The sequence below is a fragment of the Ochotona curzoniae genome, unplaced genomic scaffold (genome assembly GCF_017591425.1).
Source record: "Ochotona curzoniae isolate NIBS_2020 unplaced genomic scaffold, NIBS_Ocur_1.0 scaffold_2587, whole genome shotgun sequence".
NCBI lineage: Eukaryota > Metazoa > Chordata > Mammalia > Lagomorpha > Ochotonidae > Ochotona > Ochotona curzoniae.
Genome location: NW_024467096.1, coordinates 2085963 through 2148481, shown reverse-complemented (window position 1 = coordinate 2148481; position 62519 = coordinate 2085963). Strand labels below are relative to the sequence as shown.

Sequence of the window (62519 nt, the reverse complement as noted above, 5' to 3'; positions counted from 1 at the left end):
TATATGGCCATGAATTCGAATCCTCACTGCAGTATACTTCTCTACTGTTGTCCTTGTATCCTGGCACCTTCAATGCAACACCTTGGCTGGCATTCTCCCTCATGAAAGAAGCATGTTACTTATTGTCTCAGATGGTACTGATATGACACTGAACCTAAACCCCTAGGCCTGGTGAAGTTGAGCACAGATATTCAAGTAAAGGCTAGTACAATATTTATTGCTTGCTAAGCTCTGCACCTGGGATATTCCAAACTGCTAAGACTTCACCAAAGATCCTTTCTACACCTTTCCCAGCCACCCTGTCAGGGCCCATGCGGACTCTGCACATCCCCCAGTAAGCAGCTCAAGAAGGAATTCTGCCTGCTGCTCAAACAGAATGAAACTTAGTTTCAAACCCCCTGCCGTCTATGCTATCTGTCTGAGAAGGCTCAACTCCCACTCTCTCTTTACTCCTCTGTTCTGTTCCTCCTAAAGCTGTCTTCTCTGCTCCTGCCTTCTCTCCCTCTTTGACCCCCACACTCCTAAAACCTAACAGCACTCCACTTGAATCCTGAACAGGAGGGGCTCTCCTTGGGACCCCTGTGTTGTGAGTTCCCTTTCCATGGGCCTCTCCCTTGAGATGCTCCGGGCTGACCCTCCTCTGGCTGTGTCTATCACCACAAGATGGGGAATCCCACAGCCCAGGACATGGCCCATAGGATCTGTGCTCCTCACTCCCAAGCCACCCTCCAGGTACCAGAAACCCCCAAATGTCTGCTTCAACACTTCTGAATCTACTTCCAGGGCCTGCTTCGATCTCTTTCTTGTGTCTCTTGTGTTGTGAGTATGCCACCATCTGCAGTGCTGGCCAAGGAAGGAGTGCTTATAGGGATGACATTTGGTCATGTGGACTGGGGTGGCCACGTAAAATGTGCACAAGACCAGTGGTGCAGAGCTGAGGGTGAAAGGACAGATGTGAGAGGTCTGGCATTTGTGCCAAGACACTAGAGATGATAAACTGATCACAAGGATAAAAAGAAATCCAGAGAGGCGGATGTTTGGTCTAGCAGCTAAGATGCTGCTTGGAGGGGCCAGATGGTGCCATAGTAAGTCAACCCTCCACCTGTGGTGCCAACATCCCATATAGGTGTCGATTTGAGTCCTAGCCACTCCACTTCCGATACAGCTCCCTGCTTATAGCCTGGGAAAGCAGTGAAACCCTTGGGCCCCTGCATCAATGTGGGAAACTCAGAAGAAATTCCTGGCTCCTGGTTTTACATCGGCTTATCTCTGACTGTTGCAGTCATTTGGGCAGTGAACCAATGGGTGGAAAACCTCTTTCTGTGTCTCTCCTTCTCTCTCTCGCTAAAAAACAATCTGCCTTTCAAGTAAAAATAAATCATTTTTTTATAGGGGACCGATCTGATCACTGTAACCTTTTTTAGAAAGATTTTATCTATGTTGTTGGAAAGTCAGAGTTACCAAGAAGGAAAGACAGAGAGGAAGATTTTCTGTCGTCTGTTTTGGAAGTGGAGCAGCTGGGACACAAACCAGCACCCATATAGGATCCCAGCACATACAAGGCGAGGCAACACCAGCATGACCCAGACACACCATCAAAGAAAGCTAAACTGGATAATTTTAATGACAGATGGAAAAACAATATAACCGAATTTGGAAAATACATAACCGAACAGAATGCACTGCACCATATGCAGGAAGAATTGGGATTCTGAGGAAGAAGAGGGAGTGTGGAAGCACGCATCGAGACAGGATCCTACAAGTCTGGGATGAAACAAAGACTTCCAGATCAAACTTTTTCTAAAGATTTATTTTATTTTTATTAGAAAGGCAGATATACAGAGAGAAGGAGAAACAGAGAGGAAGATCTTCTGTCCAGTGTGATTCATTCCCCAAGCAGCCACAAAGGCCTGAGCTGTGCTGATCCGAAGCCAAGAGCCCAGAGCCACTTCCAGGTCTCCCACACGGGTGCAGGGTCCCAAGGCTTTGGGCCATCCTTGACTGCTCTCCCAGGCCACAAGCAGGGAGCTGGATGGGAAGCAGGGCTGTCGGGATTAGGACCTGCACCCATATGGGATCCCAGCACTCGAAAAGCAGGGACTTTAGCCTCTAGGCTACCACACTGGACCCCAAACTTATTATTATTATTATTATTATTATTATTATTTTTAGTTTCCTCAAAAGAGTACTGAATAGTTTGGAGCTGTCACATGAACTGCACTGCTATGAAACTGACTATGGCTCTATATCCTGATTCAAACAAATTGAATTATCAGCTAATTTGAATTGAAAAATGACTTTCCGAATTGCCACTTTGATGTCTGTTAAAATATTGATGTTGCAAAAACGTATACAAAGGGCATTATAGCCTATCTAAACACAAACTTGACTTAGCTTACTTACCTGCTTTTCATGAACACGCTACCTTGGCAGATTCTATTGTCTCTAAACTTTCTTCTGAAATCACGTCTACTAGACAATTCATACATTAGCCTGCTAAAAAAGGGCTATGATTTGTTTCCTGGTGCTAGGGCATCTTTCATGATGAAGTGTTCAGTCATTCCATTTTCTGCAAAGAGTGCAGCACTTAGTGAAAATTTTGGCTTTATAGGAATGGCAAGGGATAGCCTTTCAAATGTGAGCTACAGACATGAGGGCTGCCATCACTGCTTGCCTTGAAAAAGATGGCATAGGGCCTGGCACGATAACGTAGCGGTTAAGGTCCTTGCGTTGAACGTGTCAGGATCCCGTATGGATGCCGGTTCTAATCCTGGCAGCTCCACTTCCCATCCAGCTCCCTGCTTGTGGCCTGGGAAAGCAGTTGAGGACGGCCCAAGGCATTGGGATCCTACACCTACGTGGGAGACCCGGAAAGAAGTTCCTGGCTTCTGGTTTTAGATCAGCACAGCACCGGCCATTGCAGTCACTTGGGGAGTGAATCATCAGACAGAAGATCTTCCTCTCTGTCTCTCCCCTTCTCTGTACATCTGCCTTTCCAATAAAATTAATCTTAAAAAAAAAAAGATGGCACAGAATCCTATTTTCAAGTGTGGGGACAAGCAGAATGCCACTTCCACTCCAATATGGAAATGCATCAAGGGTGAGAATGGATTACTACCAAGCAAATTCACCTGCCGATTCTTCCGCAGCTGTCTGATGATTCTCCATGAGGATGAAAGGGAACTGGAAAAGTTACACATGGGATGCAATGAAAATTCCAGATGACATTTAGGGCAATAAGGCTGTTTTGGAGCTTGTCCCAAGGAACATGGAACCAAAGTAAACAGAATTTTCTGGATGTTTTTAGCCAAACCATCAACTTGCTTGAAATCTAACTTTAGTTCCATGAATTCAAACCACATCTGTGCTTAACCACCCTTGTGCCTGGGGAGGAGATGTTTAATTGCTTGATGTCCAACTGACTTCAGAATGTTCTAAAATTGATGGACATTGCAGATGCACGGAGCCCTCACTTAATTTATAGACTGACTGTAAAGTGGACGGACCTATTGCATATCTAAAACAAATTTCTACCAGTTTAAAAGCCTACTGTGATAGCAAATAAAATCTCGAGATTTTTATGCTCAAACACTTTTGTTGAGTGAATTTTTTAGCTTGACATAGTTACTTTGCACAACAGACATCTGTGAAATGTAGCAGAAGGGCTGAACTGCATGTCAAAATTCATTTTACTTTTGATTGTACTCAATGTTGCCAGGACAGAAAAGAAAGATGTTCTAAAGACACCAGACAGTTCAAAGATGCAGAAAGGAAATGAAGGATACAGATGGAAAAGGAAGCAGAAAGAACAAAAATATCCCACCATCACACGGTACAGAAAGAAATGTCATTAAATAGCCATTTAATCAGTTCTAATATATGTAATACTCTTCTATAAAAAGGTACTTATTTTACATATCTTATGAAAATACAACCTGCAAAATTTGGATATACAATAAATAATTAGAATAAAGTTGCTGGGCTCGCCACGATAGTGTAGCGGCTAAAGTCCTCACCTTGAACACACCAGGATCCCATAAGGGCGCGGGTTTTAATCCTGGCAGCCCTGCTTCCCATCCAGCTCCCTGCCTGTGGCCTGGGAGAGCAGTCAAGTACGGCCCAAAGCCTTGGGATCCTGTACCCGTGTGGGAGACCCGGAGGAAGCTCCCGGCTCCTGGCTTCAGATTGGCTCAGCTCCAGCTGTTGTGGCTGCTTTGGGAGTGAACCATTGGATGGAAGATCTTCCTCTCTGTCCAATAAAAATAAATAAATCATAAAAAAAGAGGGCCTGGCGACATGGCCTAGCAGCTAAAGTCCTCGCCTTGAACGCATCAGGATCCCATATGGGCACCGGTTCTAACCCCAGCAGTTCCACTTCCCATCCAGCTCCCTGCTTGTGTCCTGGGAAGGTAGTCAAGGACGGCCCAAAGCTTTGGGACCCTGCACCCGTGTGGGAAACCCGGAAGAAGTTCCTGGATCTTGGCTTTGGATCGGCATAGCATCAACCGTTGTGCTCACTTGGGGAGTGAATCATCAGATGGAAGATCTTCCTATCTGTCTCTCCTCCTCTCTGTACATCTGACTTTGTAATAAAAAATAAATAAATCTTTAAACAACCACAACAACAAAGAAAGTTGCTATGTTTTTCACACATACTTTTTGCCTAATCCGTTCTATTAATTATTGCTAGTTGCCACTTTCAGCTAGTTCTATTGCTATTTTGTTTAACAAACTTTATGATAGGAAAAACAATGAACCATACAGGTAAATTTTTTATTGTGTACTTTACATTTTATTGTGTATAAATTGTAGCTCGGTTTTAACATGAAAGTAACAGACTGCTGAGTTGGTTGAAATGACATTGGAAGGAAGAATGTGAAACATTCATAGGAGTAACAGTGTCCAAACAACACCTTTGTATTCCATAGGATTGAAATGACTGGAGGGGACCTTTTCCCCTTCCTCAGGGAACAGCACCACAGCACCGCTGACAGTGTCTCTTAATGACACTTAGTGTCCACTACTAATTGCAGATGGGCTCTGAGGCCTCAGAGTCTTGTGGGAATGAACCGAACAGTTTCTCTCCTTGGCAGCTAGAGTCCTGGGTGTCCTTCCTGCATCTCTTCCCCACGCCCTCACCAGAAGAGAAGCTAGCTCACTGGACAGAGGGGACAGAGGGAACGGATGCTGCGGACCAAGAGCAGCCTACGTCCTCACACAGAAAAGCAGAGTGATGGTGGTGGCTTATGCTTAGTGCACAGTGCTATGGACAGCCTACCTGCATTCAAGTCTTAGCTCTAGCTGTGTTAACTAAGAAAATCAGTTTTTCAAATTTTATTTTTGATGATGTTCATGCTTGAGAAGGATGCATGCCTGTGTGGAACAACGATTAGGGTGGGAAGGGTCAAAGAATAGGAGAAGACCGTTGTTTCCAGCTTTCTTTTTCTTCTTCCTGTATCGGGAGAAGAGGGGACAGAAAGGGAGAAACCGCATACAGCAGCCTAACTGCCTCTGTATGTGGGATGGAGGATGGCCACCTGATGTCACTCCAGAGTCTCTGATGTGGAATACTGCTCAAGTGTTTTCAATAGTTCTGAAATGCTATCGATTTTGTTGCTCCAAGGATGAAGAAATTCAAGATCTATTGGCTAGCATAGTCTACCTTAAGTGTCTCCATTCGCCCAGAGACTTGCTGTCAAAGCTTGGCTGGGAGAGCTAGCCAGTTTGTTCTCCATGGTACTTGATGTCCTCTGCTGGCCTCAATGAACTGGTGGTCATGTTGCCTATGAGCATCTGGGCATGTTGTCCACCGTACAGCCCTCAGCAACTGAGGATACCCAGTTCTGACACAGGTACTCAACAGTCAGACCACAGGTCCTGTGATTTTCACCATGGTTGGAATTCTGAGTCCAGGGGTCCAGTTGTGGGGGAATCTCGAAATAAACCTCACCAGAGATGACCCCAGCTTAACTCCTGTGTGTGCCAGCCGATGCGGGGTCCAGCTCAATCCATCACCCACATTAGCCTATTCACACACTCTAGCAATTACAGTCACCTGACAGTTCTATCCCCAGTCCCATCTCAGACACAAACCTGCAGTGTGGGTGAGACAATCACCCAGGGCCCCTTCCTGGCTGCCTGGGGGGCTTGGCTTAAGCCTAACCTTCCCCATGGCCTGAGGCACAGCTTTTAGGCCTACATGTGGAGTCTGACCTCCAACATGGCTACCAGGGCAAGGGGAGTACACCTGGAACATGAGCTCTGACATGACCGGAAGATCTAGGGAAATGGATGCATCATACTGCTAATTGCAGTGTCTTTGATGGGCGTGGGGTCTGGCTACCTCATGAACTCCCTTCTCCTTACCCTTTAAAATCTGTAAACTGTGGGCCTGGTGTAGTAGCCTAGCGGCTAAAGTCCTCACCTTGAATGTGGCCAGGATCCCATTGGGCACCAGTTCTAATACCAGCAGCCCCGTTTCCCATCCAGCTCCCTGCCTGTAGCCTGGGAAAGTAGCTGAGGACAGCCCAAAGAGTTGGGATCCTGCACCTGCATGGGAGACCTGGAGGAAGTTCCTGGCTCCTGGCTCCTGGCTTTGGATCGGTTACCAGCTTATCTCCAGTGGTTCTTGCAGCTGAAGGCCACTGTCTGCCTCACTCTTGGTGACCTCGGGGTTTGCTGGCAGGTCTAAACCTTGAAACAGTGATGCTGTGGCCCACTCCAAATCCACCCACTACACACTCAATCCTCATGCACACCAGTGGGAACTGCAGCCTAGTCAGAGCAACTGCAATAACCACCCCCACCAGGCCCACCCCGGTCCTGGTTCCTGCACAGGAGAGTGTATGCAGCAGATTGGTCTGTTCTGTCCTGCATCCCATTCAGCTTCTGTACACAGCAGTGAGTGCTGCAGCCTAACTCAGCCCAACCAACCCTACTATCCAGCTCACACATGCTGTTGGGTGCTACTGTGCTACTACCTCTCAAGCCAGGTACACCTCTAGCTCCGGTTCTCATGCTTACCAGTGGAAGTTGCAGCTCATCAGAGGAGTGCCCACATTTTCCCTTCTAGGCTCAGTCCCAGCCCCAGATGTTATACTTCCCAGGTGGTTCTGCGGTCTAGCTTGACAAGACTTGTCCCCATTCCCAGCACTTACCAGCTGATGCTGTGCTAAAACCCAACCAGCATGCACTTAATCCGACTCATGCATGCCCCAGTGAATATGGCCACTTAGCCAAGCCTGGCTCTTCCCCTAATCCAGCTCACATGCCAGCTAATGAGTGTCACGGACCTACCCAGCCTGGTCTGTTCCTGGTCCCAGTTCTCATGCTCAGCAGTGGGAGCAGTGGCCTAGCAGAGGAGCCCCCTGCAACCTTCCTGCCAGACTCCTACCCCTCCACCCTCCCACCCAGGGTCTTACCTGTGCTGGTAGGTGCTGTGGCACAATCTGGCATGGCCGACCTCATATCAACATTTACCAGTGGGTGCTGAAGCCTGGCTTAATCCAGTTTGCCCCTAGTCCCAGCTCATGCTGCTGGGTGCTATAATCTAGATTGGCCTGGACTGCCCTAGTCCCCGCCCTAATGTGAGCTGCCTGGTGTGTGGCCCAACTGGGCCTGTCTTGCTCCCCATTCTGGTCCTCACATCTGCCAGTGGGTGCTATGAACACCTAGCCTGACTCGCCCGCAGACCTGAGCCATACATACGCTGATAATACCATAACTTGGCCTGCTCTGGGCTGCTCCCAGTCTTGGTTCTGGCAATCACTTGCAGCGACTGCATACTGACAGAAGAGTTCCCCAAGCTTTCTTTCTGACTCTCCTTCTCTCTGTATATCTGCCTTTCCACAGACAGAAAAATTTCTAGAGAAAAAAAAAAACAGATTGATATATTTGAAAGGCAGAGAGAGAGCGAGAGAAAGAGAGAGAGAAATGAAAGGGATCCTCCACTGTTCAATCCCAAAGCTGCCCCAGTGTTGGGGGGCACTGACCATTTCCTGCCCCGTGATTGGCCCTTTGCCCTGATTGGTGTGCCTTGGGTATCTTTAAGCTGATTGGACAGGTTTGACAGTTAAGCGGGGGGGGGGGGGGGGGGGGAGGGGCTGGAGCATAACGGAATTAACGGTCATAACGGACACAACGGAAGATCGGAATAAAGCGCCTTGGAGATTCTCTCAAGTGTCGGGTGATTTCTTCCGCGGGACGGGAGGACCCCCGATACCCCAGACAGGTCTAGACCAGGCCAAAGGCAGGAGCCAGAAGCTTCATTCTAGATGTTTACCTTTTTGGCTGGAGTGTAAGTACTTGGGTCATTTCATGTTGCTTTCTCAGGCTCAAGAACATGAATCAGAAGTGGAGGATTTAGTACCCAAAGCATCAACTGGATACAGAAAGCCTGCATTGCAATTGACCACTTAACCTGGTGCATCACTCACTACATTGGCGCCTACTTTTCATATTTTTATGCTCAAGTAATATTATTTTTATGCTCTATTTATATTATTTCCATTTCACACCTATTATATTGTGACAAGGTTTTTTTTTTTTAAGATTTATTTTACTTTAAAGTCAGAGTTACAGAGACAGACAGACAAATAGAAGGAGATCTTCAATCTGCTGGCTCACTCCTCAAATGTCCACAATGGCCAGAGCTGGGCTGGGCTGGGCTGAAGTCAGGAGCCAGGAGCTTCTTCTAGGTCTCCCACATGGACGTAGGGGGCCAAGGCCTTGAGCTGTCCTCCAGCTGCCTTTCTGGAACATCAGCAAGGAGCAGGATTGAATGTGGAGCACCTGAGACTCAAACTGGCACTCATATTGGATGCCAGGAACACAGGCAGAAGATTAGCCTGATATGCCATGGTGCCTGCCCATAGATTGTCAAAAAGGTAAATGTTAGCAAGAATGTTACAGAAAATTTATACTATACACCTTTTTGTGACTTTTTTGTTCCCACACAGTATCCTGTTTTCAAAGCCCATCATTAGTTGCACGTACCAGTACTTCATCCTTGTTATCACTGGGTAACATGCCTTTGGAGAGTTCGTGCAGTTTATTTCTGTATCTATTCCACGGTTGATAGGCATTTGGATTGCTTTTGTTTTTTTGTCTGTAGTCAATAATGTGGCTATCAACATTCATAACCAAACTTCTGTGTGTGGACATGTTTTCACTTTTTAATGTGTAAGCCTAGCGTGGAAGTGCTAGACCGCATGGTAAATCTATGTTGAACTTTGTTTATTGACACATAATATTCACTCTTGTATGTTGGGGGCACTGACTATTTCCTGCCCTGTGATTGGCCCTTTGCCATGATTGGTGTGCCTTGGTATCTTTAAGCTGATTGGACAAATTTCACAGTTAAGCAGGGGCTTGGCGAAGGAGGGGCTGGAGCATAACGGAATTAACGGTCGTAACAGACACAATGGAAGATCAGAATAAAGCGCCTTGGAGACTCAAGTGTCGGGTGATTTCTTCCGCGGGACGGGAGGACCCCCGATACTTGTACATATTTTAGGGTGCAGTATGCGCACAATGTATTCAGGCTAACAGGCATTTCTGCCTCCTGAAATGTTAATCATTTCTATTTGTTCGGACCCATCAGATTTTTAGTTATTTTTGAATATATCATGGATTGCTATAGGTTGCAGTTACCCTACCTCACTGCAGAACACCAGAACTTAGTCCTGTTGAACTATACTTTGAGATATGTTATCTAACCTCATTTCATTCCCTTCTCTTGCCTTTCCTAGAAAGAAAAATCCCGTATAAACCAGCAATCCACTTTATGAAATAATCCAACAATGTCTAGTATATTCACTATCTATTACTGTGTGAAAAGGAACAACAAACCTAGTAGCTTTGAAGCATGCTGTTCCACAGTTTTGTGAGCCCATGTTTCACACACTGCTGAGCTGGTTTCCGTGCTTGGCATCTAACAAAGCTTGCAATCAAAGTCCAGGTCCGGCTGTCTTCTCGTCTGGAGGCTTGGATTGGGTGGAGTCTGCCTCCATGTTCTCTCTGGTTGTTGGCACATCTTGTGGTTGTGTAACTGGGGGCCCTGGCTTCTTCCTGAGTTGCTTCTGGAGGCACCACTTGGGTTCTAGGGCCCATCTTTGACTCCTAGCCATCCTGCCACGTAGCTCTCATCGTGGGTAGCTCACGACTTCAAGGCCTGCATGAAGGTCTCTAGCTCCAGTCAGCTAAGACACCATCATACATCTTTGCCATGTTCTTTGGCCACAAGCCAGTCAAAGTTCCCAGCCACAACCAAGGGTGGAAATTCTACAGCAGGGGCAGTTTGTAAGGTGGGGGAGGGGAATAGTCATCCTTGAATTCTGCCCACTGCACCTACTAACAAGTGAAGATATAGCATCCTGAGCTGACATTTGCCCTTCCTGTTCCAAACCAGAGTTGATGGCTGATTCTAAAACCACTGGCTGGGGACAGTGATCTACGCTTTTTTTTTTGAGGTTCAAGAGACTCTGCTAAAGAGGGGAAGCCCTGATAAATACCCAAGACGTTGGCCTGGGACTCTCTAGGCCTGTGTCCAATCTGTAAGGAAGGGTGTACTGGAAGGAGCTTTCACAAAGACTGAAGCTCCACTCTCATCAGCTGTGGCTCCTGATGGAGAGCAGGTAATGTGTCCTCTGCCTGGTTGTCACCACACACTTGTCTCTCCATCCACCCGACAGACTACCTTCTCTTCTCCCCAGCCCCCTGGCTCAGACCCAGCTTTGATCCTGGTGAACAAAGCATTAGAGGGGGAATGCTGATGCAGCAGGGAGAGAGAGAGATCCGGGACAAATGAGCATTGCATAACCGAGCGTTCAATTAGTGCCTCTCTCCCAACGCCCTGGGCTGGGATACGTGTTAATCTACCCATCTCTTTCACCTTGCTCCTCAGTGCATTTCCAACTGAATTGGCAAACTAGGACTTAAGTTTTTACATTCTATAACCTCTGCCTGACTGGCTCCAATTTTATTATAAAGATTTATTTATTTTTATTGGAAAGTCAGACATACAGAGAGGAGGAACAGGAAGATTCTCCCACATGGGTGCAGGGTCCCAAGGCTTTGGGCTCATTCCTCGACTGCTTTCTCAGGCCACAAGCAGGGAGTTAGATGGGAATCAGGGCAGCTGGGATTAGAACTGGTGTCCATGTGGAATCCTGGTGCATGTAATGCAAGGATTTAAGCCACTAGGCTACTGCACTAGGCCCTGACTGGCTTCAGTTTTAAACCTACTCCATTTGCTCCCCCCAAGGAAGAACTGCATCAAATTGATCAGTCACAATCACTTGTTCCCAACTTTCCACTTGACGGGTATTTATGGACTAAAACGGGTGTGTGTCTCTTGTTTCTACACCAAATTTGACATGGTGCATATGTTTTCAGGCAAAGGGGACAGGAGAGAATCAAAAAGGGAATACTGTTTGGGGTGTGAGAGAGATCATGCCAAACAAGACCAGAATGTTTTAAGGAGGCTTTTTTGTTTGTTTGTTTTTAACCAATCCTGCTGATAAAAGGGCCCTAGACAGTAACACTAAGTACATGTGGCAATCCAGTCGGAATATAAACCCCGAAAGGAGCAAATGGCCATTACCATGAAGTCTATCCCTTAAACTGAAGGCCTATGTCCCAGCTTCCCCAACAATATAGAGTAAATAACCTGGACACACTTACAAGGCTGCAAACATTCACCTTTTCCTGGCTTCTCTGCCCACATTCCATTACTGCTAGGCCTCACCTCTCCTGGAACTGTTGGAAGTACACAGATTAGAAGTACAAAGCATCTTAGCATTCCCATCTTCACTGATTCACCCAAGCAGTGAACAGAGGGTGAGGAGTACAGACGTACAGGGGCCATGCTCAGGGGCTCCTTGTCTTGGAGTCTGTTCTGTTCGTGGGAAGCCAGAGGAAGCTGGATGGAAAGGGCAAGAGTCAGCGTGCTAGAGCGATTAGAAGTGCGTGTCCAAGGCAGAGGACCCCTCCCTATTACGGGCCTCCGGGGGCTTGTGATGGGAGTGGTTACCCAACAATGTCTTATCACCACCCTCCTCCCAGGCTCCAGGTGATGGCTTAGCATCACAGGTGGGCAGAAAGGATTACGTGGGTGCGGAAGGCATGGATTCCAAGCTGGTGACCTTGAACTAGCTGTCTAAAACAACAATATCTATAGAAGCTTCTTGCCCCTTTAAGCTTCGAGGGGGCCAACAACCCTGTATTCATGTCATCAGTCATTCATCACGTCATCACAAACTGAAACTGCTATCTGCCTAGTAAGAAGGCAGATGGAGAAGAAGATCCTTTCTGGAAGAGAGCAGCAAAGACAGGTTTGCAGACATTCCTTTCTTCAACCTTTGCCAGGTTGCAAACCAGCTCCAAGAAGCCCTTTCTTCATTCCGGATTCCTCACCCATGTGGACGCCTACTTCTAGGGACTGTCCGTGCGCAACCGTTGGGAGACTACAACTCCCGGCGGCCTCTGCGGCGGGCGGTGGGGGGCCCTGCGCAGGCGCGAGGGCCGGCCCCCGCACGCAGGCGCGCTGCGCACGCCGGCTGAGCTGAGGCTCGCTGCTCGGTGCGCGGCGGAGAGCGAGGCCTGGTGAGCAGCGCCGGAGCGCGGGCCGGCTGCTCGGGGTTGTGCGCGCGAGAGGCCCGGCGGGCCGGCGGGCGAGCGAGCGAGCGAGCGCCTCAGCTTCGTGGCGCCGGGGCCGGTTGCCGAGAACCCGGTGAGTGGGGGCCCTGCGGCCGCGGCCCCTCCCCCTCCCGCCGGCGGATCGGGGCTGTGCTCGGCCGGACCCGGGGAGAGGCCGCCGGGAGCGAGGCGCGGGGATCCGGCCCGTGGCTCCGGCCGGGGCGCCTCCGGGGCCGGCCGCTCCGGGCGCGTCCGTGCGTCACGGGCCCGGCCGTTCGTAACGGCCGCGCGGCCGGCGGAGGGCCGAGTGGGGGTGGGGAGCGCGGGTGTGATCGCCGTCAGGAACGCCGGTCGAGGCGGGGCTGGAGGCGGCGGCGCCGGGGACTGCGGGGCGGCGGGGAGGCGAGCGCGCAGGCTGCGACGCCGGCGGGTGCGGGCCGTGACGGGCAGCACGGAGCTGGCGAGATGGGGCCGGAGCCCGGCCGGGCTGCAGTCTCCCCGGGCCGTACGGGGGCCAGCGGGGCAGGGCCGGCGGAACCGGGAGGAGCGGTGATGGTAGGAATGACAGAACTTGGTCTGCGCGGCGGCGCGTGCGGGCCGCTCGCACGTCTCCCTGGGAGCGAGGATGGGAAGGAAGCACGTCCCTGGGTACGAGCATGCTGGACTCGCGTGGAAGCGCTCCGTTTTCCGCTTCCCAAGGAAAAGTTTCAAAATAGTTGTCCTTGATGTGCGAGGGCGGGCGCGGAATGTTTTCCCAAAGCACGCCGCTGTTGGGCTTCAGTTACTTTTCTAATCCATTTTTTCTTCAAGGGCTTCTGCCAAAAAAACTCCACTAGGTGCAGAAGCAAATAGGTGTTTTTTTTTCCTATCTGTTGGCTTCGAGCCTCATTCTGGACGTGTTTTGCTTTTCCCTTAAATTTTTGTGTCTCTGACATTTTGAAAACAATCCGCCCCGTGATTGGCCGACCCCGTTGAAGGTTTTGGAGAGATGCTTGCGAATGGCGCTGTTGGATTTTTACGGGAGTAATTTATTGTTGGTCCTGTTTCTGTGTAGGATTTTAGGATGTAGAGTGCATGAGAGCAAAGCACTTGACGTTTATTGAGCTCCTGTGTGTAATGTGCATATGTTAGCATAATTTTTACATTTTAAAAAAAGTTCATTTGGGGTATTTATTCAAAAGTCAGAATTGCGGAGAGAGGGAAAAACAAAGGTTATCTAGCTTGGTTCATTTCCCAGGATGGCCAGGCCAGGAGCTTCGTCCTGGTCTCTGTGCTCGCTGGGCCCAGGGCCACTGGCAGGGGTTGCACAGGCTGGCTGTGCCATACACACCTGTCCCACCGTAACTTTGGAAGTAGCTGTTAGTTTTCCTGCATTGCACTGGAAAAAGCATTGAAGGTGGTCAGAGAAGTGAAGTAACTTATTTAAGGTCATGCAGCACGTGTTGGGACCCACGTTAGAATCCCAAGTCACGCTGCTATTTTAAGAATTAGCTCTGACCTGTCATACTTGGTTGTGTGTTTTTGGTTTAACGCTTTCATGTGACTGACACCAAAGGTGTCGTCGTGGTCGTGCCACTCTGCCTCCGTCCTCATGAAATGTGTAGAGCAGCGAAGACTGGTGACTAATGCAAGTGTAGCCTGGGAACCTGTTATCAGTCACTCTAATTGGGCAGAAGTGTAAATCGTTTTGCAGAGTAGTAAAGGAAGTTGAAATGGAAGCAAACAAAATAAACCTTGGGAAAAATAAACCTGCAGGAAAACAGAACATATACTACATTTATAGAAACTTAAGAATAAACTAAGTATCAGGAATAAACACACTACCTGGAGTCAGACAGTGTTGTTACTTTCTAAAGTGGTCTTCATGGGTATTTTTCATAGAGCCATGAATTAATATTTTGCATCTTGACCTCATTCAGAAGTAATATGTGAGTGCCTAAGAAGATTTAATAAAAAGTGGAATTAAAGTTTTTTTAAATTATTTATTTAAAAATTTATTTATTTTTATTAGAAAGGCAGATTTACAGAGAGAAGGAGAAACAAATCTTCCATCTGCTGTTTCATTCCCAAGTAGCTGCAGTGGCTGGAGCTGAGCTGATCCAAAGCCAGGAGCCTGGAGCGTCTTCCAGGTCACCCACGCAGGTGCAGGGTACCAAAGCTTTGGGCCCTACTGCTTTCCTAGGCCATATGTAGGGAATTGGATGGAAACTAGAGCCCATATGGGATCCTGGCACTTGAAGGTGGAGGGTTAGCCAATTGAGCCAAGTGCCAGGCTCAAAAGGTTCATTTTGTTGGCAGGATATTTGCTGGGTGGCCATTGTGGCATTTGAGGTTGAGCTGCTGTTTGGAATACCTGCATCCATACTGGAGTCTCAGAGTACTGGCTGCCCTGCTTCCCTTTTCAGCTTGCTGATAATCCATCCTGGGAGCCAGTGAATGATGTGGGAGACCAGGAAGGAGTTCCTGGTTCCTGCCTTCAACCTGGCCCAGTCCTGGCAGTTTGTCAGTATTTGTCCCGGGAACCAGTGTGTGGAAGGTCTCTTTCTCCCTTCCTTTCCCTCTGTTACTGCTTTTCAAGTAAAGGAAAATAAGTAAGTAAATGTTAAAAATTTGCTTTGAGCTTCACACAAAGATTTTTTTTTATAATGTGGGCTTGCCATGGGTGTTTTGAAGACCCCTGCCAAAGGAGACCATGAAGGAAATATTGCTATCCAGGAGACTTTCTAATTTATTGATCTCTGCAAAGCAGATTTAGGGACATTCTATCTATCTATCTATCTATCTATCTATCTATCTATCTATCTATCTATCTATCTAGAGAAGATCTTCCATCCACTGATTTGCTCCCCACATGGGTGCAATGGCTGGAGCTGCGCTGATAACGAAACCAGGAGCTCAGAGCCTCCCCTAGTTCTCCCATGCAGGTGCAGAGTCACAAGTCTTTGGGCCATCCTCAACTGCTTTCACAGTCCACAAGCAGGGAGCTGGATTGGAAGTGGAGCTTCCTGGACTAGAACTGGTGCCACGTGGGATCCCGACAGGTTCAAGGCCAGGACTTTAGCTGCAGGCTACCACGCTGGACCCTTTAGGAATATTCTTAAGACCCAGTGGTAGACATCAGACAAATGACTACCTTTTATTAGTCACTTTTGTTTTGTTAAGCCATCCAGTTTCTCTTTACACCTTGACTATCTGGAGGCTCAAGTTTATTAATTTTCCTTAGTTCGAGCTGTTATGAATTGTTTCATACTAGGTAGTCTGCATTTGTTCTTTCTTGTTTTCTGGGCTAATTTTGTTCCTTTTCCATTGTTCCATATGTTGTTGTTGCTTTTAATTATTTTGTCCTTGTACTTTTCCTTCTAATTTTCAGAATAGAGTTTTCTGTCCTTTTCATCTCCAGTGTTTTAGTAAAACAATGTTGTTTGAATTAGTAATAAAAGGCTTAATGATTTATGATATCTCTGCCTTTTTAAAGAAAAGGTTTTGTTGGTTTAATTGGGAGGTAGATTTTTACATAGAGGAGGAGAGACAAAAAGAAAGATCTTCCTTCATCCGCTGATTCATTCCCCAAATGGCCACTGGCCGGAGTTGGGCTGATCAGAAGCCAGGAGTTGGGAGCTTCTTCCAGGTCTCCTACGTGGGTGCAGGGAACCAAGGCTTTGCGCTGTCCTCACTGCTTTCCCAGGCCACAAGCAGGGAGCTGGTTGGAGAGTGGAGCAGCGTGGACTTGGACTGGTACTCATATGGGATGCTGGTGTTTGTAGGAGGATTTCGGATTGTTATTAGCTGTATGAGTACTGTGTATAAAACCGTTGAAGGCCCTCGATTGACCATGGGAGTGAAGACGAGCAAGCAGTGTTAAGATGATCCCATCCTTCTGCTTGCTGTGTTAGATAGCTATTAAGAATTTAGTCATAATAATAGAAGAAAACATTGCAAATGGTTAACAGTTCAGTGAGCTGACTGGAGCTGATTTCTCTATTCTCTCTGCAGTAAGCAGGAGGAGGAGGCCCCAGGCCAACTCTTGTCATTTAGGTCTTGCATTAGAAGTTCTGAGATTGTGCATTGAATGAGCAAAACAAATTTCTTGTTTTAAACAGATGTCACAAGGAGCAGTCCTACTTAAAAGAAAAATGATTGCTAGTGTGCTAGATTAACTGGAACAGTTCCTGAGAGCAGGCAGTAATCCAGAGTGTGAATAACAGGAATGATCTCCTTCATGTAACAAGAATAATGCAGTCCTTCATATGCAAAGATGAGTCTGCTTACTCATCATGATTGATTCTCAGGCATGAGGAGGGGCATGTGCTGAGTTGTGTGTGAGTTTCTGCTCTGTGGGGTCAGAATGGGGGTTTGTGGCTGGGGAACAAAGACCCACAGGGAAGCTCAAAGAGCTATTGGTGGGTCAAGCTCTGCTTTACCTGTTTTTACTTACATCCTTGCAGGGCCACTTTGAGGAGTGGTTGCACGGTTCAAGATTGGTATGTAACTTGCCCTACTTCCCAGAGTTGCGGGCAGAGCCTGTTTTCTAGTCTAGGGCAGTTTGTGCTGTGATCACATGAATCATTAGAACTTGGCTTTACCAGCAGTACAGTCTGCCTGCCAGAACAGACTAGACATAGTTGGTTGAACATCATTAAATGAAGCTGAAGGTATAAGTCACTGACTCCTGAAAGGTCGATCAAGTTGTTTCCTCAAATAATCTTTGGTGAAAAAAGTCTTTTTCCATCTTCACATCTGATCAGTATTTGGTTGGCTGTAAAATTTTAGGGTGGAAGATCATTTATGCAAAGTTTGAAAGTTATATTTTCTTCATTTGTGTGTAATCTTTTATCTCCCAAACTCTAAAAACTTTTAGGATATTATTTTTATCCTTTGAAATTCCATTATGTTGTGCACAATTGTGTTCACTTAAGAGCATTCCATGAACCCTTAGAAGCTAGGGATAGTTTTGAGGAGTTTTTGTTACTTTGTAAAATTTTAGCTTCTTTGTTTGCTTTTTATTTTGGAAGGCAGACAGAGAAAGAAGTCTTGCTGGTTTGCCTCTCAGATGTCTGGGTCATGCCAAACCCAGGGGCTTGGAACTTGCTCCTAGTCTCTGTGTGAGTGGCAGGGATCCCAGTGTGTGAGCTATCGCTGCTGTCTGTCCCTCATGGTGCGTGTTAATGGGAAGCTTGGATGGAACATGGAGCTGGGACACCAAGACTGGGATAAGGCATTGGGCTGTTGTAAGTGGTATTTTAACTACAGTACCAACTGCCTGCCCCAGTATCATTTTAGGACCCAATAGAAAAAAGGAGTATAAGTTAATTGTGTTTCTTAGTTCTGGATACTCATCCATCAGATCAATAGGTTCCCTTAGACTTTTGTTTTTTGAAGATTTATTTATTTTTCTTGGAAAGGCATATTTACAGAGAGAAGAGAAGACAGAGGAAGATCTTCATCCACTGGTTCACTCCCCAGGTGACACAGTGGCCAGAACTGAGCTGATCGAAAGCCAAGAGTCATGAGCTTCTTCTGAGTCTCCCACGTGGGTGCAGGGCACCAAGTCTTTGGGATGTCCTCTACTGTCATTCCAGGCCACAAGCAGGACGGAAAGTGGAGTAGCTAGGACACAAACTAGCGCCATATAAGATCCTGGTGAATCAAGGTAAAGATTTAGCCACTGAGCCACTGTGCAGGGCCCTAGATTTTTCTTAAATTTGGTCCTGTTTTCTTTACCTCTACTGACAGCATCATAATTGATAGTCTTTGAAGCATAGTTAAATATCTATTGAGGTGTGTGTATCTTTGGTTTGTGCATTGTGTAGTGAACCTTGCTTGCTCGTTTTACTTTTTTTTTTTTCCATTGCTTGGGAACCTTTCTGTTTAAAGTGTATCTGATGTAAAATTGCCTTTTTACCATAATTTACTTGTATGGCCTTAGGGACCTGTGTGGACTGTCTGGGTTGTATACCTAGGAATGTGGCTCCTAAGACATGACATGAGAATTAATATATGTGCCTACTGTCAGGCGCTTTGTTTGCCTCTACTTGGTTTTATTTAACTTTTGTGGGGTTTTTTTTTTGTCAGTCTGATGGGTGTAAACTGCTATCTCATCATGTCTCTTATATCCTCTGTACTAATGAATTAACATCTCTTGAATCTATTAAGAGTTTCCTTTTTGACAGTTGTTTGTTTTGTCTTTGTTTTTTAAGAGTATTTTTATTGGAAAGTCAGGTACACAGAGAGGAGGAGAGACAGAGAGGAAGATCCTCTGTCCACTGTTTCACTCTCCAAGTGACTGCAATGGTTGAAGCTGAGCCAATCCAAAGCTAGGAGCCAGGAATCTCTTCGGGGTTTCCCACGCAGGTGCAGGGACCCAAGGCATTGGGCCGTCCTCAACTGCTTTCCCAGGCCACAAGCAGGGAGCTGGATGGGAAGTGGGGCTGCTGGGATTAAAACTTGTACCCATATGGGATTCTGGTGTATGTAAGGTGAGGACTTCGGCCACTAGGCTACTGTGGCGGGCTGTGTTTGATCTTTCTTTGTGCATTTTTTGGCACAGAATTTTTTGGCCTTCTTAGTTTGTAATTTGTTGTTGGTTCGATTTGAATGTTGTGAAAAGCTTTAGATGAAATCTCTCTTAAGTCTCTTATCTGTATATTGGTTTTGTCCAGAATCCATTCATTGAACATATATTAAATTTAATTGTTTCTTTAATAATATCTTCCTCATCAACCCTTTGTGCTTTCTGGACTTTGTACTCAAATTTTTGGATGTTGGAATTTTAGGTGACTTTAATGTTCATGTCTTTTTACTCCATTTTTCCTGACTCAGTCTGTTTTGTTCCTAAGAGATGTCCTCAGTGTTCTAGTTCTTTTCTTGAATTCTTGATTTCTATTCATATTTCTCTTTCTTTTCTTTTTTTTTAAGCCTTTATTTGAAAGGCTTAGTCTGCTGGTTCACCCCCAAATGACTGTAATGGCCAAGAGGGGGTGCCAGGCAGGAGGCAGGAGCTTCACCCTGCTCTGCCATGCGGGTAGCAGAGGACCAAACACGTGGGCCATCTTCTGGTGCTTTCTCAGGTGATTGGTAGAGAGTTGGAGCAGAAGTGGAGCAGCAGGCGTGAACTAGCACTTGTATGGGATGATCCTCTATGCCACAGTGCTGACATCCTTAATGGAATGCCAGCATTGCAGGCATATTTCATAGATCCCATTTCTAGGTTATGTATGTTTATGTTGCTTCGTTGATGTTATAATCGTTGAGGATGTGTTCCACCCCATTACTCTGTTTCTTTTTCCTTGTTTCCATTGCTGTTTTTTTTGTCTAAAAACTTTCCCTGGATACCTGGTGGTAATCTTATGACAGTTCATTCACATTTCAAGAATGAAGGGATAAAAATTGACTTAGGAACTGCATAGGTGTGACTTCCTGAAGGGTGGACAGGGTAGCTGGCCAGTGGAATACCCCTCCTCCGCCATTGATCCTCTTTCCTGAGGAAGTCTCCAGTCTCTTGCCTAGAGAGTATGACTAGTTGCATTTTAAAAAATTAATTAATTAATTTGGGGTCCGGCGCGGTGGCGCAGTGGTTAAGGTCCTCGCCTTGCACACCCGGGATCCCATATGGGCGCCGGTTCTAATTGCGGCGGCCCCACTTCCCATCCAGCTCCCTGCCTGTGACCCGGGAAAGCAGTCGAGGACGGCCCAAAGCCCGCGTGGGAGACCCAGAAGAGGCTCCTGGCTTCGGATCGGCATAGTATCGGCCGTTGTGCTCACTTGGGGAGTGAATCATCGGTCGGAATATCTTCCTCTCTGTCTCTCCTTTCTGTATATCCGCCTTTCCAATAAAAATAAAATAAATCTTTTTAAAAAATTAATTAATTTGAAAGGCAGAAGAAGAGTTCACGCATGTGACAGAGGGTCGTGGGGAAAAATGGACGACAAGACAAGGCTGGGAGATCTTCATCTGCTGGTTCACTCTCCAAATGGCTACAGTAGTAAGGGCTATGGCAGGCTGAAGCCAGGAGCCTGGAGGTTTTCCTGGTCTTGGAGAGGTACAGGGGCCCAAGCCTGCCATCATCCCCTGCTTTCCCAGGCTCATTATCAGAAACTGGATTGGAAGTGGAGCAACTGGAAATTTTTTTTTTTTTAAAGATTTATTTTTATTATTTTTTCATTGGAAAGGCGGATATACAGAGAGGAGAGACAGAGAGGAAGATCTTCCGTCCGATGATTCACTCCCCAAGTGAGCGCAACGGGCCGATACTATGCCGATCCGAAGCCAGGAGCCTCTTCCGGGTCTCCCACGCGGGTGCAGGGTCCCAAAGCTTTGGGCCGTCCTCGACTGCTTTCCCAGGCCACTGGCAGGGTGCTGGAAGGGAAGCAGGGCTGCCGGGATTAGAACCGGCGCCCATATGGGATCCCGGGCGTGCAAGGCGAGGACCTTTAACCACTTGCGCCACCGCGCCGGGCCCAGCAACTGGAATTTGAACTGGCTCACATGGGAGTGATGCCACTGTAGTGTTGGCTGCAGTTACTGTGTTTGAGGGCTCATTATTTTAGAAATGGAACTAAGGTTTTTCTTTTCTTTCTTTCTTGTTTTTCTTTTCTTTTTTTTTTTTTTTGGAAAGGCATATTTACAGAGAGAAAGATCTTCCATCTACTGGCTCACTCCCCAAGTGGCTGCAATGACCCGAACTGAGCCAATCTGAAGCCAGGAGCTTTTTCCAGGTACCCATGTGGGTGCAGGGTCGCAAGGCTTTGGGCCATCCTCTACTGCTTTCCCATGCCACAGGCAGGAAGCTGGGAGGAAAGTGGAGTAGCTAAGATGTGAAACAGCACACGTGTGGGAACCCTGGGGGAAACAAAGTGATGATTTAGCTACTAGGCTATGGTGCTAGGCCTTCCAGTGAGTTTTGTAACAATGCTTGTCTGAAAGCTTCTGTGAGGGGTGCTTGCTTAGCTGTGAAGAATAGGGAAAGAGATATGGTGTGTGATGGCTGTTTTGGACACTTCAACTAGCAGCTAAAGTCCTCGCCTTGAACGCGCTGGGATCCCATATGGGCGCCGATTCTAATCCCAGCTGCCCTGCTTCCCTTCCAGCTACCTGCTTGTGGCCTGGGAAAGCAGTCTAGGATGTCCCAAAGCTTTGGGACCCTGCACCCGCGTGGGAGACCTGGAAGAGGTTCCTGGTTCCCAGCTTTGGATTGGCACAGTACCGGCCGTTGCACTCACTTGGGGAGTGAATCGTCGGACGGAAGACCTTCCTCTCTATCTGTCCTCTGTATATCTGACTTTGTAATAAAAATAAAAATAAATTAAAAAAAAAACAGATTTGAATTCTGGGCTTCTGCTTCAGTTTGGCCAGTCCAAGCATGTATTGTATTTGTTCTTACATAAACTAATTTTTGTTTATTGTTTATTTACTTAAAGACCAATTCCTTTTATTGGAAAGACAGATATATGGAGAGGAGATAGAGAAAGATCTGTTTGCTGGTTTACTCTCCAAGGCCACAATGGTCAGAGCTGAGCCAGTCTGAAGCCATGAATTTCTTTTGGGTCTCTCACGCAGGTGCAGGCCCAGGGCATTGGGCCGTCCTCTACTGCTTTGCCAGACCATAAGCAGGGAGCTGGATGGGAAGTGGAGCAGATGGTGTGTGAATTGGTGCCCGCATGGTATCTCGGTGTGTGCAAGGTGAGGGTTTACCACTAGGCTATCTTGCCAGCCCAACTGTGCTTTTTGGTTTCTTTTTTTGTTTTCAACAGGCTTTTTTTTTTTTTTTTTTAAAGATTTATTTGTTTCTGGGAAGATTTTAGGCAGATTTTCTAGAGGGAGGAGAAGGAGACAGTGTCTTCCCTGTGCTGATTAACTCCCCAAATGGATGCAGTGAGCTCTGATCCGAAACAAGGAGCTAGGTGCTGGGTCTGGCGCCGTGGCCTAGCAGCTAAACTCCTCGCCTTACATGTGCCGGGATCCCATATGGGCGCCGGTTCTAATCCCAGCAGCTCCACTTCCCATCCAGCTCCCTGCTTGTGGTCTGGGAAAGCAGTTGAGGACGGCCCAATGCCTTGGGATCCTGCACCTGCGTGGGAGACCTGGAGGAAGTTCTTGGTTCCTGGCTTCGGATCAGCAAAGCACCAGCCGTTGCAGTCACTTGCAGAGTGAATCATCGGATGGAAGATCTTCCTATCTCTCCTCCTCTCTGTATATCTGACTTGCAATAAAAATAAATCAATCTTAAAAAGAAAAAAAGAAAATCAGAGCTTAATTTCTCACAGCAATATTAATGTGATTTAGGAGGAAAGCTTCATATATTTTTGTGCTAATTTTTAACTTGAAATTTGTGCATGTAAACATCTAATACGGTGCTTATTAGATTCAGTATACGATGTGGATAATACCAGCTCTTGATCCTGCCTTGTCAAGATTTGGCTTACAAACTGACACAAAGCAAAAACCATCAAACTACTGGATAAGTGATAATTTCTCTCTCCTATGAACTTCAGAACTTCTGCTAAAGTAATAGCATGCTGGGGCAGCATGTCCCTGTATCCAATATTGGAGTGCTGGTTTGGGTCCTGGCTGCTCTGCTTTCAGTTCAGATTCCTGCCAGTATACCTAGGAAGGCAGGAAAAGATGACTCAAGTCCTTGGCCTGTGTCACACAGGTGGGAGGCCAGAAAGGAGTTCGAAGCTTCTGTCTGGTTTTGGCCTGAAGAAAATCTAGTGGGATTGCACTGGTTGAGTGGGAGATCTTTCTTACTCTGTCTCCCTCTCTCCTGTCACTCTCCTTTCAAGCAACTAAGGAAAAATGAAAGAATAGCATGTTGGTGCAGGCATTTAGCACAGCTGTTAAGTTGCCACTTGAGGCACTCACATGCCCTGTCAAGAGTGTTTGATTCGGGTTCCTGTTTGTTCGCTTCCAACCTAGTTTCGTACTGTCACAATATCTGCAGAGCAGCTGGTGGTGGTTCTGGTAGGGGTTAGACCTATAGGATGTGACCAGAGATGAGTACCTGTGTCTGCAGTGTTGACTTTTCAAAAGGATTTTCAGACTGCTCTTGTTAAACACTGATCTGCTATTATTAAGATAAAAGTACTGATTAATTGTTGAACAGGGAAGGAATGGGCAAGTTATCTAAAATTTTGTTCCAAGTATTTGCCTCTATGGGAAAAAAAAATTCAGTTTTTGACGAGGAGATGTGAAGGGTATAGGAGAGCCAGATTTATTGAAGGGAATAGTACACACTCGAATGTAAGCATAGGCAACAGCTCTCCACAGGAAAGATTGCTGTCCGCTCCAAATTTAGGATTCATCCTACTATAGGGTTGGGGGACAGGAGCTAGTTGAATATTCAAAGGAAGGGGGGCTTTAGCAGAAACTTGAGTACCATTCTCTGTGTCCCTTTTTTGGGGAACCTTGGGAGTGTTCTGGCATATCCATGTAGGTTTGGAGCTCACATGTTGTGGTTTCTAGGGAAGTGTCCTGACTTCTAGGGAATTATGCAAGTGAGGCTCAAGTCTGTGAATGGGTGTGCTGAACCTGTAGGCAGCATTGGGTACTTCCAGCCCATGGGCACAGGAGCGGTGGAGCGTTTGTGGTGTGAATGTGTATGTGTGCTGCTGGCAGTCCTCATTCACAAGCCACCTGCCCAACTGTCAGTCCCAAGAAGGAGGTGGGACTTGACCCTAAGCACTCAGATCTAGGATATGGGTATCTCATGCAGTAGGTTAGTGTAATGTGGTCTATTGAAAAACTTATTTTCTAAAAATACACCTGATTTATATCGTGGATTAATTATGGCCTGGCTTATGGTGCATTTAAGTATATTTGGCATTTCATGGTGTTCCAGAAAGAATATTGTGGTTGTTGAATGTATGTTTTAGAATTGACTGACTAGGCTGTCTCAATACAATGTGAATATATGACACCTTAAATATAATAAACATGGAAAGTGTCACTCTATATCCCTTAGATGTAGCTTGCTGGAGAATAGCAAAGGCATTAAATGATTGTTTTGTACTGACAAAATAATCTTGTGGTAAAAAGAAGCTGGAACTTGGTCTAAGAGTAAAGACATTGAAGGTGCTCATACCTCGAAGCAATACAGTGAAAAGCTATTGAGATTGCCCTAGAACAGCCCCAATACTGGCTAGAGGAATCGTTGCACAAGCTTCAAAACTGGCTCCACTCAACCAGAAATGCAGAGGCCAGTTACTGACACTGGGTGATAGGATATGATGTACATTTACTCTAAAGTGTGTAGGACAGGTCAGGCAGCTGCCTCTGTTGGTGAAGTCCTGAGGAAGTGAGAATGGTCTTACAGAACAGTGCTTAATCAAACCTCTCATATGGGTGTCTGGTTGGTCCCAGTGCTTGTGGCCCTTGGTTAACCAATAGTGGTGGGCCAATGTGTTTTTGTAATGGCATGGTGTCCTCCTCTCTGTGGGGTCTAGTTTTAGCTGGCTGTTACTTGAGGGTGGGGTGTGAGTTCTGTGAGGCTCTCAGAATACAGCCTGAAATTGAGATGTTAACCATTTCTGAGCCTTTGTGTTTGGGGTCTTGTGCTGCCACCTTAATTAGTAAATTAATATTTTGTGAGTTGATTTTACCATCATCTAGCATTTATAGGAAAAATTTCATTTCCTTTATTTGCCATCACAACTCTTTTCAGGGCAACTTTAGCCTACATTTTTGGCTATATTTTACATTGTTTTACGATAACGTTTCTGTTCTATAAAGGTTTTCTGTTGCATATAGGAATTCACAGGTTTTTCGTTTTTCCAAATTTATTATTATTTGAAAGGCAGAGACAAAAATTCAAATACAGATCTTCTGTATGCCGATTGACTTCCTGGGTGCCAGATACAATCTGGGACAGGACTAGGCCAAAGCCAGGAGCGCAGAACTCATTCCAGGTCTGTATGCTGGAGGGTGCGAGGGAGATCATACCTGGCAAGTCTAGGGTGTATTAAGGAGTCTTTTTAAACCATGCTTGATAGTATCAGGGCCCACTAGAAATTACCAAATGACAAGTCCACATGGCAAGCCAGTCTGAATCGAAAACCTGAGAGGAAGAAACGGTCATTACCATGGAACTTGTGTAGTAAACTGAAGAGCTGTAAGTTAGCTGAAGAGACATCAACGAACAACCTGGACACACTTACAAGGCTGCAAACATTCACGTTTTCCTGGCTTCTCTGCCTACATTCCATTACTGCTAGGCCTCACCTCTCCTGCAACTGTTGAACGTACACAGATTAGAAGTACAAAGCATCTTAGCATTCCCATCTTCACTGATTCACCCAAGCAGTGAATAGAGGGTGAGGAGTACAGACGTACAGGGGCCATGCTCAGGGGCTCCTTTTCTTGGAGTCTGTTCGTGGAAAGCCAGAGTAAGATGCCCCTGGTTCACTCCCCAAGTGGCCACCACGGCTGGAGCTGAGCCAATCTGCAGCCAGGAGCCAGGAGCTTCTTCTGGGTCTCTCATGTGGTTGCAAGATCCCTAGGCTTTGGGTTGTCCTTTACTGTCCACCCCGGCCACAAGCAGGGAATTGGATGGGAAGTGGAGCAGTCGGAACACAAACTGGCACGCCCATATGGGGTCCTGGCGATGCAAGGCAAGGCTTTAGCCACTAGACCATTGTACCAGGCTGATAATCCTATTCTTTTTTTTTTTTGTTGTTAAGATGATATTTACATAGTTGTTTAGGGAGAAGTGGGTGTGATTAGTGTTTCCAAACTTTCTATTTGCGTTTCTGGGGATAGAGGAGAGGTAAGGGGATAGGCCATACCCAACCTTTCAACCATCTCAGTACCCAAGGATGGGGAAAGGCCACCTGATATCGGCCTTCACAGAGGGTATCTTTTCACTGTGTCTTCACCTAGTAGAACAAAGCAAGTCTTTGAGGGTCTCTTGTTAGTGCACTAATCCCATTCATTTCACAGAGGCAGCACCTTCACGTATCATCATTTTTGGAGCTAGGACTTAATGAATGTATGGATTTGAGGGAGACACAAACAGTACAATAGGTGCCAAGACCATTCACTGGAGAGAAAGAATAATCATCCTTTAAAAATATTTAGTTGAAAGGCAGATTTATAGAGAGATTTAGAGAGATAAGAATGGACATCTTTCATCCTTTTGTTCATTTCCCAGAAGGCCGCAGTGCCCAGAGTTGACCTGGTCTAAAGTCAGGATCCAGGAGTCTTCCAGGTCTTCCAGTGGTTACAGCAATCCAGGGTCCTGGGCTGTCCCTTTGCTGTTTTTCCAGGCCACAGCAGGGAGCTGGATGGGAAGTGAAACAGCTGGAACACGAACCATTGCCTATATGGGATGCTGGCATCAAAACAGAGGCTAAACCTATGTTACAGCACCGCTATCAGAAAAATGATCTTTTCAACAGTGCTGGATAAATGGACAGCCATATGTGTAAGAATGAAGTTGGATAGTTACCACGTACCATATAAAAAAATTAGCTGAAACTGCAAAAGGAAAAACTATACAATAATAGAAGGCAATGTAAAGTTAAGGATTCTCAGATGACACCAAAAGCATGGGCATTAAAAAAAATTACTAGGTTGGTTTGGACTCTATCAAAATTGACACTTGTGGGGCTGGCATAGTGGGTAAAGCTGCTGCCTTCACCATTGGCATCCAGTATCTCATTTAGGCACCTTTTCATATTTTAGGTGCTCCACTTCCAGTTCAGCTCCCTGCTAATGGCTTGGGAATAGCGGTAGAAGATGGCCCAAGTGCTTGAGCCCCTGCTCATGTGGTAAACCTAAAAAGAATGACCCAGTCTCATTGTTGACTTTTGGGGAGTGAACCAGTGAATGGATGGTGTCTTTCTGCTACTTCCTCTCTAACTCTTTCAAGTAAATACATCTTTTTTTTTTTTTTTAAGTCTTTCATAGCATATCATCAAGAAAGGAAAAAGAATGGGAGAAAGTACTTCAAATCATGTAACAGATAAAGGATTTTTTTATCCAAAATATAATAAAAAAGAGAAAAATAATCCAATTTTAAAGTGAACAGCATACTCTTCTTGCCTGAGAGCCCCATAAGAATGACTGCATTTTTAAACCCTGTGTGAGAATCCTTAACACACCTTCAGCATGCCTAGGGAACACAAAGTGACTTCCTTAAGTTCTGTATTATTGTTGATCTTGCCACTCCAATCACGATACAATCTCTCTAGACTCCACTGACTGTCATAGTCCACCTTAGAGACTCCGCTTGCCTAAGTATTCACTGCCAACACATGGTTGGGGTAGTTGGTTGATTTGTTCTGTCCTCCATCCTCTGTTATGGTACCAGGTGTCCTCTGCAGACTCCAGTGTACTGCCATATCCTCCATGTGCACCTGGATATGCTATCCACTGTTCTGTCTAAACCAGTAAGGAGGTTCAGCTCTGACAGTTGCATTCCATCGTCAGACTATGGAACCTGCAATATTCTCCGTGATTGGGGTTCTGAGTCCACTGGTTCAGTTGGGAGGATCTCCACAAAAACTTTATCTGAGATGTTCCCAGACCTGATTCTTATGTATGCCTGTCAATACAGGATCTAGCACAGTCTGTTGCACACATTGGTAATTACAATTGCTGGGTCAGTTCTGTTTCCAGCCCTGTCTTCTATGCAAACCATTGGGTCTTGCAGTCCAGCCTGACCCTGCCCACCATACATTTGGTTCCCACGTACACTAGTGGGAGCTGAAGCCTAGTCAGAACAACCCGCAGTAAGCCCCACAAGACCCACCCCATGCTCTAGTTTCTGTGCTTGCCAGTATGTACAGCAGACTGTTTCAGTCTTTCCCATATCCCATTCAACTCTCATGTGTCAGTAGGCATTGAAGCCTAGTTCAATCCAACCAGCTCCACTATTCAGCCCATGCAAGTGCTGGTGGGTGCCACTCTATCTAGCCATGCCTGCTGCAGTCGTGGTTCTCAGGCTCACCAGTGGGAGTGGCAACCCAAGAGGGAGGTCTCCACTGTTTCCCTAATGGGCCCACTCCCACTCCTGGATCTTGTTCTTCCCAGGTGGTTCTGCAGTTTAGCTCAACAGAGTCTTACCCCTGTGCCAGCCTCTGCCAGCTGATGCTGTGGCAAAGCCCAATCAACCCTCACCCACTCTGGCTTACGCATCTACCAGTAGGTACAGTCCGCGCAGCCTGGCTTGTTCCAGATCCAGCTTATATGCAGGCTACCAGGTGTTGTAGCCCTGCCCAGTCTGGTCTGCTCCCAATCCAGTTCTCATGCTTAACACTGGGACTAGTGACCCCACAGGGAGCTCCCTACAGCCCCCTGCCGGGTTCACCTGTTCTTCCCCTTGTCTCAGATGTGCTGGTTTGGCACTGCAGCTCAGTCTGGCATGGCCAACTCAGTTTAGCATGGCTGGTGAGTGCTGTAGTCTGACTCAGTCCGGCATGTCCCCAGTTCCAGCTCATGCTGGTGGGGACTGTGGCCTAGCCAGGCCTGCCAAGCACCCAGTCCCAGCCCTAATGTGAACTGGCTGGTATTGTAGCCCTACCAGGCATGACCCACATGCCATTCTGGCTCTAATATTTGCCATCAGGTGATATGGACTGGCCTAGCCTGTCTTTCCCCTGACCTGAGCCAAAGGTAAGCCTGTGGGTACTGTAACATGGCCTGGTCTGGGCTACTCCCTATCATGGTTCTTGCACTCACCTGCAGGGACTGTGTCCCTACAGAGGAGCTTCTCAAGCTCCTCCATCAGAACCTCTCCCAATGCCAGATCTGTACCCACGGTGGGCTTATGGGCCAGCCCTACTTAGTCCACCTCCTGTCCTGGCAGGAACAGTAGTTTTCCTGACTGACCCTCACCCATTCCAGTTCTTAATGTTGGGTGCTACAGCCCAGCTAGGCCTAGTCCACAACCAGACACAGCTCATGCATGGCTCAGCAGGGGCAGACACCTAGCCCAGCCTGTTATACCCACCTTGGTTCTGATGATCACCAGTTGGTGCTGGAGTCTAACCCAATCTGGCGCACGCTAGACCCAGTCCACACTTGTGCCGAAGGGCACTGCAGACATGTCCAGACCGGATCGCAGCCCTCATTCCAGTACCTGTGCTCACCAGTGGGACCCACAACCCAGCCAGGGTGTTCCCTTAGCTCCCCAACCAGGCCTGATCCCAGTCACAGATCCTGCACATGCCAGTGGTTGCTCTGACTCAGTTTGGCATAGTCTCTCCTGTCTTGGCCCTTGTCTTTGAAAGATACAGCCTGGCGTAGTCCAGATGATCCCCAGTCCCAGCTCTCACTGACAGATGCTGCAACCTGGTCCTGCTTAGTCTGCTCTCATCCCTGGTACATGCAAACCAGTAGGTATGGCAGCCTAGCCCAGCATGACCTGCACTCCATCCTGGTTTCTGTACTTGCCAGTGGGCTATCATTTGCTCAGCTCTGCCCAGTCTGTTCCCCTCCAAAACTAACTCACACACTTACTTATAGACAGAGCTACCTTGCCTAGCCCACCCAACACCCAGGCCTGAACCATGTGGTTATCAGTAGGAGCTATGACCCACTAGGGGAGTTGCCCAGGTTCTCCCCATTCGGGACACTCCCAGACCCAGATGGTGGCGGTTGGTGGAGACATATGCCAGAACATGCCCATAGGCGTTGAGATCCGTCTCCGGCATGGTCACTGGACAGAGGAAATTCTCAGACCTCGGACTTGGACAAGCCCAGGACCTTCCCCGCATCAGCAGCGATAGATGGGGTTCTAGGATCCCCAGCAGGCAGCGTGGTGTGGCACCGGTTTTCCCAGCCACAGCCACATGGTACTTGCTCCACTCCACTGCTCAGACTTTCCTGGACTAGAGTTTTAATAACTTGTTGCAAAGTGATTGAACCTTGAAAATATGCTAAGTAATTCCTGTAGCAAAGGATTGCATGTTTTATGCTCTGATGAAATGTCTGGATTGGAAGTGATAGCTACACAACACAGTATTTCTTTTTGAGGTAATGAAATGCTGTAAAATTTACCTCGGTTATGGTTGCATACAGCTGTGATTACACTAAAAACTTGTTGAATTACATATTTAATTGAAATTGTTAAAGTAACCATTTTGGATGTTCTGTTGAGTGAATCTGGGTGTGTGTATGTTTAAAAGGCTGAGCGCCTAGAATAGTAGAACTAAAGACAGTAAGCTCAACTGTTCTCTTTGCTGTCTTACAGAAATCATGTCGACCCCCGGAAAAGAGAACTTTCGCCTCAAAAGCTATAAGAACAAATCTCTGAATCCTGATGAGATGCGAAGGAGGAGGGAAGAAGAAGGACTGCAGCTTCGCAAACAGAAAAGGGAAGAGCAGGTAAGTCCTTCCCCTTTGCAAAGAACTTAACGTTGTTACAGCTTCCTTAAAATTTCATTTTTATTTTACTTGAAAGGCAGAAAGAGAGCTATAAGTGTCTTGCTGGGTCTTTACCTGAATGCCTGCAGTACTGTTTGGTGTTGTAGCATAGTGCTTGTGACATTCACATCCTAAATGGACACTGGTTCAAGTCTTGGCTGCTTCAGACTAAATCTCAAAGAAAAAAAAAAAAACAGTAGCAACAACAAAAGTCTACAGTAGCCAAAGCTGGGCCAGGTGGCAGCTGGGAGCCTGCAATACCCAGGCACTCCATATATGATGTGTGTGTTTTCATTGGTATCTTCACCACTAGGCAAAATTATTTCCCTTTACTTCGCTTCCTCCCTCTATTGTTCCCTTCCTTTTTTCCTTTCTTTCTTTCTTTGTTAAGATTTATTTATTTTTATTGGAAAAGCAGATTTACAGAGAGAAGGAGGTACAGAGAGAAAACTTTTGTCTTCTGCTTCACTCCCCAAGCAGCTGCAAAGGCTGGTGCTGATCTGATCTGAAGCCAGGAGCTTCTTTGGGTTTCCCATGTGAGTGCAGGGTCCCGAGGCTTTGGGCCATCCTCGACTGCTTTCCCAGGCCACAAGCAGGGAGTTGGATGGGAAGTGGGGCCGCTGGATTAGAATCAGGCCCATATGGGATCCCAGTGCATTCAAGGTGAGGACGTTAGCTGCTAGACTACCGTGCTGGGTTTCCCCACCCCCAAAGTTTAAAAGTATTTGAAGTAGACAGTATAATTAAAATATTTTGAATTAGTAAGCTTGCTAATCCAGTGTGAGTAGGTAGGTGGATAAAATGTTTGTGTAAACCTGAGTGCTCCCTGGTACTGTTAGTTATAATTTTTGATGTGACCAAGTTGATAGACTTACAGTGAACTTTTTTCATTGATAATTTGGTTAATAACTCCAGACAGCTTGTAGCCTATGAATAAGATAGTCTACAAATTATGATTGTTTGGGCAGTTTTTCCTTTTTAAAAATAATACTTTCATGCAATATATGCACATAGTTGAATAAGTTGAATAATGCTAAAATACATGAAAGCTAGCCAGCAGCTTTCTTGAGTGAACCACTTTTCAGCTCTCCTTAGACCCAATATGATTTATACTGATGGATAATATTTGTATATTGTCACGTATCTCTGTTAGTGTGAAATTTTGTCATTCAGCATGAAAATTAGATTATAATGAAGCTTGAGCTCTTCTGAAGGTTTCTGAATAGCTGCAGTGCGTTGGACTGATTTTGACTGGTTAGCCTGAGGAAGATCTCTTAGTATGCTCTTCTTAGAGAGCATTTGTGGCCACAGTGGGGCCACAAATACAAATGAGTGTCTATGGGCCTGGCAAGGTGGCACAGTGGTTAAGGTCCTCGCCTTGCGCGTCCCGGAATCCCATGTGGTCGCCGGTTCTAGTCCTGGCGGCCCTGCTTCCCATTCAGCTCCCTGCTTGTGGCCTGGGACAGCAGTTGAGGACGGCCCAAATCCTTGGGAACCTGCACCTACGTGGGAGACCCGGAGGAGCTCCTGGCTCCTGGCTTTGGATTGCGTTCTCTTGGGGAGTGAACCATTGAGGGAGGATCTTCCTCTCTGTCTCTCCTCCTCTCTGTATATCTGCCTTTCTAATAAAAATAAGTAAATCTTTAAAAAACAAACAAACTAAATAAACAAAACAAATGAGTGTCTGGACAGTGCCCCAAAGAACAATATAACCTATCGTGGTTAGCCAACTTTTAAGTCCTTATACTGCCCATACCCTTAGCATCTGTCCTGTTAGTGTAGTTAAATTTGGTATGTATGTATTTTTTGCTGAGTAGTAAATTCTTTTTTTTTTTTTAAGATTTATTTTATTTTTATTGCAAAGTCAGATATACAAAGAGGAGAGACAGAGAGATCTTCCGTCTGGTGCTACGCTGATTTGAAGCCAGGATACAGGAACTTCTTTCCAGGTCTCCCATGTGGGTGCAGGGTCCCAAGGCCTTGGGCCGTCCTCGACTGCTTTCCCAGGTCAAAAGCAGGGAGCTGGATGGGAAGTGGAACTGCTGGGATTAGAACCGGCGTCCATATGGGATCCTGGCGTGTTCTCTCCTCTCTGTATATCTGACTTTCCAATAAAAATGAAATAAATCTTAGAAAAAAGAAAAGAATTCTGCTTCTTATGGACACCATGTAGTTTATGAAGTGTACAAATATTCCTTGTGATTGCTTTAGGATTTATATTGTGTGCTTTGAACTTACACAGTCTCTTAACGGACATTGTGCCATTTTGTGGTTTGTACTTCCAAATATTTGTTATTTAAAACCATCATCTAATATTTAACTTTAAATTGTCTATTATTTTTTTGTGCGTTATGTTTTCTTTTTTTTTTAAGATTTATTTATTCTATTCGGAAAGGCAGATATACAGAGAGGAGAAGAGACAGAGAGGAAGATCTTCCCATCTGATGGTTCACCCCCCAAGTGAACACAACGGCTGGAGCTGAGCTGATCCGAAGCCAGGAGCTCTTCCTGGTTTCCCACACAGGTGCAGGGTCCCAAGGCTTTGGGCCGACCTCAACTGCTTTCCCAGGCCACAAGCAGAGAGCTGGATGGGAAGCAGGGCCGCCGAGATTAGAACTGGCGACCAAATGGGATCCCGGTGCGTGCAAGGCGAGGGTTTTAACCGCTACACTATCATGCTAGGCCCTGTCCATTATGTTTTCAAAGGATCTTTGCTGAGAGAGAATTCAAGTGCTCACTCATCTAAAGTGTACAGTTCAGTGGTTTTCATTCACAGCTATATAGTTACTGAGCGATTTTTAAATAAGATTTGTTTATTTAATTGAAAGGCAATTAGACAGCAATTTATGCTCAAGCTGTTGATTCACTTGACAAATGACAACAGTGATTAGGGCTGGGCCAGCCAAAGCCAGGAGCCAGGAATTCCATCTGAATGTTTCTCCTAGGTGGCAGGGTTTCAAGCACCAGGGCTGACTTCCAGTGCTTTCCCTGTTGTATTAACAGGGAATTGATTTTGAAACGAGAGTTGTTGGGCTTGAACTGGCACTCCTATGTTGAGTTTGGTACACAGACAGTCTAAGTTACTGTGCTACATGCCAGGCCTGTAATTGAGAAGACTTGTAACAACTCAAAAAGAAACTCTGCTCACTAGAAGTCCCTCTCCTTTCTTGCTATTTTTTATTGCTCCAATCCTGCCCTAATCTATTCTGGACATTTTATATATAGTCACATGGTATATGTTCTTTTGTGACTATTGTCTTTCTCTTTTCAGAAGATTAATGCATGTTGTGACACGTAGCAGTATTTCATTCTATCTTTTTTATTTTTAAAGATTGATTTGTTTTTATTGGGATGGCAGATATACAGAGAGGAGGAGAGACAGAGAAAGATCTTCTGTCTGCTGGTTCACTTCTTGCTCTCATAATCCAGTATCCCTGCATTTCTAGATCTGCTTATCTGATACTTGCCCTTTTTTTTTTTTTAAGATTTATTTTTTATTATTTTTTATTGGAAAGGCGGATATACAGAGAGGAGAGACAGAGAGGAAGATCTTCCGTCCGATGATTCACTCCCCAAGTGAGCGCAACGGCCCGATGCTATGCCGATCCGAAGCCAGGAGCCTCTTCCGGGTCTCCCACGTGGGTGCAGGGTCCCAAAGCTTTGGGCCATCCTAGACTGCTTTCCCAGGCCACAGGCAGAGAGCTGGAAGGGAAGCGGGGCTGCCGGGATTAGAACCGGCGCCCATATGGGATCCCGGGCGTGCAAGGCGAGGACTTAACCACTTGCGCCACCGCGCCGGGCCCGACTTGCCCTTTTTTTGATCATGTTTTTTAACCTTTTAGTATGTGTGTTTGCCTTGTATTTTTTTTTTTTTTCCATAGCTGGATGTGACCAACTGTAAAAAGAACTGTTTTAAATTAGAAATCTTTGGTAAGGTATTTTGGTGTTGGGATGGCGCTGGCATCCTCGTCTGAGTTGAGTAGTGTTCCTCCTGCTTCTGTCTTCTGTGCATCTGTGAAGTGCTGTCTGTGTAGGTCTTCCCTCTGCACTACCCTTCCTGTGGATTCTAGATATCCAAGTCTCAATTCTGAACTCTGCTCAACTCAAGGCCCCTCTGAGCTGTTTTGGTGTCAGCCTTTTGGCCCGCAGTTTGGAAGCTCTTGCTTAGGTGGTTCATTGGGGAAGATCTTTTTTTTCCTTTATTTTCTTCTTCTTGGCTTTTTACATTTTAGCTCACTGCCTAATGTTGCAGTGTCTGAAACACATTTTATCAGTTTTTGCCTGCTCTGTAGTTGTTCAGGATGGTGCCATCCAGTGCTCTGGGCACTTTGCTGGTACAATTAAAGGTAATGTTCACAGTTGTCAGTTGTCACTGGTGGCTGAACAGCCGGAAGGAAAAGCTTCATTCTGCCTTCCAAGATGGGTAACATTATTGTGGTATTTTTGTTTTTATTTTTCCTCATGTATTGAGATTATCTTGTGGCTTACTTTACATTAAAGGATGCAGGGGAATGGCCAGGCATGTCCTGATTGCTTTTCCTAACCTTGAACTGGTTATATCTTGCAGTATCAGACCTCTCTTAGTAAGTTTTACCTCATCAGGTATTCACTATAGCACATCATAAGATTTCTATGTATTAGATTATAGGATGAAATCTGAAGTAGTTTCCTGTCAAGAAAGGCTGAAGACAGCAAAGCTTAAGTATTTTAAAAATGATTTTCCAACAACTCCATCACTGTTCCCTCTTGAGGGAAGGCTGCTTAGAGTTTGGATGTTTTAGTCCCTTGTTTTAGTATTACATGACTAAAAGTCCTCTATTTTTCAGTTATTCAAACGAAGAAATGTTGCCACAGCGGAAGAAGAAACAGAAGAGGAAGTTATGTCAGATGGAGGCTTTCATGAGGCCCAGATTAATAACATGGAGATGGCCCCAGTAAGTGAGACGATAAAAGCGGTCTTTCCAGTGATTCTGTCAAGAAGAAAAGAGATCTCTTTTTTGTTTTAAAGGTTAGATGGCTACAAAAAGTACTTGGCATTTCATCTTTAAGAAGCCACACAATACATCTCATATTTTGTTAAGAATTTATTATATTTTTTGGATATAGTCAAGCAAAAATAAATATGAAGATTAATACATCTCTAAAACTTACAAAGGAATTAAATGTGCTGAACAAGTATCTGTCAACTCAAAAATAAATCAAAAGGTGATTTGACTATCTTTCCAAGAGTTAAAATGTAATTACAGCGTTATTGATTAAAAGTTAAGTAGAACATGATACTTTAAAGGAATCAGTTTGTTATGCATTTCAATTAAAGTATAAAATTAAAAATACTGATTCTGAATCAGTATCTGAGTGATCACTGATCAGAATTTTTAAAGTATTTTGTAACCTTTTAAAATTACATTAAAAAGCTATCTTTTTTGTTTGTTTCTCTTTTTTTCCCATGGTGACTACTGTTAATTGATTTTTACTTATCTGTTTTTTTTTTTTTTTTAAGAATATTTGTGTTTCCTTGGATCTTTTGCAGACAGTAGCAACGATCTCTGATTAATGTGAATCAGACTTATTTTGGAGTTGGTATGGGAATGCAATTTTCTTGGGGTCAAAGTGTTAACAGACACAGTTATTTTGTAGCATATTCTTCAGGAAGTTAATTTTCCAATTTTTATTTTAAAATGAGAAGCGCTTGATGGATTATATTAGGCAGAGAGATTGATTTTAATAAAAAGGTTTGTGATTAGGAGCTAGTACGTTTGAAATTTATATGGCAAGCTGGTGGCTGTAACTTGAGGTTTCAGTCTTGAATTTTTTTTTTAATAGACCCCTTAGTCTTGGCTTTTAAAGCTTTTAGCTCCATCCTGGTCTCCCACATGCATGGCAGGGCCCCAAGTAATGCCTCCCAGGACATGTTAGCAGGAAGTTGGATCAGAAGCAGAGGGGCCAGGACCCAAACGGGCCAACACTCTGGGATTGGGTGCCTGTGTCCTTGGAGGCCCTTTCACGGTTGATTTAATTGGTTATAACCCTGCATAAAATAAGAATTTTGTTCATTATCACACATGATTCTGAGAAGAAATAAATTATAATACTGAAGATGGGTGGTGGTAGGAAATACAAAGCTCTAATAAAAAAATGGTGAGATATTAAAAAGAAACTTGAATAAAACAAGAGAATAGAAATCTTACAAGTTTTAAGTGTCATTTGTTTTGTTTAGCAGTGGCTAAAATTAAGAATTTTACAGGACTATTGTTGTAATTTAACAATATTGAACATATCAGCTCCAGATGTATGTCTGTTGAGTAGTACATAGATAGGCAGGGTCTTGGCCTTCAAGGCGATTCCAGTATACTTAGGGAGCCTAGACAATAACTAGCTAACCAAGAAGAACTTAACGGGACTGAAATAGGGTGATGGGTGATGTGAGATATGGGGGCTTTTTAAAGGCTGTCAAGCTGACATGTAGTTTGTATAACATAGCTAGCCATGTGATGAGCAAGGACAAGACTCCTAAGCCCCTGGTCTCAGTATTTCCTGCTGGCATTACTTTCCCTTATATTCGAGTATTACAAGGAGTTTGACTTAAACTACCTGTAAAGATTGTCCTAAGTTCATGTAATATTTGGATTATTCTGAGTAACTTTGCTGTAATTTTATGCTTTTATTTTCCTTTGAGCTAAGATTGATGTTTAATTATGTTTGTTTTTTGTTTGTGATCTCAGGGTGGTGTTATTACTTCTGACATGATTGAAATGATATTTTCCAATAGCCCAGAGCAGCAGCTTTCTGCCACACAAAAATTCAGAAAACTGCTTTCAAAAGGTGAGAACTGAATGTTTTTTAATCTCTCTAGTAAACATTCATTTCCTGTTATTATTTTTTATATCATAAATTATATGTTTTGGAATATGTTAATAAAATAACGTGATGCATACAGATATGTATACTTACAAATTGTGTATAATTGCATTATTGTCATTGTTTAGATATATTAGAAATTATAGTAGCAACATGTCATGGTAATTCAGATTGAGAAATTTGCTTTTTTTTTTTAAGGAAAAAATAAATAATTTTAATGTTAGTAATTTATCATTGAACGTTAAGTATATATATTTGTTGGTGGGCAAGATAACTTCTTTATTTGGAATGTGTTTGTTACATTAGACTAGTGAAAAGAATTCTGAATCATTTTAAAATGTTCTTACCAGATACCTAAACATATCAATAGTATTGTATGGTTGTTTAGTCATTCATGTTACTGAAACTAATATATACCTTGAAGTTAGCTGAAATCAAAGCCTACCGCCATGAAAAGAAAAAAGGAAATTGTCTTTTCAGGAGTCTGCTGCTTTCCTGAGTGTAATCATTTGCTGGCACCCTTTTTGACAATATGGTGATTAGAATACAGTGCTCCAGGTCTGTGGTTTGTTAGAGGGTGGGATAAGGGAGCTAGCAAGATGCAAGGAAACATAAGTTATTTTGCTAGTTGTGATACGGTAATGGCTTATTCTGTTTTCAGCAGACTAAACTCATTAATGCTTTTCTTTATGAACTGTTGTAAGATTTTGGCAGTAAAGTCATGGGCTTTCTTTTTAAGATTTATTTATTTTTAGTGTATTTGCTGTTGAAGCGAGCACAAGATCTTTTTATTTTTAGAGGAAAAACAGATTTACAGAGTAGGAGAGACAAGAGATTTTCCATCCGCTGGTTCATTTCCTAAATGGCCTCAGCAGCCAGAACTGAGCCGATTTGAAGCCAGGAGCTTTTGGATCTTCCATGTGGATGCAGGGTCCCATGGCTTTGGGCCATCCATCACTGCTTTCCCAGACCACAAGCAGAGAGCTAGATGGGATGTGGAGTTAGGTAAAGGGCATGTCATTCTAGCCCTATCCAAATTAGCATTGAGCCAGTTGTTAATCTCCTTTTAGTGAAGCATGGATTTGGTTCAGAATCTCCCAGTTAGTCCTGTGATGTAGCTGTCATTTTTGGATCTTTGTGCATTTCCTCAAAAACTAAAACTTGTTACATCTGTTCCTGACGTTGTTCGTGAGGTTTGTTACCTCTGAAGTTTTTATTGAGTGGCTCTGTCTATAGGGCACTGTATTGTCATAGATGAACATGAACTTAACCTGCAAAGTCAGGCTGAGGAAATCGTTGCTGATTTTTGCTTAACCACTACCAGTGCTAAGTTAATTTTGAAGCACATGAAACTCATTAAATGCAATTTTTTTAAAGATTTATTTTTATTATTTTTTTATTGGAAAGGCGGATATACAGAGAGGAGAGACAGAGAGGAAGATCTTCTGTCTGATGATTCACTCCCCTAGTGAGCGCAATGGCTGATACTATGCCAATCCGAAGCCAGGAGCCTCTTCCGGGTCTCCCACATGGGTGCAGTGCCCCAAAGCTTTGGGCCATCCTGGACTGCTTTCCCGGGCCACAGGCTGGAAGGGAAGCGGGGCTGCCGGGATAGAACCGGTGCCCATATGGGATCCTGGGTGTGCAAGGCGAGGACCTTAACCACTGCGCCACTGCGCCGGGCCCGCAATTTTTTTTTTAAACATAAGCCACATCTGGTTCAGGAAGGGGCCAGAAGGAAATTAGCAAATTCTGGTACTAGGTATCTGATATTATTTTCCCCTGCTTTGTAAGATTTCTAATATATTGGAGACATTTTTAATTTTTCAAAATGTGACCATCCTTCATTCTCATGTTAAAGATTAACTTTGTTGTGAAACTTCAGAGTAGTCGCATCTCAACACAGTGAACCCCATTTTATTATTTTTTGGGAGTAGATTTCCAGCATGAAAGAAATAGACAATGAATGAGGAGGAGTGTTATGAAGTAATTTTGATATATAAAAAGTGTGCATTGAAATCAAAGGGCTGTTTTTCTTCTTTTGTTTTGTGGGGAAACAGAGCCTAACCCTCCTATTGATGAAGTTATCAGCACTCCAGGAGTGGTGGCCAGGTTTGTGGAGTTCCTCAAACGTAAAGAGAATTGTACATTGCAGGTGCGAACCATTTTCATTCTTGCCTAGTAACTTGATTTACTGTGAATTCTTATTTTAAAATACAAGTTTGTTACTTATTTTAAATGTTTACAAAGGTTATGTTTATAATAGTATTTCTTACAACTACATTGCAAGTTACCTTGATAGCTCTGTTAACATGTAGGCATCCTCAGGATTTGTGTCACTTTTGATAATGTACCATGTTTATCATGATTTGTGGTAATACTGTTCTCATGAGGAATTGCTTGTGTAAGAGGTTCCATTTTAGATAGAAACCTAAGTACAGGCTGCACGACGTTTGATGTAAGGAAGTGTTAAGCTCTGTTAGTGTTTTTAGAGTAATTCTAATGTGGGCCAGATCAGAGTCCTTGATTCCCAAGCCTGGTTCCCCCTACTGCAGAAGACTTGACAAGGACATAGCCTTGCCGGTGATCTGTCCTTTCTGCTATGTCAGTTCAGTTCTTAAATACTCAAGCCTATAGGGATTCCCGGAGGAAATCGCTAACATCTGGATTGGATAGTTTTTATAATAAAGGGAACCAAATGTCAGTTGACTCACTTTGCAGGTTACTAAGCTGTATTGTTTCCCCTGAATACAGTTGGACTTTTAGTACACTGGTTGTTTTTCAGTAACTAGACTTCTTCTAAGTTGCCAACTGAATCAGTATCTGTTATTGACATACCTGTGATCCCTAAATTGCTACAATTAGTTCTCATGGCAAGGGTGCAGGTCCTTCAGAGGGACCCTAAGTGTAAAAATTGGTTAAGTGCCAAGTAGATCACAAAGTGAGATTATTTTTCTGAGCAACCATTTGTCAATAGCAAGTTAATTTGATGATAGTTCACTTTTACCTCCTACCCCTCCCTTATGTTTGTCTCTCTTCCGGCTGCTATCACATTGAATTGGGGCCTTTCTGTAAGCAATGGCCACTGGCCCCAGGTTCCTTTCTGACCTGGCTGCTGTCGGGTGTCCGTAAGCCTTGATGCTTCTGTTGTGAGATTTGCTCTCCTTTCCTCTCCTACCCTCTGTTTTCCTTCTTTCACATCCTTGTTGCAGTGATGACTCCCTTCCCGAGGAAAAGCAGGAAATCCAGAAAAGGTAGAGTACTTGGATGTCCTTTCAGTTTTTCTTCTCCAGTTCGACATTTACCAGTCCCATGTTCATTTGAATTAAGATTCTGTTTTGCTAGCTGCCTCCTGAATTGTAATTCTGGTCCCCATCCAAGGCCAGGATCACCAGAAACCTGAATGATCACCTTCACCCTGAGAGCAAGGAGAGAGAGACTTAAAAAAGAGAGGAAATCCAGCACTCGACACTGCAGAGAACAGAGCCTGAGTCCTTGTAAGCAGCTTGCCCAGAGATCCAGGAAGACCCACTGAGGTGCCTTATTGCAGTTTATCTCTTAAAGTACTTTGTAGGAAGAGGGAGGCAGGGATGTGTATCATTCTATTCATTCTGAAAACTGTCTTTTAAATCTTGTCTCTGAGAATGAGGAGTTAAGAGATAACTCAGTTTATTTCTGGATCTAGCAGTTATTAACAGGTCGTAGAGGTCTAGCTTCTTAATACACTAATGAAAGATGATATTAACTTCCAGATCTAAAATTAAAAAAAAAGTTAGCCATGTGTTTTTCCGTTTTGTATTGTCAAAAGAGAGCATTATGTTCTCAGCGCCCTCTCCTGGTTGACACAAGTAAATCCTATCTTGAGTCAGTACTGCTATAACTTCTTACATAAACAATAAAGGTAAAAATCTGACATCATAACACAAAAAGGTAAAAACCTTCAGAAATCTCTAATTTGTTTCTGTCCAAATTTTAAAAATTTCGTTCCGTGCAAACTAATAAAAGGCTAAAAGATCTAAAGATGGTCCCTCTAGAAGTGACCACCTTACGAGTTTTACCTTACATATTCTAAAACAGTGAAATAGCCAGAAAACATGTTTGATTATCCAGCAGGTGTCATTTCCAGCTTTTCTTCTGTGCATTTTTAAGCACAGTGTGGTGTCCTTTATGTGACTAATGGGTAACCTTGGCCATCTCAGAAGCTGGAAAAGCTTCTGTCTTCCTGGAGAATACTGGCCTTCTTGGTAATCCTACCTGCTTCCTAGAAATAGGAGTAGTGACTCTTTGAAATAAGGCTTTGCCATTTCTTTTCCAGAATCTTTTCCCCTCCCCTACCTACCAAAGGCGATTTGGTGACATAACTCACTAATAAATTTGGTGGACCAACTTATTTCTTATTGTGTAGATGAAGAGCTAGTAATCTAGTGAAGGGTCTGTCTTTCTAGCTTCCAAAATCAGTGAGGCACCCCAAACCTGGGAGGTAGATATAATTTGCTTTGGGCATTGCAGGCCCTCAGTCGGAGAGGGACATGGGGATCTAGGCTTTGGGCAGCAGGTGGTGCCGTGAGCTGTGTGTTTGTAAAGCTCGGTGACAGCGAGGTCTCAGCCACACTTGAACCCTTGGCATGAGACTCGTCTGCTTTGTGTTTTATTCTTGGGCCTAGTTTGTTTTTTGAGTCCAGACCCAGTGTCTGCACTGCCTAACAGTGCCAAGATGGTGTATTCCCTAACCTGAAAGAAACATCACAACGCCTAGAAATAGGCCAGTTGCCTCCATTTCCAACCTTGATATGGGCACACCTCTGAAAATTGTGTATTAGAATTTGAATTAAGTTGGCATAGCTTCCCCCTTTCCTGCATTTCTTGTCTCCTCAAAGCCCAATGTGATAAACTGCAATAATCCTTCATCCTGCTGTGTCTTTCCCATCTCCATTGATCTCTGCCTTTGCCGGAAGGTCGCTCAGAGGACTCAGGCACTGTTCTCTGCAGAGTTTGATATCTGGGTTTACTTTTCTGATGTGAGCCTTTCTTTTCACTTGCTCTCCAGGTGAGCCTGGCATTTGCTAGGAGCCAGAGTGGAACCGACAAGGTGGTCAGCAACAGAGTCCTGATCCAAGTGGAGAAAGGGAACCAGGCGTACCTCAACCTGGAGTGGGAAACTTGATAGGAGGTCAGAAGTACTTCAGCTTTGAACTCTCACTTTCCTTATTGAAGGAACTGAGCACCGGAAGGTAGAGGATGAGAGAGGAAAAAAAACATCCAATCTCAAATGTGCAGATTTCAGCTGCAGCAAGTCCTGGACAGTGTGAAATAAATAATAGTGGAGTTAGAGTTTATAAATAGCTACAGCTGCTTGATAGGTTGTTTCCATATGATGTTATTCTTGGGATACTAAGAACATAATAGTTGAAAAGCGAAGGAAGTGAAGGCTTTATATTTGACCACTGTTTGCTCCTTTGGGTGATACTGTTTCTTAGATTCTTTTATCAGGTCACTAATATTCTTTTGAGTTGTGATTACCGAAATTAGTCTCCCAGCTTTGTGCATTTGCTTTTCTCATTAATTCTGGGCTTTCCTGTTTCAGAACTCTTACTTCACATTAAAATCTAATCCAAAGCTGTAAAAGCAAAAAATTACAAAAGATAATTTATCTTAGTGAAATACAGACTAAAATACAGTCTGTGACAAAGATAGTTATATAGTTCAAAATGCATCTGCATTTTATATATATGTATGTATATATATGTGTGTATGTATAAATGCTAAAGACACATGGATGGTTGCTTTCTCTGTCAGCTGGGTCTGTACTCAAGGGGAGAACTTTTTTCCTTTATTTTATGACACAGTTTCATAGGCAGTGGGTCTCCCCTCCCCTCCAAGGGGAGAACTTTATCCCACCACCTGCCCCTTTTCATAAGTATGCGCTAGTGTGTTACAGACACATGTGTGTAGATAAAGAATTTCACAAGATGATAATTGCAAAGTAGTATGTGTCCTGTGTATGATTTTTTTTTTAACGAAAATTTATTTATTTGAAAGACGAGTTACAGAGAGTGGCTGTTGGGGTCAAGGGGAGGAGTTAAGAGCGGGAGACAAGGGTCTCCTGGTTCATTCCCTAAAGGCCACAACAGCCAGTTAGGGCTGGGCTGAAGCCAGGAGTCAGGAACTCCATCCATGAGCCTGGGAAAGCGCAGAGGCTGGCCCAAGTCCTTGTGCCCCTGCGTCCACATGTGAGATCCGGAAGAAGCTTCTGGCTCCTGGCTCAGTTTTGGCCATTGGTGGCCATTTGGGGAATGAAGTTCAAGATCTGATCTCTTTCTCTTTCTCTTTTCTATCTGTAAATCTGCCTTTCTAATAAAAATAAATGTAAAAAAAGAAAAAGAAGAGATGTGGTATAGCTGGGATTGTACTGGCACTCTACTATAGGATGCTGGTATTGCATCTGGGGCTTTAACTTCCCCCACAGATGTTTACTCATAATGCCTTAAGTTTGTGTAAATCTGATAATTTTTTTGGTGACTTGCTGTTCTTTCCCTGATCATAGGAAGATTACTTTTTGATTTCTGTTCTTCAGTCTTTGTACTCAGATGTTATCATCTTAATACTACATAGCTATAGGACATTATTATTTTGATAGATGTTCTGATTTTCCATTTTTTTAATCGTGTTTTCAAACTGTCACTCCTTTTTCATGTTCCTAATCATTGTAACTATAACTATTTCATATATTCCTTATTTACTACCATGTATTTTGCATCACAATCTCATTATAATACTTCTATTCTTTGATACAGATAGGTATGTATGTTGATCATACTCTTTCAAGATTGCTCTTCCTCATAATTAGCTTATTTATTTGTTTCTTTAAGAGAGAGCAGAACAGAGCAGCGGAGTGTGTACACACTCATCCGCTGGTTCATTGCCCAGATAGCTGCAACAGTCCCAGGCCAGGAGCCGATGGAAGGAATCAGATCCAGTCCATTTCTGCTATACAGGTGTTAAAAACCTAGTGACTTGAGCTATCTCCACTGTCTGCCAGCCAGGATCTTAGCATCAAACTGAGTCAAAAGCAAAGCCAAGGGCCTGGCGCGGTAGCCTTGTGGCTAAAGTTCTTGCCTTGTATGTGCCCAGGATCCCATATGGGCACTGGTTTGTATCCCAGCTGCTGCACTTTCTGTCCAGCTCCGTACTTGCGGTCTGGGAAACAAGCTCAGGATGACCTAAAGCCTTGGGACCCTATATTTGCATGAGAGACCCAGAAGAAGTTCTTGGCCTCAGATTGGCTCAGTTCCGGCCATCGTGGCCACTTGGGGAGTGGACCAGTGGATGGAGGTCTTTCATTCTGTATCTCCTCCTCTGTAGATCTTTCCAATCAAAATAAATAAAGTCTCCAAATAATCAGTCAGCCAATCCAGTCAGCTATTAATGATCGCAGGCACTTTACAAGGGATATGAGCATTTTAACTGCTGCCAAAAACAGGCCGAACACCTGGCCTCAAAATGATCGTTCATTGACTTGCTTTCTGCTGTTGATTGAGCTTTAAGCCTACCTCTGATGAGACAGTTTGATTTTATACTCCCAGCTTGTGTTTTGGTTTGCTTAACTTTCTTAGCAAAATAAACTTGAATTTTAGGAACCACCCTGTACTTTTATTTCACATTTCCTGCCATTAAGACCCAAAACGTATGCCAGTGTTATGGGTGTGTCTCAGAAAGGAAACCACAGATGGACTTTAGAGTTGTACACCAGCTTAGGATGCTGGGTGTTAGTTCTCTTAAGCTGGTTCACTCCCCAAGAAGCTGCAGGGGCTGCGGCAGCACCAATCTGAGATTGGCCATGTGGAGCCTGGAACTACTTCTGGGTCTCCCATGTGGGTGACAGGGACCCAAGGACTTGAACTGGTGCCCATATGGGATGTCAGCATCAAATACAGTGGCTTTATCTACCACGTCACAAATGCCTGGTCCCTTAAATAAACTCATCTCTGTACTTCATTTAATACCTTCTCAAATTACGGGAAGCACTTAGGTGGCTTTTTTTTTTTTTTTTAAGATTTATTTATTTATTGGAAAGCCAGATATACAGAGAGGAGGAGAGACAGAAGAAGATCTTCCATCCGATGATTCACTCCCCAAGTGAGCGCAACGGCCAATGCTATGCCGATCCAAAGCCAGGATCCAGGAATTTCTTCCGGGTCTCCCACACGGGTGCAAGGTCCCAAAGCCTTGGGCCATCCTCGACTACTTCCCCAGGCCACAGGCAGGGAGCCGGATAGGAAGTGGAGCTGCTGGCAGACGAAACGCTCTTAATTACCCATAACTTCTATGAGGGCAGAGTACAAGAAGTCCATCATAATTTTGGCCTCCTTTTTCAACCGCCTTTCCCAAAGCAAAACCTGACATGCAGATCACGCCAGCCTCCTTGGGACACAGGACACTCGGGTCCTCCCCGCTCCCCCACACAGCCCGGGACACAGAGAGGGCTCCTCCAGAGTCGGTGACCCAGCCTAGGGGCAGGCGTCCGAAAGCACGGCAGCGACAGCCGGGAGGCCGCCTGTCTAGGCCACACTGCTGGGCCCAGCACTTAGGTGTTTAAGTTGTCCTTTAATTTTATGCCTCTAATTTCTTTTAACCTGCTCAGTATTTAAAATATGTTTTGCTCCTTCACTGTGATTGTGTTTTACCCATTTTGCACTAATGTCCTGTCCCCATTTCACCTTGTCCATCCTATAGAAACTATTTTATTTTTTTATTATGTGTGATACAAGGCCAAAAGTCATGTAAGGCGTTTCAGTGAGAAGTTTTTCCCACCCTGTTGTCCTTGTAACCCCACATCTCTTCTAAGTGGGTATCAAAAATGTTTATAATTTGTTGTGACACTTAGATAATCTACAGTGAATTAATGCGTGACTTTTTAACATTTTAAGGTGATACTATCTGATGCACACTGTGTGTTACTTTCTTTTTCTTCCTGTTTATACCTTGGGACATAGTTCTGTGTTAGCATGTGAGCATTCCCTTACCTTTTTATGATCTCATGTCAAATCACCCTTGAGCTGAAAGTTTAGACACTGATCATTTCTCTCAGCCGAAATATTTCTTCTCAGCATTCTTCTTTTAAAATTCAGACAGTGTTCAATTGACAGGCTGTATGTGAATGATGCTCTTATTAGACTCTGTGTGAAACAACTGTATTATTGTTAGAAAAAAGTCAAATCTAAAAGTTATAGTAAGATAATGGAACTTATTTTTATCTTTCTAGTTTGAATCTGCTTGGGTACTGACAAATATCGCTTCAGGAAATTCTCTTCAGACCCGGATTGTGATTCAAGCAGGAGCTGTGCCTATCTTCATAGAATTGCTCAGCTCGGAGTTTGAAGATGTTCAGGAACAGGTAAGAAATGAAAAGGAAGAGAAACAGATGAAACAGAAAATTTGTTTTTAATTTTTTTTGTTGTTGTTGTTTTTATTTGAAAGGCAGATATACAGAGAGAACAAGAGACAAAGGTCTTCCATCTGCTGGTTCATTTCCCCCAATGACCTCACTGGCTGGAGCTGAGCTCATCCGAAGCCAGGGATCAGGAGCCTCTTCTGGGTCTCCTACATGGGTGCAGGGTCCTAAGGACTTGGGCCATCCTCCACTTCTTTCCCAAGCTGTAAGAAGGCAGTGGGAAAGAAAGTAGAGTAGCCAAGACACGAACTGGCACCCATATGGGATCCTGGTGCTTGCCAGGAGGAAGATGAGCCAGTTGAGCCATTGTGCTCATCCCTAAAAATAAGTCCTGAATTCTTTAATTCTGTAGATAATACTTTTTTAGGCCATGTAACCGGTTACTGACATACAAATTTATCTTGCGGAGATCTCTCAGTTTAGTGTGACCGCAGTAGCAGGTTTCTGCCACTGTGTCCAGGAAAAGCCATAGAAAACATGGACTTTTGGAAGGTTGATGCCAGCTTTATGAAATTTGTACCAACAGATTGCTGCTAAAAGAGTGTGATTTTCTTTCACAGGTTTTTAAAGGTATATTTGACAGTGAATTGCATATATTTATTCTGCACAGTTGAATTTTGACATGTATGAATACACATAGAACCCTCATTATAAGAATACTTATATCCCTCACCCCAAGGTTAATGAGGTTATCTGTGTCTGATTGTTGTTCTTTGATTAAGTCATTTGAATTTCTGTCCTGTATCAGTCAGGTGTTACTTGGAGTGCTGCTTGGGGGGGGGGGGGGGCATGAGGTTCCATATAAAGATAATAGTGATTTGCTGACATGTGTGTTATACTTCTGTTTATTTGAACTTAAAAGTAGTATTAATATTCTTATCCCAATTCTACAACTGTTTGACTCCTTGGTGAGTGGAGGAGTGTTAATATTTATCCATGTATAAAATATTGGGTAACTACCATATAATTTTATCAAGTGTAATTGTGATATATTGGTATCTTTCTTGAGAGATTTATGAAGGAATAAATTATATACCTGTCCTTTATTAATACTTCCGTTATAGGCAGTCTGGGCTCTTGGCAACATTGCTGGAGATAGTACCATGTGCAGGGACTATGTCTTGGACTGCAATATCCTTCCTCCTCTTTTGCAGTAAGTTTTATTTCTTATGTTTTATAAATAAAAACATGAAATACTTTAGAAGAAATGATTCGAAAATCTTTGGAAATGATTTGGGGCTTCCTACTGTTTGTTGTTGTCTTGTCCAAAGCTTTTCTTCAAACACTTAACCTTAGTCACATCTGTCTTAGTCCAGTGATGACATTTCTGAATTAGCTACATTAGAATTAGCTACATTCTGAATTAGCTACAAAAGTTCTAGAGGAAAACTGCTTGAAGACGTATATTTATCAGTAGCATTAGTAGTATTTATGTGTGTTGGCAGGAAGTTAGTGTCTGTTACATAATTGAATAATACGCATTTTGCTTTTAGGTTATTTTCAAAGCAAAACCGCCTGACCATGACCCGGAATGCAGTATGGGCATTGTCTAATCTCTGTAGAGGGAAAAGTCCACCACCAGAATTTGCAAAGGTAACAGTTGTGCTTGTGTGGGAAATTAGAAAAAATGCAGTTACAGGAGTGGACGACCACTCACGTTTACAGAAAAATTATTTTGGTTACATTTAAAACAGTAGAACTTTATCGGTTTCCAAGAAAGGTGATTTGTTGCAGATTTATTTATTTATTTATTTATTTTCTCTTTTGTGGTTTTTTTATTGGAATTATTTTTCACTGCTATGAAAGATCTGTGAATTCGTCTTAAAACCTTAGTTTTAAAAGTGAAGAATCTAAAATACAGAATTTTCTAGTTCTTTTAACTTTGGCCTGCAAAGAGTGCATTTTGACAAAGAGCCTCAGTGTAAGAATCGGTGTATGCAAAACTGTGTTCCCTGAAATGATTTTCTTTGAGCTTTGACTGCTGCTTCTATGTAAGCTGCAAGATCACTAACAAACAGCATTCCTGTGGAAATGCCACTTGGTCCCTTGCTGCTTCTACAGGAGCGTGGCTGCTATTACCGTCTAACTTTTATTATTTAATATCATAATCAGACTGTCTTCCTTTTACAGGTTTCTCCCTGTTTGAATGTGCTTTCCTGGTTACTATTTGTTAGTGACACTGATGTGCTGGCTGATGCCTGCTGGGCCCTTTCGTATCTGTCAGATGGACCCAATGACAAAATTCAAGCAGTCATTGATGCAGGAGTGTGTAGGAGACTTGTGGAGCTACTGATGTAAGACATCTTTAACCAACTGTTTCTGACTGCCCCTTCTCCTATTATATTTGTTTGCTAATCGCTAATATTTAAGTATTAATTGTGTATTACACTGGTTGATGGTGCTTTAGGCTACTCTCTTTTGTTGCTTGTTATGTTTGTATCAGATTGTCTTGTTTTATTGAAACTTTTACAGAGCCTATCAGGTTTTTGTTGTAGCACTGGGAGCCTGAACTATAGTTTTAGCTAGTACTAGATAACCTGAGACCAACAAGTTGGCCTCAAAAGGCATATTGTCACTAAAATTGTTACTCTTAGTCTCTCCCTTTTAGGATTTAGAATAGTGTCAGGTATTGAATCTTATTGTATTCTGTTTCTAGTGCCTTAGAAGAGGAAGTGTCAGTTTTACTAAGGATGTACATCATTTTGGACTGTGTTTCAGATTTTTAGGTTATCCAATAGTAGAAAAAATAGAATAATGTAATGGAGAAAAGGTAATTATAAGGAAGATAAGAATTAAAGTGCAAAGTAGATTCTAGGAGATGTTGTCTGAAATGTGATGTGTAGGTTGGGTTACATCAATTAAATGCACATAACACAAAGTGTTAGGATTATGGTTAGCCACACAAAGGATGTAGATCAGTAATACAGTGCTGCTGTGAATGACAAGCAACATGATACTCATGTTGTCAAAAGTATAGTATCCAAAATCTGGAAAGCAGTTGTTTATACTTGTTATTTATTAGATTCTTACTCATTAGATTCACTTTAGCCATTTATTTTTAGACATCAGATCTTGCAGTAAATGTGAAGGAATTCCTACAGTCTTGAAAGAGAAAGAAAAAAGGAAGCTGAAGGAAGCTGAAAAGAAATTATTTATTTAGCTTGAAGTTAGGACTTAGTTTCTTTTTTCAAATGTATAACAAAGGGTTCATGTAGGTATTTTTTTTTTTAATAGAGATGACTTAGGTTTAGTAGAAAAAGCTTAGTGAAGTATAAATCCTCATCTTGATTTTCAAGATAGTCTAAGTGTCTAGGCTGTGAAGACTAGACAATTTAGAAACCTAAAATTATTGTTTTGATGATAACTGTTGTGCTCCATTATAATGGAAGACTAAGTAATGGGGATATGAGATCTGAGCTGAGGAAGGGGTAGATTCACAATCCAGTTGATAGAATACCTGGGTAATGGTATTTGAAAAGATTTGTATGTTTTCCCAAGAAAATAACAAATGAAGAGACAACAGCTCTTCCAAGGAACACTGATGTCACCTATTTGTTTCTTTTGTATTTTGGGCCTAAGGAAAAGAGATCATAGATAAAATTGTTCGCTGTAACTTTTTTTTTTCTTTGTGATTACAGGCATAATGATTACAAAGTGGTGTCCCCTGCTTTGCGGGCTGTGGGAAACATTGTCACAGGGGATGATATTCAGACACAGGTATGAATAAATGGCAAGCTTGAGTGTGTGTGTTTCCCACAAAAGCAATGTTGAGCTGTGTGGTATTTCTTCATAATATTTAATTCTATTTGATTAGGCCAATGTTTAAAATGTTGTCTTGGGCATACACTTTTAACCTTCAGTATTTCTTGACCTGTAAAGATAATGACTTTTCTTTGGGTCAGGCAGATTTTTCTCACTCTAAAAGTGGTGCTTGTGAGCATCAGAATTAGTAATAACAGCTTTTTTGTTGTCTCTGTCATCTTGGTGTCTTTTCTGATAGCTTCTTCCTTTTGTATGTGGCAAGTATCGTGTGTGAGAAAGAGTCCTCACTCCTGTTTTCTAAAGTCTATTCAACTTAACTACCAAGACATTATCACCACCAGTGGGTTATTGTAGCCACTCTTCTTCCTAATGTCTTACATGCATCAGTTGAAATTTCTGATTTGTTTTCTTAGGCTTCTGTGAGGATGAAGACTTTTGGTTCTTCTGCCTCACTGAATCTTTTTGTCCAGTAAACTTTCCTCCTCTTGCTGTTAGGCGTTCTCCAGGGGCGATCTCTGAGCTTCCTTCACAGTCTCAGTGATCATCCTTGTAGCCTGAATTTGGAGGGGGGTGTTTGTTTTTGTTTAAAGATTTGTTTACAGAGAAGGAGATTTACAGAGAGGAGAGATGGAATGACGTTCTATCTGCTGCTTCATTCGCCAGGTGGCTGCAATGCCCAGAGCTGAGCCAGTCTGAATCCAGGAGCCAGGAGCCTATTCCAGGTCTCCCACACAGGTGCAGGGTTCAAGGCTTTGGACCATCCTCAACTGCTTTCCCAGGCTACAAGCAGGGAGCTGGATGGAAAGTGGAGCAGCTGGGATATGAACTGACACCAATATAGAATCCCAGCACGTGTAAGACGAGGACTTAAGCCACTAGGCTACCATGCTGGGCCCTGTTTTTTGTTTTAAAAGAAAAAACAGAGAATTTGGTCCTTGGCTACTGGTTCATTCCCTAATGCCTGCAATAGCTAAGACTTGGCCAGGCTGAAACCCAAATCCTAGAACTCGGTACCCATGTGAGTGTCAGGGTCCACCAGTGCGAAAGTAATATCTTTCTATTTCCTTCTCATCTTTTTTTCTGTTCATAGTTCAAATATATGTTCATACATGTATTTATTGTGTAGTCATAGGTCTTGGTATTTCCTTAACAGCCTATTGTAAGCATAATTTCCTTTGGTTAGATATCTTAGAGGTAGATTTACATAAGGCAAATCATTTGTGTTTTTAGTGAATCTTTTTGAAAGATTTTTATTGGAAAGTCAGATTTAGAGAAAGGAGAAACAATGAGAAAGATCTTCTCATTGTTCACTGCTGCTTCATTCCCCAAGAGGCCACAATGGCTGTACCTGAGACGAAGCCAGGAGCCAGGAGCTTCCTCCAGGTCTCATGTGGGTGCAGGGTCCCAAGGCTTTAGGCCGTCCTTGACTGCCTTCCAAGGCCACAGGCAGGGAGCTGGACGGGAAGTGGAACAGCCGGGATATGAGCTGGTGCTCACATGGGATCCCAGGTGCATGCAAGGTGAGAACTTTAGCCACTAAGCTACCACACTGGGCCCAGTGAATATTAATACTTATGACCAACTAATTGTTTTGTCTTTTATGCTTAATTCTTTGTAAAATAAATGCTACTGTGTTAATCAGTCTGAATTTATGGTTTAAATTTTCTGATAGAGTATAAGACCTTTATCATGTACATTTGTCTTGTCTATCTTTACCCAATTTTGAGAGGTGGAATTGTCTTTTTTTTTTACCCTTATGTCCTATAAATATCTGTTACACTTCATTAAGTATGTATTGGTTCACTGGTCACCAAAAAATTATAGAATAATAGAAGGCTTAAATTTTATAAGAATTTCTGATCATTTGATACAGAGCAGGGATTTTAAAGTTTATAGAAAATATGTATTATGAAAAAACCATATTCATGGGTTTAGGAATGTTTTTTCACACCAAAATAGAGAAGGATAGGCAGTGAGAGTTCTCTTTGAACTGCTGGTTTACTCCTTAAATGGTTACAACAGCCAGGGCATAACAGGCTGAAATCAGGAGGCCAGCACCTCCTAACAGGGTCTCCCACCTGGGACATGGGGACTCAGTCCTTGGGCCATCATGACTGCCTTCAGTTGAATGCACAGGAAGTGAATTGGAAGTGGGCAGCTGGGCCTCAGATAGGCTCTTAGTGCATCCAGCCATCACAAGCAGCATCTTAACCAGTTACCATGATGCCAGCCCAAATAAACTTACCTTCAGGTATGGGGAAATGTACCCACCCAAAAGACTTACACTGTAGTATGGGAGAAGGTCAGTGAGAATCATTTTGATTAATATTACTACTTTTGTTCTTGGATAAGTACAGTTTAGCAATTGTGAATGTATACAGTGAAACTGGTTTTACAGTCTTAGGAATTCCAATTAGCTGTTACTGCTTTCTTTATATATATATACATACATACATACATACACACACACACACACACACACACGTATCTTTACAAGGAACGATGTTACTTTTTTTACATATGGTTTCCTAAAATTAAAGGTTCAGTTATCTTGGGAATAATAAAGTAAGATTTCAAAACCTTTCCTTTCAGGTAATTTTGAATTGCTCAGCTTTGCAGAGTTTATTGCATCTGTTGAGTAGCCCAAAGGAATCAATCAAGAAGGAAGCATGTTGGACAATATCTAATATCACAGCTGGAAATAGAGCACAGATCCAGGTAATCTACTATCCATCTTTCTATTGCAAAATAAGTTGTCTTTGTCAGCCTTTAACAAAATCAGTTTTCATTATTTCCTTGAAGGCCACCACCAACATTGTTTTATTTTCATTTTCTGCTACTTTGTTTTGAGAGACATACAGATAGCAAGACTGAGTTCCAAACCCACTGGTCCACTCTGTGGTTTCCCCAGTGGTTGGGGCTGATCCAGGATGAAGCTGGGAAGTGGAACTCATCCAGACATCCCTCATTGGTGGGCAGGGACTCAGCCCCTGCGCTGTCACTGATTGCCTCCACAGTGCCCTTCCACAGGAAGCTCAGATGGAGAGTGGAGCTAGCATCTGAACCCAGGCACTCTAGTCAGGTTTATGGGCATCCTAACCAAAGGTTTATCTACTAGATTAACTACCTATCCCCATAATCTTTTATTCTTTTCTTTTACCTTGTAAATGCTATGTTTTTTGAAATTTACATGTGTGCCTTGGTTTTTCCCTTTGCTTTTACTGTTGAATGCTTTACCAAATCCAGGTAGTGTCTTGCAGTTTCAGAGTGTTATGTTAGACTTTGAAATAATCAGGTGTTTTTTTTTTTTTTTGCTTCTTTTTCTGTCAGTAGTAGAGTAAGTTATGTGAAAGATCAGATCAGATCATAGGGTTCCAGGCTGACCTGGAAAGATGGGTCAGAAAGGATGCAACAACGACTTACAGGGCTTGGACTTCAAAGGAATAATAGCGGTCATCTGACCTGATATCCTCATTTACTTTAATAAATACATTTACCAGACCATCTTCACATTGCCCCATAAAAATATACATTTACCATTTGACAGTTAAAAAGATTAGCAGATGAGGCTGAGGCTTAGAGAAATCAACGTGATTTCCTTACAGGCACCTCCAGTGAATCATTCATAGGACAAGGACTTTATGTCTTTTCACTAAACTTTGCTGACCTTGCTCCTTCCTTGTGAGAGTTCTTGACCAGTAAAACATGGTTGGTTATCCCTGGGCTGCTGGATTAGATTCTGAGATTGATGGCAATAGCGGCTTATATTACAGTGTGGATATGAGATGACTTCAACTCTTAAGCAAAGTGGTATGAATGCATTTAGATTCTTGATCAAAGAGAAACATAAACAAAATGATTTGGGGAAGACTTGTTTAGTGTTAGTATGTGTAAGGGCTTGAATAAAGTAACTATAAGGCTCTTCTGGTAATCTTAACTGGGAGGTTGTAGCTTGGAATTGGATGACAGCAGTGCTAGTACAAAGGAGATGATGGACCAGGGCGTTTTGAATTAAAAGATAAGCCTTGGTAACTGATTACATGTAGAATGAATATATGAATACATAGCAAAAAAACAATGTCATTGGTGAAGGTGGCTTAAAGTTATAATTGATATCATAGACATTTTAATAAATCTTGTAATGCACCTTTCTGGTTTTTTTCCCATTTTATATTTTAAATTTTAGACTGTGATAGATGCCAACATTTTCCCAGCCCTTATTAGTATATTACAAACTGCTGAGTTTCGGACTAGAAAAGAAGCAGCTTGGGCCATCACAAATGCAACGTCTGGAGGATCAGCTGAACAGATCAAGTAAGTACTAACCAGGTAGGACCTTGTAACTTTGAAGGTTTGCTGCCTCCCCTGTTACCTTGAGTGGAGGGTAACCTATATTTGAGAGATAAGGTAGTAGATGATCGTATCAATAATGAGTGCTTCATTTCAGCCCTTGGAAGTTTGTTTTGTCATAATTATCCTCAAATGTGCATTTAATTCTGCACACTTTTCCCATTTCTTATTGCTAAAAATCTGGGATGTGAGAAGTAAGGCATAGTTAAGTGTTGAGGCAGTAGAAATATGTACAGGTTGGCTGCAGTCAGCTTTCGGTTGATCAGAAAAAGGTTAGCTAGTCTAGAAGGTTACTTGTACAACTTAGAATCCAACTTCAACAAGTAACTCTTGTTTTTAGATTAGGCATTTTTACAATAGAATTAGACCAGACTTGAAATAGAAGTGTGCCTTATCATGATTTGTCAAATTCAGAAGAGCCACTTGTCTTAAAAGTACTGTGGCTATTCAGTAAAGGGAGAGATATGTTCACTTGGTAGAAGCTTATAATCTTAAAAATGTTTAGAGAATACATAAATGTGGGCAAGAATGATCCTTTTCCTCAAAGAAGCATCATATGTGAAATGCTAATTTCTGGATCAAGATAAGAAAAAATAAAACTACAAATAAGAAGAAAGATAAAAGAAAGAATGAGAAGAACAGAGGAAGCTAAACTCAGCCTGCCTTAACTTTATTGAGAATGCAGATGGGAGACGAAAGTTTCAAAAAAGTGCTAACTCACAAAACCATCTTCATGCAGTAGTATCAGATAAACACAGCTACTACTGGTAGTGCTTTGTCGAATCAATTTAGCCTGTCATTAAATGCTAGGATTTTTAGTACTGTGTTTGAGTCCTGACAGTGCAAGACTTGGTTAGGTGCAGATGATGGTTAAGTGCCTCAAATAAGAACATTGCTTTGTAAGCAGTCTGCTTCCAGATTAGGTGTTTGTATATCGCAGAGCGTGTCTCCTGTAGCAGTATTTTGAAAATAACCCCTTAACAGAGGGTTTGTAAGATAAGGGACAAATTGGCTAAGTTTATCATGAAAGGCTTTTCAAGGAAGACTTTGGGGTTGATTTATGGTATAATGGAATAAGCTGTCCCCTGGTGACACCAGCATGCCTTATGGGATACCTAGTTGGGTCTAATCCAGCTTCCTGCTAACATACCAGGAAGGCAGGGCAAGATGGCCCAGGCACTTGGGTCCCTACCATCCATGTGGGAGAACAAATTGGAGCCTCTAGCTCTGGCTCCTGGCCTGGTCCAGGCTTAGTTGTTGTTACCATTTAGGGAGTGTTCCTGCAGATGGAAGATAGTTGTCTCTTTTACACTGCTTTTTTTTTTTTAAAGATTTATTTTTATTATTTTTTTTTTATTGGAAAGGCGGATATACAGAGAGGAGGAGAGACAGAGAGGAAGATCTTCCGTCCGATGATTCACTCCCCAAGTGAGCGCAACGGCCGATACTATGCCAATCTGAAGCCAGCAGCCTCTTCCGGGTCTCCCACACGTGGGTGCAGGGTCCCAAAGCTTTGGGCAGTCCTCAACTGCTCTCCCGGGCCACAGGCAGGGAGCTGGAAGGGAAGCGGGGCTGCTGGGGATAGAACCGGTGCCCATATGGGATCCCGGGCGTGCAAGGCGAGGACCTTAACCACTGCGCCACCGCGCCGGGCCCTACACTGCTTTTTAAACTTTTTTTAGAAAAAGGGGAATGGGAGGAAGTAAGATTTGAAGCAGTTAAGATTATAAACATTGATCTTCCATGTCTTAATCTTAAATATTTCTAGTTCTGGGATACTAATTATTTTGAGTGTCATCACCAAATAATGTAGAGTAACATGGTTATTTGAATAAACTTTATGTTCAAATTTTTATAATTGTTTGCTCTGTTGGAGGTGAGTAGAATTACTACTATTTTTCCCCTCCCCCTTTTAAAAACATTTCTTTTGTTTTTGAAGGCACATTTATGCCTTTTCTAAGAGTTTCTTTATTTGAGATCTTCAGTTTGCTGGTTCACTCCCCAAAGTCAGGAGCCTGGGACTCCAGCCCAGTCCTCCCCGCAGGTGCTGGGTATGCAAGCACTTTGTCCATCTTCCACTGCTTCCCTAGGCACGTTAGTAGGGAGCTGGATCAGAAGTGGAGCAGCAAGGAGCCTGTGAAGGGGCTCTGATAGAGACAATGAAGTTGTAAGCAGTTGCTTAACCTGCTGTGCGCCCCCCACCCCCACCCCATGTTCTTCTAATGTTTATTATTACTTGTAAGGCTGAGAGAGCAAACAAGAGAGTCCTTCCCTCCTCTGCTTCCTCAAATGCTTACAATAGCAAGGACTGGAACAGGCTGAAACTAGGAGGCCAGAACTCAATCTGGGCCTCTTCTATGGTGACAGGAGTCCAAATATTTGAACCAGTCATCCCCAGGATGCAAGAAGCTGAACTGGAAGCAGGGCAGTTGGACTGAGATTTCACTCCAGCATGTGAAGCTGTGACTTAATCTGCTGTGCCACATGCCCACTCTCTACCCCTCTGAAAAATTCACCATATTTACAGTAATATTAATGATCAGTTCATAGAAATATCTTTGGAAGTTTTTGTGAAAAATTTTTTTGTAAGAATATTATGATCCAAATCACAGAAAATAAACTGATGCTTTCACTGATAAAAGACATCTTTTTAAGAAGCTGCTAGTCTGGGCCTGGCACAGTACCTAGCAGCTAAACTCTTTGCCTTGCATGCACTGGGATCCCATATGGGTCCTGGCTCTAATCCCGGCAGTCCTGTTTCCCATCTAGCTCCCTGCTTGTGGCCTGGGAGAGCAGTTGATGACAGTCCAAAGCCTTAGGACCCTGCACTCATTGGGAGACCCGGAAGAGGCTCCTGGCTTCAGATCGGCACAGCTCCGGTTGTCGCAGTCCCTTGGGGAGTGAATCATGAGACAGAAAATCTGTCTCTCCTCTATATATCTGACTTTGCAATAAAAGTAAATCTTAAAAAAAAAAAAAAGAAGTTATCCTATTTTTACAGTCTGACTAGTAGCAATGTTTAGTATTAAGGGAATGCTGGCATCATAAAATAAGCCAGAAGCACCACCCCCCCCTTTTTTTTCCTAAAAGAAATGGTTTTCTCTAAATGTTTGGTAAAACTCACTAGTGAAATTTTCCACTGGTGCAGTGAGGTTTGTAAGGTCATTTGGGATTGACTGAGTTAAATGCAGAATTACTAAGGTTTGTGTGTATGAGAGATGTTTTGGCACTTGCAGTGAGCTCCAAATTCTGTCAGAATTGAAGGCAAGAGCCTAGCTCTAGAGTCATCCGTATATTTGTTTTGTTACTCTGTATAGTTTTTTTTTTTTCACAAGTTACATTAGTAAAATTTTAATCATATAAAAGATTTGGCCTGTTGGACTTGTGCTGACTTTATCACCAAATGTATTACGACAACCCACAAAGATGAAATTAATCAAAACTGTATTGTTTTGATGAATTGCTTTTATTCAAAGTAGAAAAAACTTTAGCTATTTTTTGAGTCCAGAAATTGTGGAGGGAATGAAAAGGCCGGCATTGACTGGCTGTGATGAATTTACTTGCAGTGAAGTGTGGCTTGTGCTTGGGTGGTTGCTTATTTTCTCTGCAGTGAATTTGAGGAGCCCGATTGAGGTTCCTCAGCTATTATAGTGGTATTATGAAGTTTTAGATTTTGTTGGAGTTAATTGTTGTTTGTATTAATTTTAGGTACCTGGTAGAACTGGGTTGCATCAAACCCCTGTGTGATCTTCTCACAGTCATGGACTCTAAGATTGTCCAGGTTGCCCTGAATGGCTTGGAAAACATCCTGAGGCTTGGCGAACAAGAAGCCAAAAGGAATGGCGCTGGCATTAACCCTTACTGTGCTTTAATTGAAGAGGCTTATGGTAAGATGCTTTGGTAAAATTTATGACTGCGAATTATGTGGGTCATAAGTAGTCCAATAACAGCAATAAAACTGCTGCTAGGCCCTGGGTGATGTGAAATTGCTTTTTTGAAATTGCTGGTTTTACAGACTAGATGTTTGTCTATGTGTTTTTAGGAAGACAGTTTATAATATAGCTTTCAGATGTAATTCCACCAGTCCTTTTTGTGCTATCACTCTATGTATGTAGAGAATCTACCTGCAGGGCAGGGGATCATTTTTCTGTCAAGGGCCATTTGGATATTTATGATATTATTTGTAGGACCAGATCTGCAATCCAGATGTTCCCTACCCGTGCTTATATCAAAGAAGGAAAGATAGAGTAAAAGATAGTTTATCTGGAATTTCCAATATTTTCCTTTTGTCTTTTTAGGTCTGGATAAAATTGAATTCTTACAGAGTCATGAAAACCAGGAGATATACCAGAAGGCCTTTGATCTTATTGAGCACTACTTTGGGACCGAAGATGAGGACAGCAGCATTGCACCCCAGGTTGACCTTAGCCAGCAGCAGTACATCTTCCAGCAGTGTGAGGCTCCTATGGAAGGCTTCCAGCTTTGAAGCAATACTCTGCTTTTGTGTTCCTGTGTCACACCAGGCTACCCAGTCAAGTCTTCTTGTGGAGCCCACAGTCCTCATGGAGCTAACTTCTCAAATGTTTTCCATAATACTGTTGCGCTCATTTGCTTGCCTTGCGCACCTGCTCTCTTACACACATCTGGAAAACCTCTGGCTCTCTGTGGTGGAATGCCCTTCTAATAAAAGGGTAACCAGAACGGCCCACTGTCTTATGGAAAAATCCCTAGGCTTCGGAGATCTGCACTATTAGAATCATGGGGATACACACATTAGTGTGTGGTGGTTCCCTTTTTTTTGTAGGGGAAAAAGAGGACTCCCCATTCCCTTTAAAGTGGGGAAAAAATACTGACATTAAAAGATGAAACTAAATGTTTATCTTGAATTTCACACAACTACTTGTGACAAGGGAGATGTTTAGACATTATGTGTAAACTTCAGAGTACTTCTCATGAGTTCTTCCACATTGAACCCTTGGATTACCTGGTGGCTTTTTCTAGCCAAATTTGCATTAATCCTTACTGAGATTGGATGGTTTTCTTTCTACTATTGGAGCCAGTCTTCAGATACTAAGATTAAACCATCCACTCCCTCACCTTCAGCCTTCAGTGAATGTGCTTAATTGTCAGGAATGCTGAAGAATTAACACTTTGATTCTTAAGTGTGATACAGGTTTGCAGATTCCCTTAAAGCAGAATGAAGAGGAGCACATACTAATTTGTATGGTTTTAGCTTCTCTTTGGTCTTAATGTGTTTTGGGATTTGGAATGGCTCAATTCAGTGATTTAGAATCTTAGTGATCAAAAAACCATATCCTATAATTTAGTATCAAAAAAAGTAAGAGAAACAAAAAAATACCCCTCTAGTTTTTCCAGACTCAACCAGTATGACTAGAGGTTGTGCACTAAACAAATGTGTCAGGCTTTGTGGTCCTGATCAAGGTCCTCATTGAATTGGAGCTCGCCCTAGGTGCTTTCCCCTCTGTAACCGGCAGATTACATACAAAGGTAACTTATGGGTTTTCTTTCTTAGTAAAGTGCAGCTTGATTTTAATGCATTCATGCTGCACATAGGATACCTTTAATGTAGCATCCTTCTCATAAGAAATAACTGTCTTCTCAACATGACTTGCTTAACCCAAATAAGGGCAGTGATCTTTTTCTGATGACCTCAGTGTTCCCTGATCATTTATTTCATCTCCAGCTAGTACTTCCTCCCCTCCCCAGTGAAAACAGTGTCCACCTTATGACTTGTTTAATGACAGCTGCACTCTGTACCTACAAGTGGCGCTTCCAGTACTGTGCTCACTGATCCACATCTGTCCTTGGACTGGAATGGAGAAATAAGCTTAAATTGCCAAGAGAACTGCAAATGACTTCTCGGTGCTAGTTGGCCGTCTTGACTAAACGCTGGGATACACTATCAGAGAAGATTCTTTGTTGCTAATGATTTGCTATTCAGAATGAATCCTGAAGGAAAATTGCTCACTTCTGTTTCAGAGCATACCCTTTTAAACCTCTTTAGACTTGTCTTCTAGAATTCATTATAACCCCAAAGTGTAAAAACTATCTGGAAGTTGCCCCCTGACAAGCTATTACACATCTCTGGTAAATCCTGCTGAATGTAAAGGATATGCAGAGTTCTCATACCTCATCATGATGTTATCTAAGCAGCCAGCTTATGTGACCTGATTTAAACTTCCAGAAACCCCACTTCCCTCCAAATTGAAAGATTCAAAGACAAAGGACATTTATCAGCCAAGAGTGTGACACAGTCTTCGCATCTAGTCTGTAGTTGTGTCTGTGCTCTGGGATGGATACCGTCTGATGTCTGTCTGTCATTGATGGATCAGCCACTGCAAAACTAGTCAGTTCCCATCTATAACTGTTACTTTTCTAGTGCTGCTTTGTGCTGAGAGAACATTTTAGTTTACTGCACCTGACCTGTAAAAGACTTTTGATTCTTTGTAATTTTAGGGGTAAATTAGGTGGTTAATTTAAAAGAACTTTCAATGTTGCCTTTACATCACATTAAAATATAACTTCTTTCAGAAGGGTAATAGAAGCACTGATTCATAGTAAAAATCTTGTTTTTAGCTTTGACGTTTTGTGGCTGAATTTTTTTTTAATTGTAAATTACTGGTAACGTCATTTCTGTAGGATGTTTTAAATTATGTACCTTTTATTGAATGGTTCCGCTTCATTTTTATATAAGCCCATTTAAATGGAAAAATAAGAACACAAAATTATCTCCCTACATTAAGAGTAGTTAGTATTTGGTGGGAATTTTTGGTAGCAGTTTCAGGTGAATGAAGTGAAATTCAGTGAGTTAATTAAAGCAATCCATTTAACTGACATGATCTAGTTTGTCTATAACTGAAGAATTTATCTTTTGTTCTTGAAGTAGTTCATGAATCACAAGGTAGGAATGAAATACATATGTAGAAATAATAAAAGGAGTATAAAAATTGTAATTGACTAAATGGTAAGTCCCAGTATAATTCAGATGTACTGATAAAGCAGCCTTTTGGTAATAGAAATGGGATTTTAAGGGATAACAGTAAATCCTGTTTATAACTCTTCCTGGAAGAATCTGTTAAT

General features: G+C 43.3%; 1 protein-coding gene across 10 annotated transcripts; it reads left to right on the top strand.

The window, feature by feature from the left end:
* The first annotated feature begins 12575 nt into the window (after window positions 1-12575).
* Window positions 12576-62273, top strand: KPNA1 (karyopherin subunit alpha 1). 10 transcript variants are annotated; one of them, XM_041003063.1, is made up of 14 exons: window positions 12576-12730; window positions 30825-30958; window positions 35824-35931; window positions 37720-37819; window positions 39916-40010; window positions 47118-47249; window positions 48371-48459; window positions 48800-48899; window positions 49437-49600; window positions 50945-51023; window positions 53661-53786; window positions 55255-55382; window positions 59127-59305; window positions 59717-62273. In XM_041003063.1, the coding sequence occupies exons 2-14, from the start codon at window positions 30830-30832 to the stop codon at window positions 59902-59904; spliced, it is 1617 nt and encodes a 538-aa protein (XP_040858997.1). In that variant the 5' UTR covers window positions 12576-12730; window positions 30825-30829; the 3' UTR covers window positions 59905-62273. The 10 variants fall into 10 exon arrangements, with proteins under 10 accessions (XP_040858997.1, XP_040858998.1, XP_040859005.1 ...); XM_041003064.1 differs by lacking the exon at window positions 12576-12730 and adding an exon at window positions 13112-13191; XM_041003071.1 differs by lacking the exon at window positions 12576-12730 and adding an exon at window positions 17094-17117.
* Window positions 62274-62519: the final 246 nt, after the last annotated feature.

Coding starts and splice junctions, on each gene's coding strand:
- KPNA1 (XM_041003062.1), top strand. CDS start 22,294: ATGGTATCTCGGTGTGTGCAAG. Junction 22,316..30,824: donor GGTATCTCGGTGTGTGCAAG/GTGAGGGTTTAC, acceptor GCTGTCTTACAG/AAATCATGTCGACCCCCGGA. Junction 40,011..47,117: donor AAGAGAATTGTACATTGCAG/GTGCGAACCATT, acceptor TTATCTTTCTAG/TTTGAATCTGCTTGGGTACT.